This window comes from Bos taurus, chromosome 27, assembly GCF_002263795.3.
Source record: "Bos taurus isolate L1 Dominette 01449 registration number 42190680 breed Hereford chromosome 27, ARS-UCD2.0, whole genome shotgun sequence".
NCBI classification, from domain to species: Eukaryota; Metazoa; Chordata; class Mammalia; order Artiodactyla; family Bovidae; genus Bos; species Bos taurus.
The window spans coordinates 26,231,943-26,304,031 of NC_037354.1; the positions used below are offsets into that span (position 1 = coordinate 26,231,943).

The 72,089-nt window shown below is 42.7% G+C and overlaps 2 protein-coding genes across 2 annotated transcripts; one reads left to right on the plus strand and one right to left on the minus strand.

Annotated features, from left to right (window-relative positions):
* Nucleotides 1-16,957: 16,957 nt before the first annotated feature.
* On the minus strand, nucleotides 16,958-42,018 carry SARAF (store-operated calcium entry associated regulatory factor). Its single transcript, NM_001076856.1, is given in 6 exon segments — nucleotides 16,958-17,763; nucleotides 18,976-19,127; nucleotides 23,250-23,379; nucleotides 25,229-25,646; nucleotides 29,110-29,288; nucleotides 41,778-42,018. Coding segments are annotated over 6 exon segments (1,008 nt in total). The 5' UTR covers nucleotides 41,881-42,018; the 3' UTR covers nucleotides 16,958-17,737.
* Nucleotides 42,019-48,393: 6,375 nt separating this feature from the next.
* Nucleotides 48,394-58,221, plus strand: LEPROTL1 (leptin receptor overlapping transcript like 1). Its single transcript, NM_001037462.2, is given in 4 exon segments — nucleotides 48,394-48,506; nucleotides 54,461-54,536; nucleotides 56,741-56,927; nucleotides 57,910-58,221. Coding segments are annotated over 4 exon segments (396 nt in total). The 5' UTR covers nucleotides 48,394-48,490; the 3' UTR covers nucleotides 58,027-58,221.
* Nucleotides 58,222-72,089: the final 13,868 nt, after the last annotated feature.

The following is a 72,089-nucleotide window of genomic DNA, read 5'->3' on the forward strand; positions in this document are numbered from 1 at the left end:
CTGAAGGGTCTTCTCCAACACCACAGTTCAAAAGCATCAATTCTTCATCGCTCAGCTTTCTTCACCTTCCAACTCTCACATCCATACATGACTACTGGAAAAATCATAGCCTTGACTAGATGGACCTTTGTTGGCAAAGTAATGTCTCTGCTTTTCAATATGCTATCTAGGTTGGTCATAACTCTTCTTCCAAGAAGTAAGTGTCTTTTAATTTCATGGCCGCAATCACCATCTGCAGTGATTTTGGAGCCCAAAAAAATAAAGTCTGACACTGTTTCCCCCATCTATTTGCCATGAAGTGATGGGACCAGATGCCATGATCTTACTTTTCTGATTGTTAAGCTTTAAGCCAACTTTTTCACTCTCCTCTTTCACTTTCATCAAGAGGCTTTTTAGCTCCTCTTCACTTTCCGCCATAAGGGTGGTGTCATCTGCATATCTGAGGTTATTGATATTTCTCCTGGCAATCTTGATTCCAGCCTGTGCTTCTTCCAGTCCAGCGTTTCTCATGATGTACTCTGCATAGAAGTTAAATAAGCAGGGTGACAATATACAGCCTTGATGTCCTCCTTTTCCTATTTGGAACTAGTCTGTTGTTCCATGTCCAGTTCTAACTGTTGCTTCCTGACCTGCATATAGGTTTCTCAAGAGGCAGGTCAGGTGGTCTGGTATTCCCATCTCTTGAAGAATTTTCCACAGTTTCTTGTGATCCACAGAGTCAAAGGCTTTGGCATAGTCAATAAAACAGAAATAGATGTTTTTCTGGAACTCTTTTGCTTTTTCAATGATCCAGTGGATGTTGGCAATTTGATCTCTGGTTCCTCTGCCTTTTCTAAAACCAGCTTGAACATCTGGAAGTTCACGGTTCACATATTGCTGAAGCCTGGCTTGGAGAATTTTGAGCATTACTTTACTAGCGTGTGAGATGAGTGCAATTGTGCGGTAGTTTGAGCATTCTTTGGCATTGCCTTTCTTTGGGATTGGAATGAAAACTGACCTTTTCCTGTCCTGTGGCCACTGCTGAGTTTTCCAAATTTGCTGGCATGTTGAGTGCAGCACTTTCACAGCATCATCTTCCAGGATTTGAAATAGCTCAACTGGAATTCCATCAACTCCACTAGCTTTGTTCGTAGTGATGCTTTCTAAGGCCCGCTTGACTTCACATTCCAGGATGTCTGGCTCTAGGTGAGTGATCACACCATCGTGATTATCTGGGTCGTGAAGATCTTTTTTGTACTGTTCTTCTGTGTATCTTCTGCTTCTGTTAGGTCCATACCATTTCTGTCCTTTATCGAGCCCATCTTTGCATGAAATGTTCCCTTGGTATCTCTAATTTTCTTGAAGAGATCCCTAGTCTTTCCCATTCTGTTGCTTTCCTCTATTTCTTTGCATTGATCACTGAGGAAGGCTTTCTTATTTCTCCTTGCTATTCTTTGGAACTCTGCATTCAAATGGGAATATCTTTCCTTTCTCCTTTGCTTTTCGATTCTCTTCTTTTCACAGCTATTTGTAAGGCCTCCTCAGCCATTTTGCTTTTTTGCATTTCTTTTCTGTGGCTGCTAGATGGCAGGTATTCTTTCTTTTCTGAGTTCCCTCAGGGCTCACCAGCTCACCTTCCCTGGGGGCTGCCAATTGCTGACGACTGTGACATCCTTTATTTACTGATATGACAGAAAATATTCCATCTTTCAAAGTCAAGTCCCTGACCTCAAGGCACCTGTGTTCTCACAAGAGAATTCAGGTGAGCAGCTGTAGGTAATATATGTATAGCTGGTTTGTACAGCTCCATGACAAGAAAGACATTAAAAGTGCCAGTTTCTATATTTTAGTCAAATTAAATCTATTAAGACTGTCCTTTCCAAACGTGATGAAGAGTCTAGTGTCTGTCATTTCAGAAGGTTCTTTCTATCTCCCATAAGCATAAGAAATCATGGAGCTTATGATTTAAAAAAAAAAAAAAAAAAGAGGCAGCTTCTGCTTATCACTCCAGGACATAGACGCTGCCTTGGTCCTTGTCCAGGCTATATGCTAGGTGTGTCCAGTGGCAAGCACTTTTAACCCCTTCTTTGTGCCAAGTTCAACCATGAGGGTGAGTCCTCACTCAGCCCAGCAGCCACAGCCTTTGCATGTCTTTCCACCTCTGAGCTGTTGCATTCAAGTGAGCTCAGCTCTTCCCACTTCATGAAACTCACAAGCCTCTTTCCAGCCCTGGGGGACTTAGCTACTGCCTCCCCATCCTTCCAGGCCTCAGTTCAACAGCTGTTCCTGGCATTCTACACCCCACGGCCTGGTCACAGCTTCTTCATAGCACAGATCAGTATCTGAAACCACTTGATTTATGGACTTTGTGTTGATTTTCTGTGTTCTTTGGAAGAACATAAATCCCCTGAGAGCCAAACCCTACTTTCTGGTACGTATCCAATGCCTGGGCTTTCCAGGTGGTTCAGCAGTAAAGGACCCATCAGCCAGTGCAGGAGACATGAGTTTGATCCCTGGGTGGGGAAAATCCCTTGGAACAGGAAATGGCAGCCCACTCCAGTATTCTTGCCAGGAGAATCCCATGGATAGAGGAGCCTGGCGGGCTGAAGTCCATAGGGTCACAAGAGAGTCGGACACAACTTAGCAACTAAAACAACAGTCCAGTGCCTAGAAAAGTGCCTGGCACTTGTCAGTGACGGATATCTGCTGAATGAACAATGGAATATGCCAGGTTTCCAATCTCCTCCTTTCCTTATACTGTCTGTCCAACATTCTTCTGCCAACAGACCCCTCCCCTAATGGACCTAGGTCTTCAAAAACAACATAACTCAGGAGTGGAAAATGGAAAAGTGTTTTTCATTCTTTCTAGCTCAGTCCACAGCAGAGAGAAACAAGTTATTAATTTTCCAATTACTATCACACACATGTATACACAGATGTATCTTTAATGTCAGGATTATTTTAAGGAAATAATTGATTAGGGTCTGAGCTGGATCACATCACAAAACTGATCTGAATTCAGTGATTTTTCAGAATGATGATTTGGACTTAGTTTAAGGTTGTTTCTTCTTTTGCCTGGTACTCGACCACCCAATGAGCAGTGAAGTGAATATACACAAGAAGAAAGCTATAGATGAGTAGACTACTTCCTCAGTTCAGTTCAGTCGCTCAGTCGTGTCCGACTCTTTGTGACCCCATGAACTGCAGCACGCCAGTCCTCCCTGTCCATCACCAACTCCCGAAGTTTACTCAAACTCATGTCCATTGAGTCGGTGATGCCATCCAACCATCTCATCCTCTGTCTTCCCCTTCTCCTCCCACCTTCAATCTTCCCCAGCACCAGAGTCTTTTCTAGTGAGTCAGTTCTTCACATCAGGTGGCCAAATCATTGGAGTTTCAGCTTCAACATCAGTCCTTCCAAAGAATATTCAGGACTGATTTCCTTTAGGGTAGACTGGTTGGATCTCCTCGCAGTCCAAGGGACTCTCAAGAGTCTTCTCCAACACCACAGTTCAAAAGCATCAATTCTTTGGCACTCAGCTTTCTTTATAATCTAACTCTCATATCCACACTTGACTACTGGAAAAACCATAGCCTTGACTAGATGACTCTTTGTTGGCAAAGTAATGTCTCTGCTTTTTTAATATGCCATCTAGGATGATGACTACTTCCTGATTGCTCCTCATTCCCCATAGAGAGGCTCCCAGAACTGAGTGGTTTGTTGATTCATCAAATCAAGTACAGTAAGGAATCCACCAAAATGGAAGAGCCCAGAATCTCAGGTTGTCCACTTTCATAGGAACTTCCTAAGCCATATGAGCAACTCCTGGCTGCACAGAGGGGCATACTGTCTGCTATGTCTGTCAGCACCAGAGGGCCAGCTTCAGGTGTGGAGAACTAGGCTTGGTCACCACCCACCATAGAAATTGTGGTAGAAGATAGCTTACTGTCATCAAAAAATAATAATAAATTATTGGGTTGAGTCTTCTTGTTTAGTCTCTAAGTCGTGCCTGACTCTTTGCAGCACCATGGCCTGTAGCCCGCCAGGCCCTCCTGTCCATGGAATTTCCCAAGCAAGAATACTGGAGTGGGTTGCCATTTCCTTCTCCAGTAGTTTAAACAAGGAGAGTAATGTACCATGGAAGACAGGAAGAAGATGCTTTCAAGCCTATGAAATGGTTTTGTCTAAAGACTTGGAGAAGTCGAAATTAATTGTGGGGAGTAACCCACAAAAGTAAGCCTGGCTCAAAAACTGGCTGTAGGCAGGGTTTACATTGAGAAACTAGAGCCACCTGGTGGAGAATATTGAAAACAGCCAAGAAAAAGAAATGAAATCAACTGAAGAAACTTAAGCAGAAAAGGAACTTGCTGAAGGATATTTAGACAGCCATGAGAATTCCTGGGAGGGGTAGAAAGCCAGCCACTGAAGCTAGGCGAGCAGGAACAACACCCAACCACATTGCAGAAACTTCTAGCGAACCACCTTTGCTGTCTTGCTCTGTCTATGGCTCTCGAGGCTAAACGTTCTAAAGCTCCACCATTGCTTCCCCCAAGAAACCAGCCATCTGTCACCATGCTAGTCAAGAGAGTAATTTCACCACGTAGTTGAACTCCTATGCACTCACCAAAACCCATGACCAGATTATATGCTGGTAGGCGTGGTATGTGCCTGAGTTCTGGCCAATAGAATGTATCAAGGGAAGAAGCATACCACTTCCAAGAAGAGCCCTTAAAATCTTCCTGCAAATGGTTCTCTGTTGCTTCTTCCAGTGCCTGAGTTTCTGAGAGCCCATGTGGAAGTCTGCTCCACCAAGAACTCCAGCATCAGACTTTGTTATGAGAAGTAAGTGTACATTGGGGTTTCAGTGCTGAGGATGAGGTTTTTTAACAGCAGCAAGGAAATCACTCAAATCGTTCACTTCTAAACAAAGTCTTCTATGGGACGAATCTAGGTTAGACACTGCACTCTCGTTACAAGAGAGCCTGACATGATTTTGTTTTCTGACATCATCCTTGTGCAAGAAGGATTCTGCATGTGGACAGTTATTAAGATATAGAGAATACTTAGAGCAGTGATAAATGAAGCAAGATCCCTACAGAAAAGAACAAACAGAAAATGAAACAATGGCCAGTAAATATGTGAAAGGATCGTCAGTTTCACTAGTCATCATGGAAATGCAAATTTATAACAAAATAGACTATTTTATAGACAATAGATTGCTTTTTTTTTACCACATGGTTTGTAGAATTTTAGTTGCTTGATTAGATATCAAACCCAGGCCCTCGACAGTGAAAACTCAGAGTCCTAATTGCTAGACCACCAGAAAATTCTGGCAAAATACTTTACATTTTTCAGAAATTGGGTGATGATGTGGAGAAATGGCCCTTTCTTATTACCTTGGTCAAATGTAAATTATTGCAACTGGTACAAAGAGCAAAAGTAGACATTATATAATACGGTTGAAGTTGTATGTGACAAGACAACCCAGCAAGTCTGCTTCTAGATATTAGCAATGGAGTGTCTCATACAAATGGATAAATGGTGCAGCCCAGAAGTGACAAGTGTTGCTTTTATTCCCATCTCATTGGCCAGAACTAGTCACATGAAAGAGAAAAGAGTATTCCTTCCACTTGTCCAGAAGGGGTTAGAAAACTGGCAATCACTTAGCACTAGAAATCTCTGCCAAGCTTTTTCAGAAAACGTCAGTATTGAAGTCTTTCTTGCATGAATCAGCAATGAAAGTGTCAACTACAAATTGGCATTTACCAAGAGCATTGCCAAGGACTGAACCACAAAGGCGTTTGCCATCTGCCTCTACAGAAACTGAAGCCCATGCTGCTACAGCTGATGACTTTCAGCAACCCCTGAGGGAGTTCAGGGTGGAGCGAGGAACTCTGTGCTCCAGGGAATCTGGTGGGACAGGTCTTTAGATAGTTGGATGTTTTTAGGTACAGATTTTATGATCCCAATCCTTGTATCTCCTCATATCTAGAGAAGCACTAAATCCCTTCATAGTGACATCAGATCCTCATGACTAACAAAAAAACCTTTTGTAAAATGAGTGTTTCATGGTATTGAACTCCCCCTTCACCAAAACCTTATATATTGACTTTCCCCCACTGCCGCTTTGGAGCAGGCTCTCAGAGCTATCTGAGCTGCTGCCTCTCGGGCTGCAGTCCTCATCTTGCCCCAAATAAAACTTAACTCACAACTCTCAAGTTGTACATCTTTTTTTAGTCAACAGAAGCTTGACTACAATAATGAAGTAAAAAATTCAGTTTCATCAGTCATTAAGTAAATGCAACTCAAAACCACACTGAGATGCCACTTCACACCCAGTAGGCCTGATGTAATTTTAAAAAACTGGAACCCTCATACATTGTCAGAGAAGGCAATGGCACCCCACTCCAGTGCTCTTGCCTGGACAATCCCATGGACGAAGGAGCCCGGTGCTGCAGTCCATGGGGTCGCTAAGAGTTGGACACGACTGAGCGGCTTCACTTTCACTTTTCACTTTCATGCATTGGAGAAGGAAATGGCAACCCACTCCAGTGTTCTTGCCTGGAGAATCCCAGGGACGGGGGAGCCTGGTGGGCTGCCATCTATGGGGTCGCACAGAGTCAGACACGACTGAAGTGACGCAGCAGCATACGTTGTAGGTACAAATATAAAATGGTGCAGCCACTATGGAAAACAGTTTGGTGGCTCTTCAAAAAGTTAGAGTCACCATACAACCAGCGTAACTACTCCTAGGTATTACCTACCATCTGAGCCACCAGGGAAGCCCAGACGCTACCTAAGAGAGTTGAAAAAAATGTATGTTGAAATAAAAACTGTACAGTGTTTAGAGCAGCATTATTTAGAGAAGTTATTATAATAGCCGAAATTTTCAATCAAATATCATTAACTAATGAATGGATAAACAAATGTGGCATACCCATACCACGGAATATTATTCTGCCATAAAAAGGCATGAAGTGCTGATCGTGCTACATGATAAGCCTTGAAAACAAACGAAAGAAGCCAGGCACAAAAGACCACATATTCTATCTTTATGAAACGTCTGTGTGTGCTTAGTCGCTCAGTTGTGTCTGACTCTTTGCCACCCCTGGGACTGTAGCCCACCAGGCTCCTCTGTCCATGGGATTCTCCAGGCAAAAATCCTGGAGTGGGTTGCCATGCCCTCCTCCTGGGAATCTTCCCAACTCAGAATCAAATCCAGGTCTCCCGCACTGCAGGCGGATTCTTTACCATCTGAGCCACCGGGGAAGCCCAAATGAAACGTCTAGAACAGAGAAATTCACAGAAACAGAAGGACAATCGATGGTTGCAGAAAGCTAGTGGGAAGGGAAGACAGGAAGTGACTCTAATTTTTGCAAGGATGAAGTGGTCAGAGTCAGACAGTGGTGATGGTCACAAAGCCTTGTGAAGAGACTAAAAGCCGCTGAATAGTACACATTAAAATGGTTAAAATGGTGAATGTATGTATGTGAATTTTATCTCAATTGTTAAATGTGTGTGTGAAGTGGTGCTAGTGGTAAAGAACGCACCTACCTATGCGAGAGACAAAAGACGTGAGTTCCAGTCTTTTTGCCTGGAGAGTCCCATGGACAGAGGAGCCTGGTGGGCTACAGCTACAGTCCATAGGATCGCAAAGAGTCGGACACCACTGAAGAGACTTAGCGCGCATGCACAACCCATAGCACACACATGTATGTGCACGCGCCTAGCATAGAATTAAGTTACTCAAGCTCTGGTTAGTCTGTAGGCTGTATTTGACACTCAGCTCTACCAGGTAGCTGAATGAAAGCAAACCACTTAACCTCTCTAAGTCTCAGTTTCCTGTGTAAAAAATGGGGCTGATAATAATGCTTGCCTCCTAGAGTTGTCATGAGGATTAAATGAGCTAATGAAAGTACATATCATGGGACTAGAACATGGTAGTGAAGTGAAAGTGAGAGTCACTCAGTCGTGTCCGTCTCTTTGTGACCCCATGGACTATCCGTCCGTGGAATTCTTGGAGTGGGTAGCCTTTCCCTTCTCCAGGGGATCTTCCCAACCCAGAGATTGAACCCAGGTCTCCCACATTGCAGGCGGATTCTGTACCAGCTGAGCCACAAGGGAAGCCCAGAACATAGTAAGCCCTCAGTAAATAGTGCAAAACATAACTAAATGCACAGATAATGATACCTGTACAGAGAGATAGAGAAAGAAAGAGAAATAGACTGGGAAGAATGTGCTGATCAGCCCACAGGAACTTTCTTGTCTTGAAACTTTAGCAGTAGGAATTTGGTAATTTATCACACATTCTTTTTTAGATTTGCCTAGAATGACTCAGTCCCCTAAAGGCAAAGTACCTGATAAAATGACAAACGGAAGTCACTGAATTAAAATGTCAAGATCCTGTACAGACACACACACACACACACACACACACACACTTGACAGACTTAACAAACTAGTTATGTTCCTCTAAATCAGCAATGACTGAAGAAAGCTATTCATTGCAAAGGAAAGCAAATGTGAATTTTCACTCTTAGATACGTTCACCAAAATTACAGCTCCACATAACTTGCAGCTTCTTTGCTTCTACAAGTCTTTCCGGAAAGTGAAAGTGAAAGTTGCTCAGTCGTGTCCGACTCTTTGTGACCCCATGCACTGTCAGAATACTGGAGTTGGTAACCTTTCCGTACTTCAGGGGATCTTCCCAACCCAGGGATCGAAGCCAGGTCTCCCGCATTGCAGGTGGATTCCTTACCAGCTGAGCCACAAGGGAAGACCAAGAATACTGGAGTGGGTAGCCTATCCCTTCTCCAGTGGCTCTTCCTGACCCAGAAATCGAACCAGGGTCTCCTGCATTACAAGCGGATTCTTTACCAACTGAGCTACCTGGGAAGCCCCACAAATCTTTCCAAGGCCAGCTCAAATCTCACCTCGTTGAGCCTTTCCAATCACTCCAGAAGAACTATGCTTCCTCTTCCACTGAGCTTCTCAGTAAAAGGAAGGACCTGAGGAAGCAATGGAGGGAGGGAGGGAGGGAGATGAGTTAAAGGCACTAATTCAAAGCTCAATCTCTTACCATAACCTTTGCCTTCACATCATTTGCTCAAGTTCCTCCCATCCCAAGACCAGAGTTCTTTGACCTCATCAATGTCGCCAACACACCGACACTTCCTAACATTTTATCAGTCGTGTCCCTCCTCATCCAGCTGCAGTTGCAGGGTCCAACACTGAATTTGCAAACACCTTCCGTTCCTTGATCTGCTCCTTCCAAAGCAAAACCCTAACTATGCATGGATCCGAGACCATCTACCGTCTCTGAGCCTCAACCTGAAGTTATTGCTGGAGAAAACCTCCAACTAGGCAGGATGCTACCAGGTCAAATTCATAGTGACCAAGCCCGAACTTACGCTCAACGATGGAGCAAATCTTCCTGCTCCTTCCTGCTTCCTTCTCTGCTAAGCCCCTCTCCCATGTTTTATGATTTCTTACCTCTCCCCTCCACTGAAACTCTGACTTCCTCCTTCTCTCCATTGTCAGCTGATGCTTATTCCTGAGGACTACAGAGCGCTCCGTGCCAGGTCCCTCGTATTTCAGCCACCAAACCTCTATTCGCAACTACTATCTTCTTTCTCTATTACATAGAGGAAGTGCCTTTCCCTTAATGAAACTCATTTTTCTCCATGTACTCTGAACTGAATCTTCTCTCCACTCAGGGTCAGACTGTCCACCCAAGGTGCTCATCAGGCCACATCTGAGTGATCATGGGCAACCGACTCTGGTTTTTTCTTTTGTTTATCATGGAAGTTATCGCTGATGACTTATGTAATTTTTTAAAAGAAGAATTTAAGAGACAGTTATGAGCCATTGTCTTCTGGGAGATGTGGTAATACCCACCCTGTCATTTGAATCAACATTCAGCCCCCATTCCATTTGAGGGCAGGAATATATACTAAATCCTGCCAGCCACGAAGATAGATGGGCCCAAGTCTTGAGGTAATTTTATTTTTTCTATTTTTTTGGCCGTGCTGCACAACATGAGGGATCTTAGTTCCCTGACCAGGGATCGAACCCATCCCCCCTGCAGTGGAGGTGTGGTGTGTTAACTGGTTACTGGTCTCTTAACTACTGGAAGTCCGGAGATCATATTCAGTTCAGTTCAGTCGCTCAGTTGCGTCCGACTTTTTGCGACCCCATGAATCGCAGCATGCCAGGCCTCCCTGTCCATCACCAACTCCCGGAGTTTACTCAGACTCACGTCCATCGATCAGTGATGCCATCCAGCCATCTCATCCTCTGTCGTCCCCTTCTCCTCCTGCCCCCAATCCCTCCCAGCATCAGAGTCTTTTCCAATGAGTCAACTCTTCACATGAAGTGGCCAAAGTACTGGAGTTTCAGCTTTAGCATCACTGCTTCCAAAGAATACCCAGGACTGATCTCCTTTAGAATGGACTGGTTGGATCTCCTTGCAGTCCAAGGGACTTTCAAGAGTCTTCTCCAACACCACAGTACTGAATATACTAACTCAGTCTCTTCCATAGCAGATTTAATTGTCACTAATTGGGTTTCCCAGGTAGCACAGTGGTAAAGAATCCACATGCCAATGCAGGAAACCCAAGAGACTCAGGTTTGATTCCTGGGTCATGAAGATCCCCTGGAGAAGTGAATGGCAACCCACTCCAGTATTCTTGCCTGCAAAATTCCATGGACAGAGGAACCTGGAGGGCTACAATCCATGGGGTCGCAAAGAGTCAGACACAGCTGAATGACTGAGCACGCACACAATTTTCTAATTTACCTTAATCATAAAAACTGAGTCAGAGAGATTACCTAATTGCCAGTCTCTGAAAGAGGAGGGAATTCAAAAGGAGTCTGACAGCATGTGAGGGGCTCGAGTGTGGGAGGGTTTACCTCCGTGGAGCCACTTCTCTTGTGTCGGTGAATCACACAGTCAAATTACAGAGCAAGTGACAGGAGCTCGGCTAGACTCCAGCACCTGGTGTCAGAAGGTTATTCACCAGCCCTACAGCACTAGCTGTCTGTTTGGCAAGGGATGTTGGTTCTAATTAGGTACTGCTCCCCGTGGGCCACCTGGCAGGACCTTTATTCTCTCCACAATTATTAATCAGCTCTCCGGTGTTAACAAGATCAGATGGAGAAGTATGTAAATTCACTCTCGATTCTTTGTCCCCATCACTCGGCAGGCCACCTTGCGAGCTCACTAATGAGGTCTTGGCCAACTAACTAGCAAGCTGGCCAGCTCCTGTTCCTAATGATCACTTCCAAAACAGGATTTTTACCATTTCGAATACATAAGCCAATCCAACACACTGCAATATATAATCTTTCTGCAACTTTCTGATAAAACTTTAAACTAGGTCATGTTAAAATACTGTAACTAAATTACAATAAAATTGAAGAAATGCCCAGAAATTGAAGGATTAAGGGGGCACAAATTCAACACTTGGGGACTTTTCTGTCTGTCCCCAGAGACGGAGCCCTCATCTATATTCTTTATCAAAATTTCATCCTTCTGCTATTTCTTCCTCTCATAATTTCAAAATAGAACTTATACTCTGAAGCAAGTATTAAATGGAACCTTACAAAATTACCAATTTTTTATGATTTTTGGCCTACAATCATGGCAAGTTCATACAGTTCAACACATAATACATGAGGCCTTGGAAGGGTTTTTGAAGGGGATTGAGTTTTTCAAGCATAAAAATAAATAATCATAGGAATAAAATAGAGAGCCCAGAAATAAACCCATGCATATATGATCAATTAATCTACAAGGGAGGCAAGAATATACAATGAGGAAAAGACAGTCTATTCCATAAATAATGTTGGGAAAACTGGACTACATGTAAAAGAATGAAATTAGAATATTTTCTCATGCCATGTACAAAAGAAACTCAATATAAAGTCCTAAATGTAACACCTGAAACCATAAAACTAGAAGAAAATATAGATTGTACTCTCTTTGACATCGGTCTTAATATTTCTTTGGATCTGTCTCCTCAGGTAAAGGAAACAAAAAACAAAAATAAATAATTGGACCTAGTCAAACTTGAAAGCTTTGGCACAGCAAATGAAATCAATACTATAATATCCTATATATTAATAATAGTTATGTATATAATATATACATATAGATTGAATGCTGCTGCTGCTGCTAAGTTGCTTCAGTCGTGTCCAACTCTGTGCGACCCCATATACGGCAGCCCACCCTAAATTTTTTTCTTTTCATCACTAGAGGGCAGTAATGCTCCGCTATACAAAGTTAGTGGGCAGTGCTGTCTCTGCTGCTGCTAAGTCACTTCAGTCGTGTCCAACTCAATGTGACCCCATAGACGGCAGCCCACCAGGCTCCCCTGTCCCTGGATTCTCCAGGCAAGAACACTGGAGTGGGTTGCCATTTCCTTCTCAAATGCATGAAAGTGAAGTCGCTCAGTCGTGTCCGACCCTCAGCGACCCCATGGACTGCAGCCTACCAGGCTCCTCCATCCATGGGATTTTCCAGGCAAGAGTACTGGAGTGGGGTGCCGTTGCCTTCTCCGATAGATTGAATACATATATATAATAGATTATAATATCTATTAGATGGATAGATTGAGAGATCTGAAATAGATATGACAAAATTTTGTCATTTGGATGGTAGATACAAGGATATTTGATAAACTTTTCTCCATACTTTTCTCATACTTGATATATTCTGTAATACATTTTTTTTTTGTAATACATTTTAAAATGAATAACTATTCACGAGAAATCTAAAACGGACCACAGAGGCTGAATTTGCTGCTTTGATCTCTGCCGACACCTGACATGGGAGAGAGAACAAGGCATGCAGATGTTCCACACTTCTCTTCACAAAATTTCCGTGACATCACTTGCAAGAAAACATCCTAGCGCCTGGGATGGGGAGGAAATCGAACTAAGGAAGGTGGATATAGTATATACCAAGGCAGAGATTCTCATTCCTGTTTCCCCTACACCATATCTGGTAAAGAAAAGTCACATTTGAGACACTTTCAAGAAGAGGAACCCAGATGTTGTTTAAGAGCTAAGATTAGCTATGGTTCATGAGCAGCATCATAATCGGTTGATTTGCCAGCTGTAAGTCCACTTTTCTCTTCCTCTGATCAGAGGGAACAAAACCCTGACCCAAGGTTTGAAAAAACAAGGCACTGACTTTGGATATCTGACCTTCTAACGGGATGGGAGCAGAGGACCAGTCACATTCCTGGCCTGGGGCGTGGCTTGCGAGCACCGGTGACGCAGCCTCTGGGGCTTCCTGCCTGCTCCCCGTCTCGTTCCCTCCCACAGCTGCAGTTCGGAGAGTCAGTCGTCACCCCAACATGAGTCAGGGGAGCGGGGCACATTAGGGACAGAAAAACCTGGAGGATTGAAAAAGGATGCCACTCCCCTGTGCTGGGACCAGCGGCTGACAGTGGCGGTTGGCAGCGGAGAAGGTGGAGGTGCAGCCAGAAGCGTGGTCCCGTCACCTGTCCTCTTCCTCTCACTACATCTTGTGCAGTCCTACCAGCACAGGCTCGTTACACTCCCCCAAGGCCCACCCTTTCACAGCATGAAAGGAAAGAGGAGTGGCCACAGGCAGAAAGAAGTGAGGGACCCAGAACAGAAGGCACTGCAGACAGGAGAGAAGGCCCCAGGACTGGACCTTCTCCCCAGGGGCCGTACAGTGAGCTGGGTCAGCGCATGGTAGGGGATTGTCAGACAAAACTAGTAGATAGGGAAGAATACACAGGACAGTTGTCTCAAGATACTGATGAAAATTTTATCAAATGGAGATTACATAGCAACAAGGATTAACTGCATAACACAGGTGACTACGGACGTGAGTCTGAGTGAACTCCGGGAGTTGGTGATGGACAGGGAGGCCTGGCGTGCTGTGATTCATGGGGTCACAAAGAGTCGGACATGACTGAGCGACTGAACTGAACTGATACTTAATACCTTGTAATAACCTACAATGAAAAATAAACACACACACACATATATATATCTGAATCAGCTTGTTGTATACCTGAAACTAACACAATATTATAAATCAATTATACTTCAGTTTCTTTAAATGGAGGTTGGAATTCATACTTTAGATGATGCTCATATATTTTTGGGCTTCCCTGGTGACTGCAGCCATGTAATTAAAAGAAGCTTACTCCTTGGAAGGAAAGTTATGTCCAACCTAGATAGCATATTCAAAAGCAGAGACATTACTTTGCCAACAAAGGTCCAGCTAGTCAAGGCTATGGTTTTTCCTGTGGTCATGTATGGATGTGAGAGTTGGACTGTGAAGAAGGCTGAGTGCCAAAGAATTGATGCTTTTGAACTGTGGTATTGGAGAAGACTCTTGAGAGTCCCTTGGACTGCAAGGAGATCCAACCAGTCCATTCTGAAGGAGATCAGCCCTGGGATTTCTTTGGAAGGAATGATGCTAAATCTGAAACTCCAGTACTTTGGCCACCTCATGCGAAGAGTTGACTCATTGGAAAAGACTCTGATGCTGGGAGGGATTGGGGGCAGGAGGAGAAGGGGACGATAGAGGATGACATGGGTGGATGGCATCACTGACTCGATGGACGTGAGTCTGAGTGAACTCCGGGAGTTGGTGATGGACAGGGAGGCCTGGCGTGCTACGATTCATGGGGTCGCAAAGAGTCAGACACGACTAAGCGACTGAACTGAACCGAGTGACTCAGACCGGAGAAGGCAATGGCAACCCACTCCAGTGTTCTTGCCTGGAGAATCCCAGGGATGGGGGAGCCTGGTGGGCTGCCGTCTATGGGGTCGCACAGAGTCGACAAGACACTGTCGAGACACTTGTGTGTAGAGACACATAAGACACTGACAAGACAAGTGACTTAGCAGCAGCAGCAGCAGTGACTCAGACCAGGGTTCAGGTGAAGAATCTGCTTGCAATGAGGGAGACTTGAGTTCCATCCCTGGATTGGGAAGATCCTCTGGAGATGGGAATGGCTACCCACTCCAGTATTCTTGCCTGGAGAATTCCACGGACAGAGGAGCCTGGTGAACTATAGTCCATGAGGTTGTAGAGTCGGACACAACTGAGTGACTGATACTTTCACTTTTCTTTTGTATATTTTTAAGTGACGCTAAATGAGGTGTCTTATTTTTAAAAAGCTTGTCCTATTGGAACTCAAAAACTTTAGTCAATAGATGTTTCTGATGTTCTTGAACAGGTGTTCATTAATTTGAGGAAATCTGGCCATTTAAGAATAGTGTGTGATTCTCCACACACCCTTCCCTTGTGACAGCCACAGCAGAACATGCCAGAAGGAGGCTCCAATCAACCAGAATCCCTGAGTAACTGTGATGAGCAGAAACCCCTACTTGTTTGATTTAAGCTAGTCAGACTTGGGGATTGTTTGTTACCGGTCTATCCTAATGGATGCAAGCCATCAGCATAGACCTCACTGAATGACAAATGATGGTGACTTGAACCTGAGTGGCAACAGTGAAAAAGATGAGACATCATCCAAATGTGGATTTACTTTCTTGTATAGCAAAGAATTAAGTCCTATGTGACTGAAAATGGGAGACCAGTGTCTCTGGTTCTTATAGGTCAGAAGCATCTTGTGTGAAAAACTGTAATATAAGCAACCCTTATATTCTGGTAGCAGGCCGGGAGAAGCTTATCTCCCTAAAAGGTCTACAGCAGGTTTACAGCCTACAAAATATTCAAAGTAGAGACGTCACTCCAGTACTCTTGCCTGGAAAATCCCATGGATGGAGGAGCCTGGTAGGCTGCAGTCCATGGGGTCTCGAAGAGTCGGACACGACTGAGCGACTTCACTTTCACTTTTCACTCTCATGCATTGGAGAAGGAAATGGCAACCCACTCCAGTGTTCTTGCCTGGAGAATCCCTGCGACGGAGGAGCCTGGTAGGCTGCCGTCTATGGGGTCACATAGAGTTGGACACGACTGAAGTGACTTAGCGGCAGCAGAGACAGCACTGCCCACCAACTTTGTATAGCGGAGCATTACTGCCCTCTAGTGATGAAAAGAAAAAAAGAATTTAGGAAAAGCTGCCTGGTGGGCTGCCGTCTATGGGGTCGCACAGAGTTGGACACGACTGAAGCGACTTAGCAGCAGCAGCAGGCAGTGGCAACCAATGCTGCCAATACACATTTTGAAGTTTTAGATTCTCTGTGCCATGACAGGTGACTTCTTAACAGTTTTTGATTAGGAGACACCATGAGCCATTCTATGTCAGAAAAAATACAACCTGGCATTGCTTTCCAAAGTTATCCAATCCATGATTTTCAAGGAAGCAAGAAGCCTGGAGGAATTTTTAAAAAGCAAGAATCCTGAAACCCACTGGTTAAGGTACAATGACTACTGTAGATATAAAAATTAGTAGTAGGCCGCCTGATGTGAAGAGGCGACTCATTAGAAAAGACCCCAATGCTGGGCAAGATTGACGGCAGGAGGAGAAGGGGACAACAGAGGATGAGATGGTTGGATGGCATCACTGACTCGAGGGACATGAGTTTGAGCACTCTTTGGGAGTTGGTGATGGACAGGGAAGCCTGGAATGCTGCCGTCCATGGAGTCACAAAGAGTCGGACAAGACTGAGCAACTGAACAACAAAAAATAAGGGAAGTTTAACCTTTAAAAAGTGTGAGTCACTATACTGTACATCAACTATTATCTCAATAAAAGAAAAAAAATTTTTAAGAATTAGTAGCATATGTAGTGATAATAACAACACAAATCTGTTCTTGTCTTCCATAGCAAAATAATGATGTTTAATGAGTATAACTGGGAATTCCTGAACTGACGTTTTCTGTGTGATGGGTAGCTAAGGCAAGACGACCACAGGAAAATACTGTTTAGGGAGAGAGGACTTCTGCGTGAATCCCTTTTCCTTTGGGAAAAAAGTAACACCAACTTGTGTCGAGGCTGATAGAAAGAACAAAACCCTTTGTTTTTACTTTTTCTGTCATTTTAATGTAAGATTGAAAGAGACTGCTACACAACATTTGAGATTCCACAGAAAACTGCATGCTTCTGCTATTAGAAAACTTTGAAGCACTTAACTTTCCTTCTTTAAAAAATGAATATGGAGGTTTCAGGCATTTTTGTCAGCAGAGTCATTCATGACAACCTTCTAGATACTTATTTTCTACCTTTTCCTTAAAAAAAACGTAATTCTCATCTACCAGAACCCCACCCACCACTGACAGATTCAAAGCTCCTGAGCTCAGAAGTGATCAAAACATACAGGAAAGTATAATTAGCAGTCCAAAGCTTGGTTTAAATGTTTGGACAACAGCAAACACTCAATAAGACATACCACACAGCTTGTTATCATTTCTATGATATAATGAATCAACTACTAAGACCACCTAAAACTGAAATTTCTGACTCAGCGTCTACTGGTATAAAGCCTTCGCTCTTATTCTTACGGCATCACAGGTTTTAGAAATTACACGATACATTCCTAGCATTTCACAAGAGTCATCACTTTCAAATATAACACACATCTGCGTGTTACACAAACATACAGTTGTCTACAGAAGCGTTCTGTCATATGTCAATTCTTAGCCTCAAATAACAGAATACAGAAAGCCATACAGGACAAAACACCACAGAACTTTTGCATATTCCCTTTCCCCAGCTGTTAGGAGGGAGCACGTTTTATAAGAGAAAGTGATGAAACATCAGAACTTCTGCGTCCAGTGTTTGACCCCAACTTTTAACTTTCTTATCGTCTTCTGGTTCCACCATATCCTAGAAGGAGAAGAGCAAATTTCATATTAGTTTTCTTAAATGCACTAGAACTGCTTATAAAATGACAACAATAATACACATTTACTGTCAGCAAATGAGTAAGAGACATGAGGGGAGAAGAGAAGCAGGCTGTGGTCCAGGGCTGTGCAGGACACAGAGCATCCGCCCTGGCCCCCAGCAGCCCTTCCAGTCCTGCCATCAGCATCATGGTTGCTGGGAATAACTTTTAATCAGGAAACCAAAGATGTGTTCTCTGGGGTCGAGTCTCAAAGTCTAAGCCAAACAGCAGAGAGGCCCCTGAGGCCTAGGTCAGGCCCTGCTGCCTCTCCTGACTCCAGTGGTAAACAGAAGCAACCTGGGGGAGGGTTGTGGACTTCTGATGGTAAATGTCAGTCAACACGCACACGCGCACGCACACACACACACTAACACGTTACAAGACCACGAGTGTCTCCATCTGTTCTCATCCTTTTTCAGACTGTCCTGTAAGTTATTTGCTAATGTTTATGATTTTCTTCATGTAAGAAGAAAAATTTCTTTCTAGTTGATATATATTGTTTCTTACAATTCTTGTTTCTGCAGAGAATGAGTTTTCTATTCTCCTAATTTCAAGAATTATTCACTGTTCTGTAACTTCTACCCTCTACTAAGAGAAGAAAAACCCAACCCATAGCAATCTACTACTGCTTCATCATCCACTACCCCCATTCTCTGCTAATTAGCTGGATGCTTAACCCCAACTAATTTTTATATATATCTCATCTCTGCTTCTTTACAGAATTTCCTCTTAGCAACTGCAATAAACATATTTTTGACAATAATGTAAATTGAAGAATGGCTCAATACATTTTTATTAAGCTTTAATTAATTGAAATGTTCAGCCTTCTACCTAGAAAATTCCCACTTTAGAGCTTAAAGGACCCCTAGAGATTTAACAGAATTAAACATAGATGAATACCAATGTTCAGGTTTAACTTAAACCCTGACTAGCAGTAGAAGTGAGTCTCTAAACCAAATTCTTGTTTGAGTTTTAAAGAAGAGAAGTGGAAGGAAAGAATGAATCTGAATTGTATTTTTATCTCAATTAATTATGCAATTAATATTTCTGGCAGGTATACCACATAAACCATAACTGCTAAATATATAATCATCGTAAGGTCCAAATTACTTCTGTACTCTACTGAACAGGAACTTACTGATTTTTGCTCTCACCTGATGCTGTTCTGGTTCTTGGCTCTGAGCCTGAACATGCTGAAGAGCTTCCGGGGCCTCCCCGAAGCGGTGAGTAAGCCCGGCTATTCCACGTGCTGGTGTATGACGGAGGATAGGACGGGTACCACGAGTCTGAAAAGGGGGTTGCTGCTCTGAAAAGAAAAAAGCAGGGCAGGCATTTTCCTTGTGACTGTGATTTTTAAATCCCTTCCTGTTCCTAAACTATCAGGAAACAATTTTTATCGAGTACTTTTTTCCACAGTGATTCTGGTACATGAGGATTTGTTGTCGTTATTTAGTCGATAAGTTGTGTTCAACTCTTTGGTAAAAAATCTGCCTGCAATGCAGCAGAGTCCGGTTCGACTCCTGGGTCAGGAAGATCCTCTGGAGAAGGGATAGGCTACCCACTCCAGTGTTCTGGCCTGGAGAATTCCATGTACTATATATAGTCCATGGGGTCGCAAAGAGTTGGACACGACTGAGCAACTTTCACTTTTCACTTTTTCACTTTGCGACCCCATGGACTGCAGTCCTCCAGGCCCCTCTGTCCGTGGGATTCTCCAGGCAAGAATACTGGAGTGGGTTGCCATTCCCTCCTCCAGGGGATGTTCCCAACCCAGGATCGAACCCATGTCTCCTGCTTTGGAAGGGGGATACCTTATCACTGAGCCACCAGGGAAGCCCACCATATGAGGATTAACATGAAATAAATACTGTTTCATATTTCTGCCCTTGTTATGGTCCTTGCTATGAAGGAAGAAAATGACGCAAATAAAGGCTCCTTTCTGAATTCACACTCAAATACACTATAAACTTAAACTACAGTTAACACTGAAGACATTAAAAAAATGGGTCCCCAGCTCTTTTGACCCTTGCTTCTATCATTCTTCAACTAACCAGAATGCCAGCTGTGCCCCAAATGCTGCATTCTTTCCTGCCTTCTCAGATGTCAACATCTTTCTCCTATCTCAAATCTGTAAGCATGACATGGGAAAGAAAACAAGACATATAACACTGATCGAAGAAGAGACAGCATTCCTTCCCCACCCCCAGAGAATCTGATTTAACAGGGTAATGTCATCAGAATTTACTTCCTTAACAAATCCAGTCAAATTTACAAGACAAAGAAGCCTCTAAAGAAAGGCAGAATGTGGTCCACTGGAGAAGGGAATGGCAAACCACTTCAGTATTCTTGCCTTGAGAACCCCATGAACAGTATGAAAAGGCAGAACGATACGTCACTGAAAGAGGAACTCCCCGGGTCGGTAGGTACCCAAATTGCTACTGGAGATCAGTGGAGAAGTAACTCCAGAAAAAATGAAGGGATGGAGACAAAGCAAAAACAATACCCAGCTGTGGATGTGACTGGTGACAGAAGCAAGGTCCGATGCTGTACACAGCAATATTGCATAGGAACCTGGAATGTTAGGTCCACGAATCAAGGCAAACTGGAAGTGGTCAAACAGGAGATGGCAAGAGTGAACGTCGACATTCTAAGAATCAGCGAACTAAAATGAACCGGAATGGGCGAATTTAACTCCGATGACCATTATATCTACTACTGCGGGCAGGAATCCCTTAGAAGAAATGGAGTAGCCATCATGGTCAACAAGAGTCCGAAGTACAGTACTTGAATGCAAACTCAAAAACAACAGAATGATCTCTGTTCGTTTCCAAGGCAAACCATTCAATATCACAGTAATCCAAGTCTATGCCCCAACCAGTAATGCTGAAAAAGCTGAAGTTGAACGGTTCTATGAAGACCTACAAGACCGTTTAGAATTAACACCCAAAAACGATGTCCTTTTCATTACAGGTGACAAATGCAAAAGTAGGAAGTCAAGAAACACGTCGGGTAACAGGCAAATTTGGCCTTGGAATACAGAATGAAGCAGGGCAAAGGCTAATAGTTTTGCCAAGAGAACGCACTGGTTATAGCAAACACCCTCTTCCAACAACACAAGAGAAGACTCTATACTTGGACATCACCAGATGGTCAACACCGAAATCAGATTGATTATATTCTCTGCAGCCAAAGATGGAAAAGCTCTATACAGTCAGCAAAAACAAGACCAGGAGCTGACTGTGGCTCAGATCATGAACTCCTTATTGCCAAATTCAGACTTAAATTGAATAAAGTAGGAAAAAACACTAGACCACTCAGGTGTGACCTAAATCAAATTCCTTATGATTATACACTGAAAGTGAGAAATAGATTTAAGGGACTAGATCTGATAGATAGAGTGCCTGATGAACTATGGACTGAGGTTTGTGACATTGTACAGGAGACAGGGATCAAGACCATCCCCATGGAAAAGAAATGCAAAAAAGCAAAATGGCTGTCTGGGGAGGCCTTACAAATAGCTGTGAAAAGAAGAGAAGTGAAAAGCAAAGGAGAAAGGAAAGATATAAGCATCTGAATGCAGACTTCCAAAGAATAGCAAGGAGAAATAAGAAAGCCTTCTTCAGCGATCAATGCAAAGAAATAGAGGAAAACAACAGAATGGGAAAGACTAGGGATCTCTTCAAGAAAATTAGAGATACCAAGGGAACATTTCATGCAAAGATGGGCTCGACAAAGGACAGAAATGGTAGAGCCCTAACAGAAGCACAAGATATTAAGAAGAGGTGGCAAGAATACACAGAAGAACTGTACATAAAAGATCTTCACGACCAAGATAATCACGATGGTGTGATCACTCACCTAGAGCCAGGCATCCTGGAATGTGAAGTCAAGTGGGCCTTAGAAAGCATCACTATGAACAAAGCTAGTGGAGGTGATGGAATTCTAGTTGAGCTATTTCAAATCCTGAAAGATGATGCTGTGAAAGTGCTGCACTCAATATGCCAGCAAATTTGGAAAACTCAGCAGTGGCCACAGGACTGGAAAAGGTCAGTTTTCATTCCAATCCCAAAGAAAGGCAATCCCAAAGAATGTTCAAACTACCACACAATTGTACTCATCTCACACGCTAGTAAAGTAATGCTCAAAATTCTCCAAGCCAGGCTTCAGCCATATGTGAACTGTGAACTTCCAGATGTTCAAGCTGGTTTTAGAAAAGGCAGAGGAACCAGAGATCAAATTGCCAACATCCACTGGGTCATCGAAAAGGCAAGAGAGTTCCAGAAAAACATTTATTTCTGCTTTATTGACTATGCCAAAGCCTTTGACTCTGTGGATCAAAATAAACTGTGGAAAATTCTTCAAGAGATCGGAATACCAGACCACCTGACCTGCCTCTTGACAAATCTGTATGCAGGTCAGGAAGCAACAGTTAGAACTGGACATGGAACAACAGACTGGTTCCAAATAGGAAAAGGAGTACGTCAAGGCTGTATATTGTCACCCTGCTTATTTAACTTCTATGTAGAGTACATCATGAGAAACACTGGGCTGGAGGAAGCACAAGCTGGAATCAAGATTGCCGGGACAAATATCAATAACCTCAGATATGCTGACACCACCCTTATGGCAGAAAGTGAAGAGGAGCTAAAAAGCCTCTTGATGAAAGTGAAAGAGGAGAGTGAAAAAGTTGGCTTAAAGCTCAATATTCAGAAAACGAAGATCATGGCATCTGGTCCCCTCACTTCTTGGCAAATAGATGGGGAAACAGTGGAAACAGTGTCTGACTTTATTTTGGGGGGCTCCAAAATCACTGCAGATAGTGACTGCAGCCATGAAATTAAAAGATGCTTACTCCTTGGAAGGAAAGTTATAACCAACCTAGATAGCATATTCAAAAGCAGAGACATTACTTGCCAACAAAGGTCCGTCTAGCCAAGGCTATGGTTTTTCCAGTGATCATGTATGGATGTAAGAGTTGGACTGTGAAGAAAGCTGAGCGCCGAAGAACTGATTCTTTTGAACTATGGTATTGGAGAAGACAATCTTGAGAGTCCCTTGGACTGCAAGGATACCCAACCAGTCCATTCTGAAGGAGATCAGTCCTGGGTGTTCATTGGAAGGACTGATGTTAAAGCTGAAACTCCAATACTTTGGCCACCTCATGTGAAGAGTTGACTCATTAGAAAAGACTCTGATGCTGGGAGGGATTGGGGGCAGGAGGAGAAGTGGACGCCAGAGGATGAGATGGCTGGATGGATCACCGACTCGATGAACATGAGTTTGGGTGAATCCGGGAGTTGGTGATGGACAGGGAGGCCTGGCGTGCTGCAATTCATGGGGTCGCAAAGAGTCAGACACGACTGAGCGACTGATCTGAACTGAAAGAAAGGCTGAATTAAAGAGCGGATAAGATAAATGCAAAGCCTACCTGTTGCTGCCAAACAAATATCCTAATATCCCTCCGGTGCCCAAGCCAGTCCAGAACCCAGGTCCTGAATGTTCATGTCCTTGTTGTCCAGTGAAAGCACTGCCAAAACCGGCAGTTGCACCATGCGGTCCTGGAAATAAAAATGATTTCTTATGTATCCTCTCTTAAACAAATCATCACCTGCAAAACTAAAGGTAAAATACAACATTTCAATTGCTTCATCTGGGTGATTTAATAATACTTTGGTCTCAACTTATAAACAAGTTATATTCAAAAAATGTACTCATAAAACATTGTTATAACTAAGGAGTGCCTCACTTTCCCACATACATGGAGGAGGAGAGATGTGTTTTAGGACAGTGGAAGGTGGTTTCTTCCTGAAAGGTCACATCCGCCCTGCTCCAGATTAGTTACAGGAAGACGACCACACGTGTCAGAGTAACTTCCCTTCTACCTTGTGGGCGTCTCCAGGAGCGCCAGGTGAGAGCTGTAGCTGAGTGTCTAGTGGAGGAATCCAAGTGGAGGGTATTTGTTAGTAGGGAAGTCAGGTCTTAAAAGAGACCCAAAAAATATCTTCTGTTCAGAGGAAGGTTTTCTTAAACTGCTGTATGATATCTGTAAAAGAAGGCACTAACCCTATGTGTACAGCTCTTACAGCTAATCCTACGTGTTTGCATACACTACCCATGCGTGTAACCACTCCCCATGTCAGTAAAACCTTTCCAGCTCCCAGAGCCTCCCTCATGACAACTCCCACGTCAGAGAAAAGCCGACTCTGACTTCTTTCACTACACTTCGGTTTTACCCTGTCTTGAACTTTTTATAAATCATACAGAGATATTCTTCTGTGTCTGCTATATATTATGTCCATGAGAGTCGACCTTCACCACTGCATGTATCAATTTTGTTTTTTCTAAATTTTTCTACAGTATTCTAATGCGTAAGAAAAAAAAAAACAATTTGTCTTATCCTAATGTTTACAGACTTTCTGTTTCTAGTTTTTGGCTGCTGCGAATAAACTGCCTTGAGCATTCCCGTGCACATCTTTCTGTGCACACATGTGTGCATTTCTCTCAGGTGTGCATCTCGGAATGAAACTCCTGGGTCACTGGGTGACGTGTGTCTGGTCTCAACAGATACTGACAGTTTTCCATAGTGCTTTATCATCTCAACCTCTTCCAGCAAGTTCCAGTTAACTACAGACTTGCCATTACTTGGTAGTCTGCCCTTTTATTGTCAGCCACTATGATTAAATGGTGGTTAATTGAGAACTCAGGTTTTAATCTGCATTTTCCTGAAGATGAATGATGCTAAGAACCTTTTCAAATTTTTACTGGACATCTGGACATCTTCTTTTACTATAGTAATTTTTTAAAAGAGGAGCTGTTCCAATCTTTTGTCCACTAAAAAATTCAGTTGTCTTTTTCTCTGATTTATGGGAGTTCTTTATTGTAGACACACATCCTTTGTTGGAAATACGTTTTACAAATACCTTCTCCCAGTCTCTGGCTTGCCTTTTCACTCTCTCAAAGTTGTTTTTAGATGACTAGACATTCTTAATTTAAATTAATCTAGTTTATCCATCTTTTCTTTTTTGCTGGCATTTTTTGTACTCAAAGACATTTTTGCCTAGCGTGACAAATATTTTCCTATGTTTCCTTCTGGAAACTAACTGTTGTACCTTTTATGTTGAACTCTGTAATATTTAATGAATAAAATTTTGTGTATGGTATGAAACAGAGTTTAAGGTTATTACCAAATCTAATAAGTCTGACTAGATAATTTATAATTTAATCACGCATCCTTAAAATAGTAATCACAAGTGATTTAAATGAGAAAACCGAAGCGGTAAAAGAAGTCAAAAGTAAAAAATAAGAAGACGAATCTGTTTTGGTGAGCATTTTTCTACTTCAGAAACCCGCACAGGATTCACTGCCTGACTTCTACCTTACTTACTGCCATTGCCTAGGGAAACATACCTGTGAACTCAGACTTGAAGCCTGCAGGAGGAGGCCCGGCCGAGCTGCTGAATCTCTGATAACGATGGGAATATGGAGGATCCTCAGAATATGGTGGAGGTGATTCATGACCATCACTGAGGAAGAATTTATAAACTCCAAAGGCAATAGCAAGCAGCACCACGATGGTAACCACCCCACCAAGGCTAGAAGACTCTGGGGAGTACAGCTTACTATAATAGTTTGAGAATGAGTTAAAGCCATGCTCTTTTCCAGACTCTCTCAGTTTCTTCAGGCCAAGTTCCGTGTAATCTAACTGATACTCCAAGCCACAGGAACCTCTAAGTACATACTGGTCTTCAGAGGATTCATAGCCTTCGCAGCTCACCACAGTTTTTCCAAATTTGTATGCAACATCTAAATCAGTCTTACATTCCCACTGTAAAGAAAAAGTAGAAATGGGTTATTAGAATCATAAGATTTTTTTTTCACTCAATATACATTATTTGAGCTGTATGAGTAAGCGAAAGTCTCACAGTCGTGTCCGACTCTGAGACCCCATGGACTTCTCCATGGACCCCATGGAATTCTCTGGGTGAGAATACTGGCGTGAGTAGCCTTTCCGTTCTTCAGGAGATCTTCCCAACCCAGAGATCGAACTCAGGTCTCCCGCATTGCAGGTGGATTCTTTACCAGCTGAGTCACAAGTGAAGCCCAAGAACACTGGAGCGGGTAGCCTATACCTTCTCCAGCAGATCTTCCCAACCCAGGAATCAAACTGGGGTCTCCTGCATTGCAGGCGGATTCTTTACCAACTGAGCTACCAGGGAAGCCAGACAACAAAATGAAGCGAGAGAATAATTAACAAAATTCAGAATGAGTATTTCTGTGCTGGGGGAGGGCAAACCAGGGGCTTCAAAGATATTGGTGATGTTCACGATATACTGAAGCTAGGTGGTGGGTACAGGACTGCTCATTTATTCCTTATTTCTTAAATACAGATGTGAAGAATTCTTTTGTACATATTAAGCTTTCCCTAATTTACAAATTTTAAGCAAATTTTTTTAAATGTCGACTTTTTAATCACTGTTGCTGAAGAAGTTTTCTTTAAAAATAGAGGTTTTTTTAAACATTAAGTTTCAATAATTAGCATCATATACGAGTATCTGGTAGCTCCATACAGCATTAGAAATAGTATATAACCTTCAGAGAAAAACTTTCCATACAAATTCTATAAAAACCATGCACTACCATTCCCAAGCTCCAATCCAAGAAGCAATTGCTTAAAGCTTTTTCTAAAGATACTTAGAAAAACGCAAAAAGAATCTATGCTAGCCTCAAAAATTTCCAGCTTAAAAAAAAAAAAGTCCAGGCCTAGTTTGAATTTTGTAACTATTTCCAGCTAAAAGCTTCTCTAACAACTTTTTTTAAAAGGTACGCTAAAATAGATATGACTGGTTCTGTTGCTTCTCTTTTTTAGGACAGTATCTTCCTCTCTCAAACTTCAGATACATTGTGACAGCTTTATTCATATATAATTCACATACTATACATTCACCCATTTCATTGGATTGTAGTATATTCACAGAGCTGTGCAGCTATCACCACAACCAATTTTGGAATAGTCTCATCACCCCCAAAAGAAATCTCATCTCCATGAGCAGTCAGTCACTCCATTTCCCCACAACTTTCGGCAACCGCCCATCTGGCTGCAAGGACTCCCCTACTCTGAGCATTTCACAGAAATGGAAACATACACTGTGTATCCCACGTGCCTGGCTTCTTTCACTCGACAGAATGTTTTTAAGGTTCACACATGTAGCATGAATCAGCACTTCATTCCTTTTTGTGGCTCAAAAATACTCCATCCTATGGAAATACCACACTTTGTTTCTTTGTTCATCACCGATGGGCATCTGGGCTGTTTCTACTTTCTGGCTTTTGTGAATAATGCTGCGGCAAACATTTCGTACATTTCTGTGTGGACGCACGTTTCCAGTTCTCTTGGGTGAACACCTAGGCGTGGAATGACTGGGGCATACAGTAACTCTAGGTTTTAAACTTTGGAGAAACCGCCAGTGTTTCAGAGTAGCTATACCAATTCACATGCCCAACAACAGTGTATGAGTCTCACATCCTCACTGACATTTGTTATCATGTCTTTTTGATGGCAGGCATCCTGTTGGGTATGAACTGGTGTTTTATTGAGGTTTTAACTTCTATTTCCCTGACAGCTAATGATGTGGAACATTTTTTTTCATATGTTTATTGACCATCTATATATCTTCTTTAGAGAAATGTCTACTTAAATGCCTTAATCCACTTTTAAATTTGGTTATCTGTCTTCTGAGTTGTAACAGTTCTTCACATGCTCTGGACACAAGTTCCCAATCAGATATATGACTGCAAAAGCTTTCTCCTTTTGCATACATCCTTTTTACTTTCTGGAAGACTAAAAATTTTTAATTTAGATAATATAATATATAATTTTTCTATTGTACTGTTGTTGCTACCACTATTCCATTTTTTAAATAATTTTATTTGGAGGAAGATTTAAAAGCTTGTTGATTTAGGTAAATAAGACAAACTCAATCTCTATTGGTATTTCATGTTAATTGTCATTTCCTTAATATCATATACTAAAAGTGGCTTTTAATTATTATATTTAAACTCTGAGAGTTAAACAAGGCTCTCTCCTGCTACTAAACATAAGTCAATGTATGATGGCCTCTAGATTTCTTTGCTCTGCCATTTACTCCCTTCTCCATCTCTTCAGCTCTAAAAATCTTATCATTCCTTACTAACACAGTACATCATAGATTTCCTCTTGAAGTCTTTCACAACCCCCACAACAACACATGACTTTACAATGCTTTGCTGGCACCTAGATGTAATGTGAGCGCTTGTCTCATCTTTTCTACTAGGAAGAGAGCTCGGGGGTTGTGACTCCATCATTCATTTTTGTATTATACTATTTAATATACATTTAGTGAATGACTTTACTGATAGTATCTTTTTTCCATCAAGACTGAAAAGTAATACAAAAATAATTTCAGCTTTAACCTGAAGATTCCATGGTTCAGTGAGCAAGACTATAAAAAAGTATTGTGAAGCAAGTATCACCAAGCAAATAAGAACCCTCTCCCTGAATTGCATAAACTTGGCTAAAGATTATATCAAATAAGACTATCACTCTGACGGAACAGTAAACTGTCAACACAAGTTTCTTGCCAGATGACCAACCATCTTATGTCCTTCTGAAAGCAGATAGGATACAAAGGAGAATCTAGTAGTATTGATTTAAACTGAATTCAGTTAATAAAGTCTATTCCATTTCTAAAGGACAGTAAATTTTGGAACTTCAAGGAGATGGTCGAGCCTAAGAGCAAAATACCTGAGACTTAAAGACAATAAACAAAGCCCAGTGAAATGTTTTCATTCAGAAGTAACCATCCTCAGTTCAAAAACAACTTTAAAAAAATTAAAAATTTGAAGCATAATAGCGACACATGTAACCACACTACTTACCATGTACAATGCCTTAATAATCACTGTTATTTTTTAAGAGTAGGTTGGTATTCTTTGAGGAATGACAGAAAAGTAACAACCAGAAGAAATCATCCCCCTACCCTCCAAGTATATGAAAAGTTTTAAGAACTTACTAATGACTTAGAAAAAAGTTATGGCATAAAAATTACAATGATTATTTCCAGGCTTTAAAAGCAGTTCATGTCTTTTGTAGAAGCTTTCTTCCAGAGAATGGATGACTGATTTATATTTATATATTTTAGTGTAACCTTAGATTTTTCTATATGTGCTTCCCCAAAATACTGAACAACATCTCAATAAACAGTTTTATGAAAAAAATTCAATTTAGACTGGCATCGACATAAGAGTATTACCTGTACATCGTAACCATCCCAGCCTCTGTTCTGACACTGTATGACTTTAGGGGTGTAAGAGTCGCATCCAGCTGTACCTCCCACGCATTTCAACTGTGGGATGGGCTCCAACCTCCGGGAAGTGGTATAGCGGTCATAGTAGAGGGTGAGCGCTTTTATGTCCCGCAACAGTATTCTGTCTGAAACAGTAAGGACACAGATAAACAGATGGTAAAGATCTTGTTCTATAAAAGATTCATTCTAGTCAAACTCCTGTGGTGGGAAATACTTTCAAAAGTCAGTCTTTCCTGCCTTTTGAGGATGACCACGGAAGAGTAGACGAAGGAGTTTCCCAAATCCCAAAGCCATCACAACATCCTTCAGGTCTTTCGCACAAAATTCAGAAAGTCACACCTCTGAGGCCTCCCTTCATTTCAGGATGCATGCCCCCGAAACAGCTTCTCTATCATAAGTTCTACATAAGTTTTGCAAATCAGAGGCAAAAGTACATTACCCTGAAATAATGTACTACAGTAGTACAGTAATTGTTCTACTGTATGACAACATCGACGGTTAATTTAAAAAGCAAAAATTGTACACGAATGCTCCTGGAGCATATTTAATGACTTGAATGTCTGTCAACAGGTAAATGGTTTAATACAATTTTGGCCAAGTCCCAAAATCTACAGCAGTTAAAATGAGTGAACTAGAATACATGTATCACAATAGAAACAGTAAAACATCTCAAGCAAAATGTACGTTGTAGAATGTTTAGCAGGATAGCTTTACATGAACCTTGAAAACTGGCAACACAGCACTACTTACTGTTAAAGTCTATATATGTATATAATAATATATGAAAACCACATGCTGCTGCTGCTGCTGCTAAGTCGCTTCAGTCGTGTCCGACTCTGTGCGACCCCATAGATGGCAGCCCACCAGGCTCCCCCATCCCTGGTATTCTCCAGGCAAGAACACTGGAGTGGGTTGCCATTTCCTTCTCCAATGCATGAAAGGAAAAGTGAAAGTGAAGCTCAGTCACAGCCCACCAGGCTTCTCCGTCCATGGGATTTTCCAGGCAAGAGTACTGGAGTGGGTGCCATTGCCTTCTCCAATGAAAACCACATAGGAATGACTAAATAGCAGAGTATCTCTGAGGAGAGAGGGAGATAAGAGACTTCAGCTCTCTATCTCTAATGTTTTATTACTTTGCAGTTGGGAAGAAACTTGCTGCAAATACAGTAAAATGTGAAGATTCAATAAAACTGGCTGGTGAGGATATGGGATTTTCCTAGTATACTTCTGTGCATTTAAATATTTTAAATATTTCAAAATTTTAAAAGGTTAGAAACAGTTACATTATCTTACAAATTAAAAATCACACTGACAAAGCAGTTTAAAAAGAAGACGTCAAAACAAGGAAATTAAGTCCAGCATTGATGTACATAAATTAGTAGTGTTACTGGAAAATGAAAAATCTTCCTACTTATCATCCTCAGATTATGATGTAAGAGACTGTGGACTGGTTCACTCAACATCCATTTTTCCCTCAAACTGGTACTAACTTCTTACAAAGCTAAAAGACTCCTAAAACCTCTTAAAGCTACAGTTTCTGAAAGTGATCTTGGTTCTGTCAACCGGGGGAACTCAAGCAAGAGTCCCGGAGAAGGGCAGAGCTTCACCTCAGACCACGCTCTGGCTAGCAGACGGGCACGGGGCTCAGGGTTTTTCTGACGCTGTCCACTGCCTCATAATTAGCTTTGTGGATGCCAGGAGGCTTGATGGAAGCCACCTATTGTTCACTGCTACAGATGAAGCTGCTGCTGCTGCTGCTAAGTCACTTCAGTCGTGTCCAACTCTGTGCGACCCCATAGACGGCAGCCCACCAGGCTCCCCCGTCCCTGGGATTCTCCAGGCAAGAACACTGGAGTGGGTTGCCATTTCCTTCTCCAATGCATGAAAGTGAAAAGTGAAAGTGAAGTCGCTCAGTCGTGTCCGACTCTTAGCGACCCCGTGGACTGCAGCCTACCAGGCTCCTCTGTCCTTGGGATTTTCCAGGCAAGAGTACTGGAGTGGGGTGCCATTGCCTTCTCCGACAGATGAAGCAGGCATCACTTTCTACCATTTTGTTAGCACCCAATTCCCTATAATCAACCTGTCAAATTAGCAGAATGTGCTGCCTCTCAAATGCCACCGAAAGTACAATAAACAAATTGTCTTGATGATGTGAATAAACAAGGTGAAGAAAAACAGAAAAGGAGATGGCAACAGAATTCTGGAAGGTGAAAGCAGACTAGTGAAAGTGAAAGTCGCTCAGTGGTGCCCAATTCTTTGTGACCCCCATGGACTATAATATACAGTCCATGGAATTCTCCAGGCCAGAATACTGGAGTGGGTAGCCTTTCCCAAGTCTCCCGCATTGCAGGCAGATTCTCTACCAGCTGAGCCAAAAGGGAAGCCCAAGAATACTGGAGTGGGTAGTCTATCCCTTCTCCAGTGGATCTTCTCAACCCAGGAATTGAACTGGGGTCTCCTGCATTGCAGGTGGATTCTTTACCAATTGAGCTATGAGGGAAGCCCTGGACTAGTAGTTAGTCCTAAAGTGAAAGTGAAAGTGAAGTCGCTCAGTTGTGTCCGACTCTTTGTGACCCCATGGACTGTAACCTACCAGGCTCCTCCCTCCATGGGATTCTCCAGGCAAGAGTATTGGAGTGGGGTGCCATTCCCTTCTCTAGGGGATCTTCCAGGGATCGAACCCGCCTCTTCCACATTCCAGGCAGGCACTTTAACCTCTGAGCCACCAGGGTCCTAAGTATAAGCCAAATGCCAAACCAGCAGGAGAGAAAACGGAGAACCAACCTGACGCACATAATGGAATCCTTAAAGGAACAGGAAATGGCAGCTCTTGAATAGCAGTCTATGGAAACTTGAGACGAAGCTACATCCCTAGATCAGCTCCCCAGCTCATACATAGTTGTGAAATATATATATGTATTTTATAGTTTTTTAAAGTCTAAAAGTAACTCATTTTCCCTTTAAAATGAGAGATCCACTCTTCCTCCAACTTTATATTTCTATGATAACCAAAACGAGCAACCTGGCAAGTAGCTTCTTGATCACACAAACAGATACATGTACAGAGGCTGTTTTGATTCTTGTTTATTTTTATATAATTGAATCATACAGTGCACATGAGTCTTCCCATGATTTTCCACCTAATCATAGATATTCCCTGACATCAGCAAATACATATCCTATTTATACTTATTTACCAAAAAAAATTAATAAATTAGAAAGCAGAGACATTACTTTGCCAACAAAGGTCCATCTAGTCAAGGCTATGGTTTTTCCTGTGGTCATGTATGGCTGTGAGAGTTGGACTGTGAAGAAGGCTGAGCGCTGAAGAATTGATGCTTTTGAACTGTGGTGTTGGAGAAGACTCTTGAGAGTCCCTTGGACTGCAAGGAGATCCAACCAGTACATTCTAAAGGAGATCAGTCCTGGGAGTTCATTGGAAGGACTGATGCTGAGGCTGAAACTCCAATACTTTGGCCACTTCATGAGAAGAGTTGACTCATTGGAAAAGACTCTGATGCTGGGATGGATTGTGGGCAGGAGGAGAAGGGGACAACAGAGATGAGATGGCTGGATGGCATCACTGACTCGATGGATGTGAGTCTGAGTGAACTCCGGGAGTTGGTGATGGACAGGGAGGCCTGGCGTGCTGCGGTTCATGGGGTCGCAAAGAGTCGGACACGACTGAGCGACTGAACTGAACTGAGACTTACTGGCCATATTCTGTTAACAAAACAAAACTAAAAATAATATAAAATAATAACATATAAAACAATAGTAAAAAGACAGCCAAAAACCAGTAACAAAGAAAGGAAAACTGGACTAAAGCTAACAAAATTTATGTAATCAAACCTATATGGTGGTTTAGTCACTAAGTCGTGTCCCACTCTTTGTGACCCCATGGCTATAGCCCACCAGGCCCCTCTGTCCATGGGATTCTCCAGGCCAGAATACTGGAGTGGATTGCCATTCCCTTCTCCAGGGGATCTCCCCACCCAGAGAGTGAACATGGGTCTCTTGCATTGCAGGCAGATTCTTTACCAATTGAGCCACCAGGGAAGCCCCAATTAAACCTGTTAAGCCTACAGTAACACTATCACAGGATTAGGAAAATTGATCATCCTGAGCACAACATATAAAAATTAATCCCTGACAGTTAAACACTCACCATAAAACATACAACCAATTAAAAATACTGGAAGAAAGCACAACAGAATATGTTTATGATCCTGGGATTAGAAAGATCTTAAGACACCATAAGCAAGACGGACCAGCAAGACAGTGACTGTACTTGGCAAATCATGTTCAATCTATAAAAACCCAAGAATCCATAATAATACTCAAAGAGAAAGCCAAAAACTCATTTGTCTATACTTAAAGTGAGTACCAATCAATCACCTCCTTAACTTGAAAACTAGTAATTAAAGATTTTAAATTAAATGTTTATCCTGACTCTCTAGCCAGAACTATAATCTGAAACAATAGATAATCTCAACTTTACTGAAGAATATCAGTTAATAAAAGCAGAGGGAATAGAAAAATCATCATTTTACAACCCACTAAAGAAACAGATTCCGATTCGGACTAACTAGTTTTAAAATCATTAAGCAAATGGATATTGGTATGGTGCCAAGTAACATTACACAAGTGCTTTCCAGTCACAAGAGGGGGAAATGTAACTTCACAAGGGAGAAACAGAACCACTGTAATCCTCTAGTCAAACTTAGCACTGCCAAAGGTAGAACAGATTGTATTACACCATCTCCAGTGATGTAACCTGCCCAAGTATTTAATACGAATCCAATCAATCCTTGGAACCTAGCACTCAGTTTACTAGCTAAAACAATGCCATGAGAAAACAGAATCTAGAAGGTAGGATATTCTGAAGAACAACTGGCCCAATCCCTTCAGCAAAGCAGGGGCATGGAAAAAAAGAGACCCTTCCACATTTTCAAAAGACTTAAGGGATAATTCAATCATATGCGATGCATGGTCCTAGACTGGGCCCAGGTTTGAACAAACTAGCTTAGACATTTTAGGGACAACTGTGGTATCTGAATATGGAATAAGTAATCAGTTGATATTAAGAAATTAGGCTTAATTTTGTTAGATGTAATGTTAGTTTTGGAGAAGGCAATGGCATCCCACTCCAGTACTCTTGCCTGGAGAATCCCAGGGATGGGGGAGCCTGGTGGGCTGCCGTCTCTGGGGTCATACAGAGTCAGACACGACTGAAGTGACTTAGGAAAATGTTAGTTTTACTATATAGGGAAAAGTTCATATAAAAAAGGTTTATACTGAAGGATTTACTTATGGCCTGTAATTGATATTAAAGTATTTCATCATTTTAAAAAAGAGAGGGTTGAAAGAAAACAGAGAAATAAGATTAATAATTTTCCATCAAAACTTAAAGATACTTCCCCCAGAATTCCTCCAGTAGATTGACAAGATCACTTAGTGTCAAGAGATTCAAGTAAAATGAGTATTTGACTTTTTCAATATGTACATGGAAAAAGACAAGGAGAAGAAAGAAGAAAACAGCTTCTGAATAACCATCAAACACTGTCTGTCATGTTTGGTACAGAGAATAGAAAAAATAACATTTTATTTAGAGCTGTTGAACCTACAAAATCCAAGAGAACTTCCCAAAAGACAACTCTGTTATATTAGGAGAATTTGACAAGACGGTTGGATATTTTGTCAGATAACCAAAAGGCCAAAGCTCTTCTTATAACTGTAATGTCTAATTACAGATGAAAATTTAAAGCCTTTCTCAAATTACTGACAAATTACTATATTTCTATATGACAAATTATATATATATACTATACATATATATGTAATTACTATATACATTCATAAAATATCTAGAAACAAACTTAAGGTCAATATGTGATCTATATAAGAAAGTATATATATAAATAAAACCTAAATAAATTTAAGGCACTTCCAACTGGGCTTCCTTGGAACTAGAAAGAAATCACGTTAAAGGCTTTTGGAAAATTAATGTCTATAAATAGCCAAAAAATTTTCTGAAAAATACTTTGCTTAAATAAGCTAAAAGGATAGACTACACAGCACAGGGAAATACAGCCATTATTTTGTAACAACTTTAAATGGAAAACAATCTAAAAAAAAATACCAAACATATGTGGACACCTAAAACAAACACTGTCAGTCAATACATCAATAAAAAAAAAAAAGAAGGCATTGCTTTACTAGGTGATAAAGCTTACTATAAACTTAAAATAATCAAAATAACAGTAACAAATAGACTAGTGAATTGTGAAACAAAAGAAAGTCTAGAAATAAATCCAGATAAATGTGGAAAGTCAATACAAGATAAAGTGGGCTTTTTAATTTAGTAGAAAAAGGATGCCTTCTTTAATAAATGTTTTGTCATAACTGACTATACAATTAGAATAAAACCCACCTACAGAAAGAGAAATAGAAATTTTCATTCAATCATGTCTGATTCTTTGTGATCCCATGGACTGTAGCCCACCAGGCTCTTTGTCTATGGAAATCTCCAGGCAAGGATACCAGAGTGGGTTGCCATTCCCTTCTCCAGGGGATCTTTCTGACCCAGGGACTGAACCCAGGTCTCCTACACTGCAAGCAGACTCTACCATTTGAGCCATCAGGGAAGCCCCAGAATAAAATCCACCTAAGACTATACAAAAACTTAATTCCACGTGAGCCAAAGATCTAAATTTCTCAGAATTACACTAAAATAAAATATTGTATATTAAACCCATACTGCTGCTACAGCTGCTGCTGCTGCAGCTGCTGCTTAGTTGCTTCAGTCGTGTCCGACTCTGTGCGACCCCATAGACGGCAGCCCACCAGGCTCCCCCGTCCCTGGGATTCTCCAGGCAAGAACACTGGAGTGGGTTGCCATTTCCTTCTCCAATGCATCAAAGTGAAAAGTGAAAGTGAAGTCGCTCAGTCGTGTCCGACTCTTAGCGACCCCATGGACTGCAGCCCACCAGGCTCCTCCGTCCACGGGATTCTCCAGGCAAGAGTACTGGAGTGGGGTGCCATTGCCTTCTCCACAGGTGGCACTAGTGGTAAAAAAAAAAAAAAAGAAAAGAAAAAAAAAACTATCCTGCCAATGCAGATGTAAGAGATGCAGCAGGTTCGATCCCTAGGTTGGGAGGATCCCCTGGAGGAGGGCACAGCAACCCACTCCAGCATTCTTGCCTGGAAAATCCCCATGAACAGAGGAGCCTGGCCGGCTGCAGTCCATAGCGTGGCACAGAGTTGACACGACTGAAGCAACTTAGCATGCACACGCATACCTATGGGTTTTCATTACCATAACTCCACAGCATCTTTCCTCCTAGAGATCCTAAACGTTGCTACGTTTTGTGTCCCCCAAAATTTGTATGTGAAGCCCTAATCCCCAACAGATGGCATTTGGAGACAGGGCCTTTGACGGGCAATTAGTTTTATATGAGGTCATGAGTATTGAGCCCCAGTGATGGGATCGGTGCCCTTGTAAAAATAGGAAGAGACCAGGGCTCCCCCATCTCCCCACCCCCGCTCTGTAATGTGAGAACAAGACAGCCATCTGCAGAGCAGGAAGAGGGGCTTCAATTCAGTTCAGTTCAGACGCTGAGTCGTGTCCAGCTCTTTGCGACCCCATGAATTTCAGCATGCCAGGCCTCCCTGTCCATCACCAACCCCCGGAGTTCACTCAAACTCATGTCCGTTGAGTCAGTGATGCCATTCAGCCATCTCATCGTCTGTCATCCCCTTCTCCTCCTGCCCCAATCCCTCCCAGCATCAGAGTCTTTTCCAATGAGTCAACTCTTCACATCAGGTGGCCAAAGTACTGGAGTTTCAGCTTTAGCATCATTCCTTCCAAAGAAATCCCAGGGCTGATCTCCTTCAGAATGGACTGGTTGGATCTCCTTGCAGTCCAAGGGACTCTCAGGTGTCTTCTCCAACACCACAGTTCAAAAGCATCATTTCTTCGGCACTCCGCCTTCTTCACAGTGCAACTCTCACATCCATACATGACCACTGGAAAAACCATAGCCTTGACTAGACGAACCTTTGTTGGCAAAGTAATGTCTCTGCTTTTCAATATGCTATCTAGGTTGGTCATAACTTTCCTTCCAAGGAGTAAGCGTCTTTTAATTTCATGGCTAGTCACCATCTGCAGTGATTTTGGAGCCCAGAAAAATAAAGTCAGACACTGTTTCCACTGTTTCCCCATCTATTTCCCATGAAGTGATGGGACCAGATGCCATGATCTTCGTTTTCTGAATGTTGAGCTTTAAGCCAACTTTTTCACTCTCCTCTTTCACTTTCATCAAGAGGCTTTTGAGTTCCTCTTCACTTTCTGCCATAAGGGTGGTGTCATCTGCATATCTGAGGTTATTGATATTTCTCCGGCAATTTGATTCCAGCTTGTGCTTCATCCAGTCCAGCGTTTCTCATGATGTACTTTGCATAGAAGTTAAATAAGCAGGGTGACAATATATAGCCTTGACGTACTCCTTTTCCTATTTGGAACCAGTCTGTTGTTCCATGTCCAGTTCTAACTGTTGCTTCCTGACCTGCATACAGATTTCTCAAGAGGCAGGTCAGGTGGTCTGGTATTCCCATCTCTTTCAGAATTTGCCAGTTTATTGTGATCCACAGAGTCAAAGGCTTTGGCATAGTCAATAAAGCAGAAATAGATGTTTTTCTGGAACTCTCTTGCTTTTTCCATGATCCAACAGATGTTGGCAATTTGATCTCTGGTTCCTTCACCAGACACCAAATATGCTGGCACCTTGATCTTGGACTCCTCAGCCTCCAGAAATTGAGGAATAAATGCTGCTCCCAGTCTATGCTATTTTGTTACAGAAGCTTGAAATAAGACAAGGTCTAAGAACAAAATGCTCACAACCTTACTCCACATCAGTCAAGGGTCACACAGAGTTCCCTGAAATCCAGACTCACAAATCGAAATTTACTCATAGGAGGTCTCAAGCTTAAGATGAACAAAACCAAACTCCCTCAAACCTGATTCTCCCACAATCCCCCATCTCAGGAAATGGTAATTCCGTCCTTCTAGCCACTCAGACCAAAAACCATTAAGTCATCTTTGTCTTTTCTCTTCCTTCCACCCCTATGTCTAATCCAGCAGAATTATCTTGTCATTTCTACATTCAAAACAAGTGAGAAGCCAACCACTCTCATCAACTACTGCTTCTCCCCTGGCCCAAACCATCACCTTTCTCGAAATTTCACTGGTCTCCCAGCTTCCCCCACACCCTCACCCGCTATGGTTTTCCAAGGAGCAGGCAGAATGAGCCTCTAAAATATAGGTCATATTAGATATCTATGTAAGTTCACACACACACATGTGTGTGGTGTGTGCTTAGTTGCTCAGTTGTGTCCTATTCTTTGTGATCCCATGGATTGTAGCCTGCCAGGCTCCTCTGTTCATGGGGATTCTCCAGGTAAGAATACTGAAGTGGATTGCCATGCCCTCCCCTCCAGGGGATCTTCCCAACCTAGCGATGGAACCTAGGTCTTCCACATTGCAGGAAGATTCTTTATCATCTGAGACACCAAGAAGCCCATGAATAATGGAGTGGGTAGCCTAACCCTTCTCCAAGGGTTCCTCCTGATACAACTAGATAGAATAGAGTAGAATAAAATAAAACACAGGTCATAGCACACCCGTCCATTCAGATTTCTCATCAATTATCACCTTAAATGTGATTTCATCCCTGACTAACGTATATTTTCAAACTCCCTGCTTCTACCTACACACTCTGTCCTCCTTATCCTATTTTTATCAACGTCCACACCACTGTTCAGGCTTCCCTGGTGGCGCTAGTGGTAAAGAACCTGCCTGCCAATGCAGGAGATGCAAGTTCGATGCCTTGGGTCAGGAAGTAGCAACCCACTCCGGTATTCTTGTCTGGAAAATTCCACGGACAGAGGAACCTGGGAATCCACAGTCCATGGTGTTGCAGAGTCAGACACGACTGAGCAACTGAGTACACATACACATTCCACTACTTACAATACAACACTTTTTCTTACCTGATTTGTTTATTGTCTATTTGTCAACAGATGTAAACTCCTTCAGGGCAAAACACTGTTTATTCACTGCTATGTATCCAACACCCAGAAGAATAACAAATACAATGTAGCCCAATAAAGAATTTTTTAAAATTTTAGGTATTCTCTTTAGAACGGGTACAATTTTTCTTTTCTGGGCACATTATTACTTTGTGTTAGCTAAGGACAAAGTGCATGCATGCAAAGTCAAACAAAAGACAAACAGTTCCTCAAAAGAGAGTGAAGGCCAAGTAGTTAAGACTGTTTACTCTGAAAATATTTCAGTGCCTTTTGTTCCAGAACAATAGTTTTATAGAGCAGGCAGACTAAGAGCTACCAGGAAGCAGTTCACCATTGATTTAAATTTGGTTCCTTTTTTTCATTCCCTTGACTCATCTGTAAACCTCACTTCTTTATTTAAGAAAGGATTGAAGGTTCAACTAATTAATGTTTTAATCCAGTTTATAAATTATAATTCTGATCAAAGTCTCCTATCTATATAAAACTTTCTAGAAATACATAGGTAAAATGTACATTTAAATCCAACTTGACTTTCTAGTAAAACATCAACATCAAAGGAGTAATCAAAGTCAAGTATTTACAAATAACATCTTCTCTTTTTAGCATTTAAAAATAGAAATAAGAAGCTAAAAAAATAAATCTGTTGCTTAGGTTCAAAAACAGTCATTTCCCATCATCAAATCACTATTGCAATACTGGTACACTTTCCATGCTTTAACATCTTTACTCTGCAAAGCATAAGTGATATGTTCATTGTTTGAAAATCATTTTTTACATCACTCCAATTTAACAGCATGCATCACTTACTAATTGGAAAAACTGTCTGTCTGTATATATCAGATCAGATCAGATCAGTCGCTCAGTCATGTCTGACTCTTTGTGACCCCATGAATCGCAGCACGCCAGGCCTCCCTGTCCATCACCAACTCCCGGAGTTCACTCAGACTCATGTCCATCGAGTCAGTGATGCCATCCAGCCATCTCATCCTCTGTCGTCCCCTTCTCCTCTTGCCCACAATCCCTCCCAGCATCAGAGTCTTTTCCAATGAGTCAACTCTTCGCATGAGGTGGCCAAAGTACTGGAGTTTCAGATTTAGCATCATTCCTTCCAAAGAAATCCCAGGGCTGATCTCCTTCAGAAAGGACTGGTTGGATCTTGCAGTCCAAGGGACTCTCAGGAGTCTTCTCCAACACCACAGTTCAAAAGCATCATTTCTTCCGAGCTCAGCCTTCTTCACAGTGCAACTTTCACATCCATACATGACCACTGGAAAAACCATAGCCTTGACTAGCTGGACTTTTGTTGGCAAAGTAATGTCTCTGCTTTTTAATATGCTATCTAGGTTGGTCATAACTTTCCTTCCAAGGAGTAAGCGTCTTTTAATTTCATGGCTGCAGTCACCACCTGCAGTGATTTTGGAGCCCAGAAAAATAAAGTCAGACACTGTTTCCACTGTTTCCCCATCTATTTCCCATGAAGTGATGGGACTGTATATATACACACATACATATTAATTATATGGGATATTACCATTCCCATAAAATGTCGTTAGAAAATTCTAATAACACAGTGATATAAAACAACTTTTTCTTAAAAATCACTTATTATGTATCATCACCAAAATAATGTATATTTTTTTTAATTCAATGAGAAAAGCTTATGTAACGCAATGGACTTCACTGTAATAGTCAGAAGCAGCAGCATGAGTTGTCCTCACATATATAGTACAGTCTACGTCTCTGCTAACCTTGAGAGCCCCCTGGACAGCAAGGAGATCAAACCAGTCCATCCTAAAGGAAATCAAACCTGAATATTCACCCGAAGGACTGATGCTGAAGCTTCAATACTCTGGTCATCTGAAGCAAAGAATCGACTCAACGAAAACGACCCTGATACTGGGAAAGACTGAAGGCAGGAGGAGAAGGGGCAACAGAGGATGAGCTGGTTGGATGCAACATCGACTCAATGGACATGAGCTTGAGTAAACTCCGGGAGATGGAAGAACAGGGAAGCCTGGCGTGCTTCAGTCCATGGGTTCGCAAAGAGTCAGACACTACTGAGCGACTGAACAACAACAACAACAATCTACCTCGAAGGTTTGCGGCCTGTCCACTAAGTGTGACTCAGACACTGCGGGTGCTGTGGCAACCGCCAGGTATAGCAACAGGCAGCCAAGACAAGAGCCAGCGACGACGACGTCAGACAGTCGACAACAAAGCAGGACGCGCAGGCGAGGGTCGAGCTTGCCAGCCAGACTCGGGGGACAAGGGCTGGCCGAGAAAGAAGGTGGGCCAATTCCGGGAGTCCAAGGAGGAGAGAAGGGAATGGTAACCACGCCAGGATCGACCCGTCCCGCCCCCTCCCCACAGTCCACCCGTCCGGGAGGACGTCGGGGAAGCGCAAGCAGGACAGGCAGGAGGACGGAAAGGAGAAACTACGGCAGAAGGGCTCAAGGGGCGGCGAGCGAAGATGGTCCTCCGCTGGCTGAAGGCAGCGGGAAAGGGGGAGTGTGAGCGGCACTCACCGCGCTCGTCCCAGCACTGGGCTGTGCCCACGACCAGCAGGAGCAAAAGGAGGCTGGACAGAGCGCAGCGTCCGGCCGCTGCCGGCCCGCCGGCCGCCGCCATGGCGCTAGACGAAGATGGCGCGCGGCAGCCGGGCACTCGCGGCCCAGAACCGGGGCTGCAGGTGTCTACGCGCCGCTACGCACTGAAGCCGGTGGCTCGGGCCGCCGAGAAAGGCAGATCTGCCGCAGAGCCGCTGCCGCAGGAACAGCCCGTGCGCCACTCTGACGTCACTGCCGCTGCGCCGCGTGTGAGGACCCGAGTGGCCGCCGCTGTGAGCGAGGGGCCGCCGTAGGGGCGGAGCCAAGGGCGGGCGCACAGGCTGTGAGCCGGGATGACAGCCCGCCACCTGAGGGTTTAGCGCAAAGGTGCTGTGGTTGAAGAATGAAACCATTATTAGGCAAAGTCTTTGGGTTCTGCTATGCTTAGTCGCTCAGTCGTGTCCGACTCTTTTCGAGTCTGTTTTGACTGTAGCCTGCCAGGTTTCTCTGTCCGTGGGGATTCTTCAAGCAAGAATACTGGAGTGGGTTGCCGTGCCCTCCTCCAGGGGATCTTCCCAACCCAGGGATCAAACCCAGGTCTCCCGCATTACAGGCGGATTCTTTTCCGTCTGAGCCACCAGGGAAGCCCAAGAATACTGGAGTGGGTAGCTTATCCCTTCTCCAGGAGATCTTCCCTATCCGGGAATGGAACCCGAGACTCCTGCATGGCAGGCAGATTCTTTTACCAGCTGAGCTACTAGGGAAGCCCCAGGCAAAGTCTAACTGTCGTCAATTATGTATTTATAAAACCTCAATAACCTTCCCGACAGACATTACTGTGCCTTACTCAACTTTATATCTTCAGCCCCTAGCATGATATCTGGCACAAGATTTGTGTTCCATTAACTGTGGAAAATTCTGAAACAGATGGGAATACCAGACCACCTGACCTGCCTCTTGAGAAATCTGTATGCAGGTCAGGAAGCAACAGTTAGAACTGGACATGGAACAACAGACTGGTTCCAAATAGGAAAAGGAGTACGTCAAGGCTGTATATTGTCACCCTGCTTATTTAACTTCTATGCAGAGTACATCCTGAGAAACGCTGGGCTGGAAGAAGCACAAGCTGGAAGCAAGATTGCTGGGAGAAATATCAATAACTTCAGATATGCAGATGACACCACCCTTATGGCAGAAAGTGAAGAACTAAAAAGCCTCTTGATGAAAGTGAAAGAGGAGAGTGAAAGTTGGCTTAAAGCTCAACATTCAGAAAACGAAGATCATGGCATCTGGTCCCATCACTTCATGGCAAATAGATGGGGAAACAGTGGTTGACTTTATTTTTCTGGGCTCCAAAATCACTGCAGTTGGTGATTGCAGCCATGAAATTAAAAGAAGCTTACTCCTTGGAAGGAAAATTATGACCAACCTAGATAGCATATTCAAAAGCAGAGACATTACTTTGCCAACAAAGGTTCGTCTAGTCAAGGCTATGGTTTTTCCAGTGGTCATGTATAGATGTGAGAGTTGGACGGTGAAGAAAGCTGAGCGCTGAAGAATTGATGATTTTGAACTGTGGTGTTGGAGAAGACCCTTCAGAGTCCCTTGGACTGCAAGGAGATCCAACCAGTCCACCCTAAAGGAGATCAGTCCTGGGTGTTCATTGGAAGGACTGATGCTAAAGCTGAAACTCCAATACTTTGGCCACCTGATGCGAAGAGCTGACTCACTGGAAAAGATTCTGATGTTGGGAGGGATTGGGGGCAGGAGGAGAAGGGGACGACAGAGGATGAGACGGCTGGATGGCATCACCAACTCGATGGACATGAGTCTGAGTGAACTCCGGGAGTTGGTGATGGACAGGGAGGCCTGGGGTGCTGAGATTCATGGGGTCCCAAAGAGTCAGACACGACTGAGCCACTGAACTGAACTGAAGTGTTAGTCGCACAGTCCAACTCTTTGCGACACCATTCAGTTCAGTTCAGTTCAGTTCAGTGGCTCAGTCGTGTCCGATTCTTTGAGACCACATGGACTTCAGCACACCATGCTTACTGTCCATCACCAACTCCCAAAGCTTGCCCAAGCTCATGTCTATCAAGTCGGTGATGCCATCTAACCATTCAGTCCTCTGTCATCCCTTTCTCCTCCTGCCTTCAATCTTTCCCAGAATCAGGGTCTTTTACAATGAGTGTGACACCATTACTGTTTGCTAAATACAGAGTGGATTTGAGACAGAGGTGGCGTGGAAATATAGTCTGGTTTCCAAAGCTCAGAACTTTTACATATTTCCTTCTATGTGGAGGCAGTGGGAATTTACAAGATATCTGGAGGAGAAATTACCACCTAAATAAAAAACCAGCCAGAGAAAACAGTTATGTGCATAGGCATTATCTTTGAGGTTTGAGAGGCCTGGGTTTCTCTCCATTCATTCATTCAACAAACATAGGTTGAGTGCCTAATATGTATCTGATGCTGTTTTAGGCTTAGAGGACGCAGACAAAGTCCCTATTCTCATAGAGTTTACACTGATAAGAAATAGGACAAACAGAATTAAATAATTAATAAACAAAGATAACAGTGATAGTGCATTGATGAAAATAAAACAGTAATGCAATAGAGACTGGGACTTCCCTGGTGGCTCAGCAGTAAAGAATCTGCCTGCCAATACAGGAGACCGGGGTTTAATCCCTAGGTCAGGAAGATCCCCTGGAGGAGGACATGGCAACCCACTCCAGTATTCTTCCCTGGGAAATCCCATGGACAGAGGATCGTGGCAGGCTACAGTCCATGGGGTCACAAAAGAGTCGGACACTTAACAACAGCACTAGAGACCTGGGAGGCAACTTCAGGGAGAGCCTTGCTGAGGAAGTGATTTTGAAGCTTTGAGCTGTGAATGATGAGAAAATATGAATATCTTCACCATGTGGGGAACAGCAGATGCAAAAGCCCTAGCTTTGTGTTTTGAGGCACATCCCTCACTAATTTGATGAGTACCTTCATATATTTAGCACCTACTAGTATCTAACAGTACCTGCAAGGCAGCGTTCTAGGCACTGGGGATATACAGTGAATAAAACAAAACTTGGAGGGTGGGAGAGGCAAACAAAGGAAGTGCGACGGAAGGAAAGTAGGTTTGGGAAAGAAAGGAACAAGAGGAGGCATAACAGTGGTAGCATGGAGTAGGACCAAGCAGGACTGGAATAAAGATAATAGACAATTCTGGTCTCTGCATGTTAGGCTTTTTTTTGCGTGGTGGGGGGGTGGGGGTGAAGTAGAAAAGGACAGCTTTATTGCTTTGTCAGAAAAGGGGGACACAGGGAGCTCGTGCCCTTAGAATCATGTCTCTCCACATGGTAGGTTTGAGGTGACTGTTAGGAACCCAGATAGACATGTTAAATAGACACTTGGACAGACAAGTCTAAATCTCCAAGCTAAGGTGAACTGTGTACTTATATTATCAAAATGAAAACAGTATTTAATGTCACAGGAAGAGATACAATTCATAGGGAGAGCATTTCGATATAGCAAAGACAGTGCAAGTGTGTTGGTTGCTCAGTCGTTTCCAACTCTTTGCGACCCCATGGACTGTAGTCTGCTGGGCTCCTCTATCCATGGAATTGTCCAGGCAAGAATACTGGAGTGCAGTGCCATTCCCTTGTCCAGGGGATCTTCCCGGCCCAGGGATTGAACCCGGGTCTCCTACACTGCAGGCAGATTATTTACTGTGTGAGCCACCAGGGAAGCCCAACAAAGACACAGGCCCTGGACCAAATTAAGAGAATACTAACATTTGAACTTCTAGCATAAGATCCAGGAAAGAGTCTGAAAAGTAATGTCTGGTGAGATATAAGAAACAAACCAGAGTAGTGGTGTGGTAGTTGAGAGAAAAGAATGATCACCAAGCATCCACTGTTGTTGAAAGGTTGGGTCACAAAGTGACCTTTGGATTTTGCAATGTAGAGGTCACTAATTACCTTAAGAGAATTTCTGTTATTTGAGGTCCCATTAAAGGCCATGTACACTTCTAGACAGTAGTAAACAAAACATAAAGGACTGTACTAATTTACATTCTAGTGGGAGAGACAGCCAACAAATAATATAGTTCAGATAAATAATAAGTGCCTTCAAGAAGAAAACAGGGTAATATGAAGTGAAATGCTAAAATAAAGAGGATGTCCAGGAAAGGTTCTGAAGAGTTACCATTCAACTGAGAGCTATGAGATAAAAAGCAGTTTTTAAAAACATCTCTGACATAGCAATAGCAATACATGAAATCGATTTGGACTTTGATTCAAATAAACTATAAGAGACACTTATGAGGTATGGAAATGTAAGCACTGACTAGATATATAAAAATATTAAAGAATTATTCTTTAGGTGTGATAAATGTATTGTTTTGTTAAGAATCATTTTCAAAACATATTGAGCTATTAAAATATCTGGAATTTTCTTCAAAATAACATGGGGAAAAATACTGTGGGAGGTAAAGGAAAGTGGATGTGAATATAGATAAAACAACATTGTGCGTTAATTGTTGAAGGCAGCTGACGGTACATGGGAGTTCATTACACTTCTGATTACTTTTTTATATATTAAATTTTTTCTATAATAAAAAATTTTTTTAAACTTCTCTGAGATGTCTCTGACTTGATCTGTAAGAGTTAAGAATCCCAAGTTTACAAAAGTGTGGAGAGGATTAAATTAGATCAGTGTTTAAAGCAACAGATAAATGTTTATAGCAGCTACTCGACAAAAAATAGCTCTCTTCCTCTCATCCCCATCTTTGCAAGTTGACTTTGGAAGATAGGAAGCTATCTGAAGGAAAAGTTTTTGAACTAGGAATTTATGTAAGAATATTTAGAGAACATTCAAAGGATGTAATATTAATGCTTGAAGTGAAGTGTGAAAGTCTCTCAGTCCTGTCCAACTCTTTGTGACCCCATGGACTGTAGCATGCCAGGCTCCTCTATGTCCATGTAACTCTCCAGGCAAGAATACTGGAGAGGGTAGCCGTTCCCTCCTCCAGGGCATCTTCTCACCCAGGGATGAACCCAGGCCTCCGGCATTGCAGGCAGATTCTTTACCATCTGAGCCACCAGGGAAGCCCTATTAATGCTTAGGATTCGCTTGGAAAACTGACGACAAGAAAACTGACATTCCACCTTCTTCAGACAATTATTTTCAAGCTTTACTTTGCATAGGAATCCTTTGGAATGCTGGTTAAAATTTCAGATTTCTGGGCTCTGCCCACAAAAGTTCTGAGCCAGAATGTCTGGAGTGGAGCTTAGGAACGTGCCTTTTTAAGAAGCATCCCAAAGAATTCTGTTGTAAGTGGTCTTTGAAATACAACACTTGGAAATACTGTTTTTAAGGTCTCAACTGACTCTAAACAACATCTATTGTTCAAAAAAATAGTCCTCAAAAAAATAGTCCTTAGGGTAGTGCTTTTTCTTTTTTTTTAAAGCTGGAAACACTGGGTCTCATGGGAAAAATCAGAGCATATTCACTTAGGATTTCTTCATGACCACGGATGCAAAAGAATATAGACCCTTCTAATCTGAAGAATAATTCCAGTTGCCCACTAATGTCATGAAGAACAAATGTCTGCAATGCCAACCCTTTTGTATTCACAAGAGCAAATTAGGGAAGATGCACTTTACTCAGCCACCAGGGCTTGTGCCCCCAAAGGATTCTCAAATGTGCTCTTTCCCTTCCCCACCCCTGCAAACACTATCTTCTCCCCAGTATGGCTTTTCCCTTTTCTCTCCTACTTACCCACCTGTCCATCCTGCTGTTGTCCCTCAGGGAAATAGTTATCTGATGGATCTAAATCAGACTTTCATTGGAGTAGTTATTCACTTTGCTAACAACTGTCCTCGTTGTAATTTTACACCTTTTCGTGTCTGTGTCACTAAACTGCAAGTTCCTTGAGGACAGAAACTGTATCTAGTTTTTCATCACTTCATACATGGTAAATGTTCAATCGCTTTGCAGGACGACTTAACTAAATGTATTTGTACCTCTGCTTTCTCCTTTTCTCCTAGCCCTGTTACAAAAACAAAACCGACTCTCACAGATTCCCAAGAGCTTGGATTTGTATTAAATCCCGTTTGTATTTGTATTAAATCCCACCTGTTACTGGGTTCCGCCGCTCCTACTTCGGGAGGTGGGTCTCACCAGAACCCCGGTTCTGTGTCAGAAAGTGAGGAGCCAATTGCAGGCCACCCAACTGGCCTTACAGCTCCTTTATTACAGGATGGAGGGGGAAAAGAACTGGGTGCCCTCTGAAGAACGCTAAAGGACTCCCCCAGAGGCATCACACCACGCGTCCCAAGGGGACGGCTTCCAGTCGCGTTCTTTCTCCTCAAAGGATGTGGGAGGTTGCGGGATGCCCGTTGGGGGCTTCGGGATGAAGCTGGTGTTTCCACTGCCCCTGAACCGAGACGGGGGCGGAAAGCCTTGGAGAGCGATAATCCCACAACAGCGCAGCTGAGGAGGAAGGGGCCTGGACCCATGGTCCCCAGTCCGGCGCGCCCCCCGCGCCCCCCGCGCCCCCGCGCGAGCGTGAGCCGCCGGCGGAAGTGCTGCGTCGCGCACTTCCGGGTGTTGTCTGGCCGCCGCCGCCGCGCGTCTACGGTCTCCAGGCCGCCGCCGCCGCCTCGGGTCCCGGAGGCAGGAGCGACGTCACCACCATGGCCGGCATCAAAGGTGGGCCTGGGGCGCTGAGCCCGGGCGGGCTGGGCCGCCGCTCCGAGAGAGGGGACGGGGGGCCCACGCGGGGCCCACACGCCGTCTCCAGGGACCCGGCGCGCGCCGCGGGGCTCCCTGCGTTGGCGGCTGACTCCCGGCTCCCCCCGACCGCGACCCCAGCCTCCGGCCTCCGGGCCGCGGTGGGCGCGGCGGCCTCCCGGAAAGGACTGGGCAGGGTCGGCGGCTCCCGCGTCAGCCCCCGCCCGGTGCTGAGCTCGGCCGCCTAGCTCCTGCCCGTCGCCCCCCGGTGCGAAGAATTGAAGTGGCCCCGCCGGGCGTTCGGAGTCCCGCAGCCAGCCGCTCGGCTCCACAGACACGCGTTTTGCAGGAGTTTGCAGCCGAGGGTTTTGCACTGTGTGGTTTTGAGGGGGTTGAGGAGGCCGCCAGAGATGCCAGTTATGGAAAATCGGTGTCATTCCCCATTTAAAGGCACAAGTGCGATCTTTTCGGATGCTGAGCCGAACCGAGCCCCCAGGAATGCGCTGGAAGGGCTTTAGGATGGTTCTTTCCCAAACCTTGGCGATCACATCCGCGTCAGGACCCAAACTCTAAGCTTCACGCTCCTAAAACGGATGCGTTTTGATTTGTGGTGTTGGTCTGACTATGTAAAGCCCGTGAGCGACCCCAAAGGGCTCCTTTTCCCTCCCCTCTCCACAGTTGGACCTTGAGGCTTTTTCACATTTCAATGTTTTTATTAAGTTAGGGTTTGTTTTTTTTTTTTAAGGTAAAAGGGTTTTTTATTAAAACTCAATGAAAAAGTTCTCGTTTTATTTGTCTATTTCCTTTAAAAAAAATGTTGCATTTTTTTTTTTCTCCAGCTGTTTGGTAGTTTTGTTAGGTTAGAAACGAATAACCATCAACAATGTTTTCAACTTAATTCTTGACAACGAATTACATTGATTTCCTGACCTGCGGCTTTGTTTGAAGGGCAGGCAAGCAGGAAGTGAAGAACTTCAGTAACAGTGTTTTTTCTGTGTTTTTTTATTTTCTTCAAGGACAGCTTTTGCTGAGCTTCTTCCCCAGAGTCACATGTTTACTGTTTCTTGTTTATTTATAATGTCTGGAAACATTTCCGGTAGAAAACTTTGTCAGTTGAGCAGCTGGGATAACTTTCCTGTCTCCTTTTGAACTATAACACACCTTTTAAAATACCTGTGTGAAAGGTAGTCATGGTAGAAATGTTGTGATTTTTAGGATGTTGTCAGTTTCCCAGTTCTTCCCCATTTCTGTACTGTCAATTAATATAGGAGTCTCTCTCCCAAGAAAATAACTTTATAATTATGGGGAGGTGAGTATTAATCAGCAGAAAGTATCTCAAACGGAATTGTACTTACACTTTGGTTTCAGTACAGTTTTCTGATTGTTGTGATTGTTATCAGGATGTTTTCTTCCTGTTGACCTATCTTTATGTTAGTGAAAGTCACTCAGTCCAACTCTTTGTGATCCCGTGGACTATACAGTCCATGGAATTCTCCAGGCCAGAATACTGGAGTGGGTTGTGGTCCCCCTCTCTGGGGGATCTTCCCAGCCCAGGGATCGAACCCAGGTCTCCTGCATTGCAAGTGGATACTTTATTGAATCCAGGATACTTCTCAAGTCATTTGTCTATTAAGTGAAGTTGCTCAGTCGTGTCTGACTCTTTGTGACCCCATGAACTGTAGCCTACCAGGCTCCTCTGTCCATGGGATTCTCCAGGCAGTAGTCCTGGAGTGAATTGCCATTTCCTTCTCCAGGGGATCTTCCCAATCCAGGGCCATTGTTTACAGACTCTTTACAGTCTGAGCCACCAGGGAATCCATTTGTCTATTACTTTGTTACATATTGGATTTTTCTGGTAACTCCCAGTTCAGGTCCCTTCTCCTATTCCAATCTTTTTGTAATCACAGAAACCACACCCAGTGTCTTGAGAGTTGATAATTGGCCTGTTCCACCCCTAACCTGGAGGCTTTGGGAGTAGAAACCAGACTCATCTAAGCTTTGCCTTCTGAATGTTGCATCACTTAATTACAGTGTAAAATTTTGCCTTGTTGATCTGTCATCTAGGACAACCGTTTATACATAGATGGCAAGATTTGTATATACATCAACCTGGTTGTTGATTCCTAAGACTGGAGGAACTTTACACTTTTGAGAACTCTTTTTGAGCAGTTTATCTAACCCCATTGGTATTTATCTTATCCAGTATGACCCGGAAGTAAGATGTCACACAAAGTAATCTTTTGATACCCGAATCTTATCTCGAAAGTTCCTTGTTTGTTTTTTCTAATAAGTCATCATTAACTTTTTAAGAGCACACTAAAAAGAATTTAGACTCTTTTTTGATGATAAGAATATAAGTAATTTTTCTCTATCATAGAACAGTGTTAACCACAGCAACCAAGTTCTAAGGTTACTAATCTCCTGGCCAAGATTATCACAAATCTGGTATGCTTTTTGAGATTTTTTATGCCTGATTTAACTGGAATTTTTTTTTCCAGTTTCTTCCCTCCAATCAGAGGGCAGTTCTTGTCCGCAGCTCTCCTCCTGTTTCTCATAATTTTCAATATGGGAATCAAAATAAGCTTACAAAATTTTGTGCTCATACGATACAGATAACAGTAATTGCGTCCAGGAAAGGAAGGTTACTTTTCACTTAACTTTGTTCTGGGTACATGAATTGCCTATTGAAATATATATGTATAAGTGAGCATAGGTGATTCTTTAAAATAAAAGGTTTCATTATACAACAATTGTCACAAAAATCAAATAAATAACTTCTGAATAAGAGGGTAAAGAATGTTAGCTTTAACATGTGGGTTTTGTGACATCTGTGTGGTCTCTCTGTTTCCGCCAGGTTTGTAAGCTATAGTCTGCATAAATGGCTTTTGTATACATAAGGTGTTAGTATAGTTATGAACTGAGCTGTTAGGCAGTTACCTTTCAAAAAGCAGAGTTGGTTTTGTTTATTTTTATTTTTTTTACTTCTTCAGCATGTCTTGTAACAAGTATCTTAGTGTTCAGAGAATTATTTGCATTTTAGATCTAGTCCAACCCTTATTTTATAGAAGAAAGAACTGACGCTCAGATGACTTTCATAGTCAGATAGTAAGTGGCTGATAGGAGCTGGGCCCCACTGCCTCTTGACTCTCACTTGCAACTGTTTCTGCTCAGCTGCACTGGGCTCTCTTCTGTCTTCTTTTTTCCATCTCCCCACCCTGTCTCTTTTCCTTCAGCCTCCTTTCGTTCATTCCACACATAATTATTATGGAGCGTTAAGAGCTGAGGCCTGAGAATCAGTAGAAAACCTCTGTTCTCTGCTCTCTTGGTGTGAACAGTTTAGAAGGAAAGAGAAACAAATCTGTATAGCATTGCATAAACATTTATACTGAACTATTTTCATGTCTGGTTGTCCAAATATCATGGTAATTCGATAGCTTAAATGTATTCAAAATCGGTTACTCTACTAATCTTTGTTTACCAAGCATGTATTTTACACTTCAGTTTAAGGAAATTATTAATTGATGATGACACATAAAATTATATTTTTTCTGAGAACAAACCAAAAACCTAGCTGCTGTGATAAATGATCACAGGGGAGGCACGCCAGAGCAAAGAGGGCCTCCGCATGTGTGCCCCAGCCTGAAATGTCCCCCCGCATAGCCACAAGGTTGATTCACTTCTTCATTTCACATAGATCTCTGCCCAGATGTCTGCTCATCAGAGATGGCTTCCAGGCCGATATATCTAGAATAGCACTCTTACGCCCTTGGTTTTTGTTTTGTTTTTTTTTAAATAACGTTTGACATTTGTTTACTTTAAAAAAAAAATCAATTTATTCTCCCACTAGAACATAAGCATGAGGGCAAGAGTTTTAACTTCTTTTCTTTGCCCTGTCTCCAGTGTTAAGAACAGTGTGCAGTGCTCAGGAGGCACTAAGTAGATATTTGCAGAGTGAAGGAATAAATAAACATAATAGGGGGAATGGGTCTAGTCAGGGGCTTTTCGAAAACTTCACTGATTCAGAGGTAACTGGGCTGAGATCTAAAGGAAAAGCAGGAGCTCATGTGGCGGAAAGAGGCCAGAGCTGGGATAAGAATGCAAGCTCCTAAGTTGTTCACAGCCTTGCCTTGTTCGTTAACACCACCCCAGCACCTGTTAGGTATTTGGCTCTCTGTAGACATTTCTTGAATGAAATGAGTGAATGAAAAAGTATCTGAGGTAGAAAGGATAGCATATGCAAAGGGCCTGTGGTTGAGAGAGCCGCTGACTTCCAGGAGGGGAAAGAAGGCCAGTACAGATGCAGAGGCCAAGGGGTGCAGCCTGGGGTGAATGCGTGTCCTCACAAGCAAGCAAGACCAGCTTCCGAGGACCTGTCTTGAACTGGACAAAACATGGTAAGCTCGGTATTTACCTCACTGTTGACGTCGCATTCCCTTGGAAACTTAAAGCTCCTCCTTTGCCACAAATTAAAGTGCAGATATTTTTATTTTTGTTTTCCTTGTGCAACTGAAAATCTAATGGCATTAAGGACGAAGTAAATGTGTTCAGGATTGACATGACCTACATCAGTGATCGGAATGAAAACTAAATCTGCTCAGCTCCCATGTCTGTGGGTGTCCTTGATTATGACCATTTTAATTCAGAGAAGTATATCTAATTCTGAGCAGCATTTAACCCCTTAAGTGTTAATTTTGGTTTATGTATGTTGAGTCTTGTCTTGCTAACTTGTAGACTTTTGACAGCTCTTTTGAATTTTAATGTTTCTGTTAAGGTTAATAGACTGCATCGTTGGACAAAAAAAGAAAGTTATTCTTTTAGCCACTATTAGTTGTGGAAATAGAGGTTATGTGGAGCTCAAACTGATCATTTATTTCTTTGCTTAATTCTAGACTGTTGATTAACTATACTTTTTCAAGAACATTGTTTCTACTCACTGATATATGTGAAAACACTTTCTAAAATATATGCTTTGTATCAGGGTGTGTGGGTGTTGTTTGTGTGTGACCTCAGAAACTATTTCGCCTACAGAATGCATCTATGGCTTGTGATGACATCTTAAAATGGTGATACAACTGAAGGATTGTACCTGTAATCCTGAATATTTTCTGATGTGTAGCAGCTTAGGGAAAGAAATCTGGCTGTAGTTTTGCAAGCTATTTAAAGATCTATAGCAAAATTAATTGAGATTATTGATTACTGGTACCCTTAAACACTTTTCATCTGTACATGCCAGGGGTGGAATGTGCAAGAAGCAGTCGCTGATCAGGAGAAGTTTTCCCATAGATGAGGCCTCTAAAGTCCAGTAAAGCTGATTGCAGAGTTTCTCCACAGACTGCTTTTGAAAACTGTAGAGATCTGTGGAGTAAATGTCATATCACACTGGGCTTCCCCCATGCCTCAGCAGTAAGGAGTCTGCCTGCAATCAGGAGACTTGGGTTCAGTCCCTTGGTGGGGAAGATCCCCTGGAGAAGAGAATGGCAACTCACTCCAGTGTTGTTGCCTGGAGAATCCCACAGACAGAAGCCTGGCGGGCTACAGTCCATGGGGTCACAAAGAGTTGGACACAACTTAGTAACTAGACAACAAATACCATACTAAAGGCTGGAGAAGCATTGATCTTGCAGACTGGGATGGGACTCCTTTGACATGGGACCATTAATTTGGGAATGTGGTAATGTGCCGGCCATCTGTCAGGGCTTTGAAAATCAGTATCACCGTATTTTGCTTTGAAGATGCCTCAAATAGCTTATTCCAAGACAAGATAACTCTAGCTTTTGAAGATGAGTCACTAATACCTTTGCTTTTTTGTTGTGTTTTGTCCTGCTTTTTGCTTCTGGGATTTCAGGGAATATTCTGACTGCTAATAGTAATGTTAATAAAAATAAATGTTGATTTAATTGCTGTTTCTGTTTGACTTTTTATTTACTCTGCAGCTTTGATTAGCTTGTCCTTTGGAGGAGCAATTGGACTGATGTTTTTAATGCTTGGATGTGCCCTCCCAATATACAAGTATGTAACATTTTTGTCTTTTTGTGTTTAAGTGTAACATTTTTCTACTTTTACCCACTGAGCCACCAGGGAAGCCCTACCTTTAAAGTTAAAACACTTTTTTTTTTTTTTTTTACTGCAATAGAAGTAAACCTGAGAAATGGTCATTTGTTAAGGATAAACTTTTAAGTCTTCACTTAAAATTTGTTTGAAAGTATTTTAGGACAGCAGCATTTTGTAGAAAAGACTTTGGCTGTTGTTCTTTGACTACTGCTGAGCTTTTAATGGCCAGATAGTGAAATGCTAACCCATCACTACTGCTTCATCTGGAGAACCAATTGATTAAGTTATAGACAAGAAAATGTAAAATGTCTTTTTCAACACAAACAAAAAACTGTAAGCAGAGTCAAGAGCAACTGACAAAGAAAAAAGTTATGTAAACAATTACTCTATAAGACAGAATTTTTTAAATTCATAGGCTAAATTACTAAGAAAAATACAGACAGCACAATAGAAAAGCGAACAACAAATACGTAAAAAGGACTGCCGTTTGCTAATAAGAACATGAAAATATACTCAACCTCACTCAAAATTAGGACTTCCCTAGTGGCTCAGTGATAAAGAATCCTCCTGCCAATGCAGGAGATAATCCCTGATCCAGGAAGATCCCACATGCTGCAAAGCAACTAAGCCCGTGTGCCACGACTGTTGAGCCTGTGCTCCACCAGAGAAGCCATGGCACTAGAGAGTGGCCCCCGATTGCCACTACTGGAGAAAGCCTGTGCACAGCGAGGAAGACCCGGCACAGCCATAAATAAATAACACAAAAACTTTTGTAAGTTACATGAAATCAATGGGCAAAGGTAAAAGATAGGACAGACAAGCATTGTCACGTACTCTGGGTGGAAGTTCAAACAGGTGCAAGTCCTGGGTGACCAGTTTGCCTGTAGCTCTCAAAATGTATCCTTCCACTTCTTAGAATTAACTCATACAAATCTATTTGAAGATGTTTACAAAGATATGTGTGTCGGGAGAGTATGGATATTCATGGCGGCCTTGTTTATAATACCAACAACAACAGGAAAACTGGAAGCATCCTAAAGGTCTATCAAAAGAAAAATGATAAATTAGTACATCCACTGATGCAAATACCGGGTCGTCTTATAAGGGACAAGAAAGGGCTGTGGTTGCTAATCTGTTAAACAGGCTATCTTATTAAATTTAAAAGTGCAGTGATTCATTCATATCTCTAAAGTTTATCCATATGGGAATCTGGAAAGACCCACACCAGTAGAACTGGGAAAGAGAAGACAGGGAAGACACAGGTAACCTGGATTTTTCACTTACTGTCATTTTGTATTTTTTGCATATGTTTTCCCTTAAACTTATGCCCATTTGTAATTTTTTGTTGTCATTCTCAAAATATTCAGCAGAAGATTTTTAGGAGAAACACATAGATAAATCTTTGCTTATCATGAGCCTCTAAGTACAAGCAAATCTCCATTATGATATGTATTTTATGGCAGTTTTAAAGCCATCTATTTTATTTTAACATTTTATTTTGAAATGATGATGGACTGTCAAGAAGCTGCAAAAATAGCACAGAGGAGTTCTGGCACCCTTCACCCATCTTCTCCCAGTGGTAATATCTTACATAAGTGTTTTATGTCATCCAAACCAGGAAAGGACATGGCACGATACAATAGCTAGATGATTTTTATTGTGATAAAGTTGACATTCTGATTGAAAGTCTTCAGTATTAACTTTCAGTTCATTTTCTGTATGCAGTATTTTGGGAGTTCCTAGTGAACTAAGGAAAGTTTGGGGGTGTTCCAGCTTCATGCCAAAGCAGGATTTTAGAAGTCAAGGTTATGAATCTTGAATTTTAAAAGTACTGTGTTAACAATGCCATTTTTCATATGCCTTTTTATTTATAACCTAAAAATATTTTTAATTTGGGGCCTTAATTCCAACTGTTAAAAATCATAAAGCATTTTCTTTTCATTTAAGAAATATTTAATCAGTGTATCGTAGTTGACTTTAGGAATACTGTGACTCAAAATGTTTCTCTTTTTCAGTGTTCAGCTTATAGCTTATATTTAAACAATGTCATATTTGTACCTTGCAGTATACTTTGGTCCTTATTTTTAAAAAAGAGTATATTCTGTGTGTAGGAAAATGACAAAGACAGCAAAAACTACATTAACTTATTTTTCCTTTTCTAGCCAATACTGGCCCCTCTTTGTTCTGTTCTTCTATATCCTTTCACCTATTCCATACTGCATAGCGAGAAGACTAGTGGACGATACGGATGCTATGAGTAACGCCTGTAAGGAACTCGCCATATTTCTTACAACAGGCATTGTGGTCTCAGCTTTTGGCCTCCCTATCGTATTTGCCAGAGCAAATTTGGTAAGTGACAGCATTCTCCTACTCACAATTTTGCAGTAGACTATGTTCAGTTTTTCTCAGGGAAAAAAGTCTGTTAAATAACATAAAAAAGAGATGAGAGACATAGGAACCTAGAAGATGAGAGAGAAAAATCTTACTTTTGTTGTTGTTAATTGGTAAAAATACTGAAATGCATTGGCAGCAGCGGTTGGCATGCCAGTACTTCACTCTCAGAATTGGGCACATGGGGACTTCCTGGTGGTCCAGTGGTTAAGACTCCATGCTCCCAATACAGGGGCCCAGGTTCAACGCCTGGTCAGGGAACTAGGATCCCACATGCCACATGGTGCGGCCAAGAACTTAAATAGATAGGTAACAGTTGGGGGCATGGACTCGCCCAGTGCTGCACAACCCCAGGCCTACCCTGTACAGCTTACAACATTGAAGACCTGAGGAAATCTCTGCAGGTGGGAAGGTACCAAAGAATAGAAGAGACCTCCCTGACTCACCAGTCAGATTCGCTCCTCCGTGTCTGGGAAGATGGAGATAGCAAAGAAGACAGGCTGGCCACCCTTCCACACACACAGGGCAGTGACTCCCCCTGCCTCTCTAATAGACCATACACGAGCACATGTGCATCTCTGATGCTTATAGTCTGCTCTCTAGGTGAAATTTTTAGATTCTAAGGAAGATTTGAAGCAAACTTCTCTGAAAACAGAAAATCATAGAATTCTATGCTGCCTCTTCATAACCCAGAAGTCAAGCTTGCTTTTCAAAAATGATTATTTTCCATGCCTTTCTGTCTCTTTAAAGGAATCACAGGTCTGCAAGAATAGCCAGGTCTACAGGAACAGCCATTATGTGTTCAGCAGTGTCAGAGTCATTATTACAAGTCGTCTTTGTTTTGGATCGTGGTTGGCGTACAACTGGAGCCTTGATCGCTTTTCATTTCCTTGTTGTTTTTCATGTCTGTTAACTGAGCATTTCTGTCTTACATCTGTAGATCGAGTGGGGAGCTTGTGCACTCGTCCTCACAGGAAACACTGTCATCTTTGCAACTATCCTGGGCTTTTTCTTGGTCTTTGGAAGCAACGATGACTTCAGCTGGCAGCAGTGGTGAAAGGAATCACTGAACTCTTGTCACATGGACTTCTTGTCATTTCTCGGCCGTCCGCGCACACAGGAGACAGGGCAGTGATGCTGAGCAGTGGAGCAGGCCTCTCGGGGGTGTTCCAGGTGCTCCCTTCTCACTTGTATTGTAAGCATACTATTTTCACAGAGACTTGCTGAAGGATTAAAAGGATTTTCTCTTTTGGAGGAGCTTGACTGATTTCACACTTATCTCTAGTATGCTTTTTGTGGTGTCCTGCTGATTTTAAAATATTTATGTGTTTTTCCTGTTCAGTTTTTTTTTTTTAATCAATATGCAATGTTAAACATTTTTTAAATGTAATAACCATTTGCATTGGTTAGGCATTAGAGTTCTGCTGGCTACTACTGGGCTAAATACATTTTTTTTCCCTTAAAATTGTTTAACCTCCATTACTACACATAGTTATAAAAATAAATTTTTAATTCAGTCAGGATGACATCACTCCCAATTTTATGCAAACATGCAGACCATTAGCATACCTTATAGACTATATACTCAATGCAAATCTAGCTGCATTTATACCTCAGAGGGGCCAAGTGTTAATGCCGTGCCCTCCATAATAGTTGCTGGTTTTGCCAGAAAGCAGGTGTTTTGTGAATTGAAAATTATTTTATGGAATTGTTGCAAAGGAGTGCTTTTATTCTCAGTTGCTAGAAGAACTTAGGGTTAAAGGTAAGGGTGTAAAAACAGATTTTTGAGACATGGTTTTTATTTATGTTTATTATAATTAGAGTGAGTTGCATGGCAGGAAGAAACGAGGTTGAAATTCCATTTTTTAAAAATCCTGTTTCTATTTGTAAGTGAAATTTTTGATCTTTCAGGCTTTCATGTTTTGCGTGGGTAAAGGGACACACGGGGAACTGTACTGACACTGGAAGTATGTTTGCACCCTACGTACTAGAATACCTCCTCCTGCTTCCTCCTTGTGACTGACTTTATACACTGTATGTATTCAGTAAAGTGTGTTTTCCCATTCAGTTTAGTAACACCTTAAATTAGAGGTGAGTGCTCTGCCATACATTCAGAGTGTCCCTGCCCCACACAGAAGGCCTTGAGGTGATTAAAGTGACTTCTTAGTCTTGCCAGTCATATATTAACACCTTAAGATCTAGAACATGGGAATGGTAGTACTTATTCCCTAAGGTTGTAGCATACGTGTTTTTACAATACTTAAGACGAGTTTCCTGTGTACTTCTCAACATTTTTTTTCTTTCACCCTCAGAGATACACTGTTTCCTTTTATAAATGGCCTTGATTGTGTGAATTCATGCAAAGCAGCCCAGTCCAGCTGTGTGGCAGCTTGAGAGGCAAACCTGACCCCCAGATTCCCAGTAACCAGGCATGATCAAGTTGTCGTGGTCACTCACCTCTCCCGCAATGATCAGTGTTTGTTTCAGGAGTTTTGAAAATAGTCCAGGTCTGACAGTATTTTGTTAAGGACATTTGTTTGTATGTTTATTCAGTATACTTACTTAAAAATCTGTTTTGGCTTCAGATGAAACAGTAATCACAACAACTATTTCGTATGTTTATTCAGTATACTTACTTAAAAATCTGTTTTGGCTTCAGATGAAACAGTAATCACAACAACTATTTCATTCTATAAAGTTGATTTCTCAAAAAAAATGGGAACAGATTGTGGGTTTATTCAACTTTCTACTAGAGATGCCTCAAGGCTTCTTTGCCCAACCCAAGTTTTTACTTTGAGCCGTGAGATGGGCAGCAGGATGAAATGCCGGCGTGTGGCTGTCGCATCTGCACACAAGCTGAGGGCGGCTTGCGGTGTCACGAGGTAGGCCTAAAGACAAAGGGACAGCTGCTCACGGAGCAGGCAGCTGGAGGTAGAGTTGGGAACTCAGTGCCTGTGATCTACTCGAGTTTTTCTTTTTGCCAAAAGTACGGTCTCTGGTCCTTCCCTGTTTTCTGTTCTAGAGTGTCAGTGCGGTGCACTGCTACTGTCTTATTTCCTTGGCCGTAGACTCTTTTTCTAGCAGCTGCGGATTTCTTCTGTATAATAATCACCCTGGCAGCATTGTGTCTTTGACCTTGCACACTAGCTTGACATAGTGCTGTCTCTGATTTCTAGGCTAAAATTACTTGAGGGCTGAATTTTCCATAGAATGTGCACTGACCCTGCATTGCCATTCTTCTATGGAAAGAGAACTTTTGATGATGAAACAATAAAGATTTTAAATATCCGCTTTAGTTTGTGGGTGTTTTTGAAATGAAAACGTACAACACACTTCAGTTGCTGAAGTGCATTATCCATTTTAAGAATGTGCTATAAAACAGGGAGGACATTAGTTGTTAATCTTGCAGAAGTTTCACTTCCAAAATAAAAGTGAAACTGTAGTAATACTACAGTGAAGCCATATGATATTGAGCTGTAATCAAAGGACTGGTAATTTGGAGGAGTAGAACTTTGACCTAACCTTTTAAAAAACGCTGTAGAAGGTTTTGTTGACATAACAAGGCTACTGACCATCTAATGTTAAGGTTGTACTTGTTCTTAATTTTCAGAACTCTTTTATGACTTCACGTCTTATTATAATTTATTATTGTTTGTCATTAGAGCATTTTGCTTTTTGCAAACATTTCAAACAGGTAAATGTTAAAAAAAAATTGATCTGTGTGGTACAGTGTGAACAGAGAAAAGTAGTGTTCTCTTTTATCAAAAATGAATCTTAAAAAGAATCTTGCCCCAATTGTCCTACTTACAATCTCATTATGTTTAAAAAAATTCAAATTATAGGGTCTTAGAGTCTGCTTTAATATGATTTTGGGGAAATCAAATAATGAAGACCATAAAACATTCCTCTTTCAATTATAGTTCTGTTTTCTTTTGTGTATTTAGAGGCAGTACTAAAAAGAGAACTCATGAATTTTTAATTTCAGTAGAATGGCTAATACTGTAAAAGAAAAACTGTCACAGTTTATAGCCATAGGAACCATCAAATAGAATAAAATTTTATAGAACAAACAAGTATTCGCGTATGTATTTGTAAGAGCATTAATATTAGGTTGACCAAAAAGTTTCATTTTGGATTTTCCATAAGATGTTACCAAAAAAATGAATGAACTTTTGGGCCAACCCAGTACTTTATAGGGCTTCCCCAGTGACTCATCAGTAAAGAATCCACCTGCAAGGCAGGGTTCGAAGCCTTGGTCAGGAAGATCCCCTGGAATAGGAAATGGCACCCCACTCCAGTATTCTTGCCTTGGAAATCCCATGGACAGAGGAGTGTGATGGGCTATAGTCCATGGGATCACAAAGAGTCGTACACTACTTCGCGACTAAACAACAGTACTTTATAATTTAGATTTATGGTTTGGCATTTAATATCAGAAATGTCTTTTTCTCTTGTCAAATCAATTTAATATTTAATATTATGTAACTGTAGTGTGGAATAAGTGTCAATGAACTTGTGTAGACTTGTGAACCTCCAAAATGGGCAGATGTTTTCCTGAAAGCTAGGTATACTTACATTGAACATTTGAAGATTGTTTCTAAAACTGTTCACAGCTGAACAATTTCTTGGAATTAAACTAAGTTGGATAGATTTTTCCTTATTTTCATCGTGCTCCAAAACATTGGTAAGAATCAGCTCTAAAACCAAATTATGAGTATGGCAGTGAAGAAGGATGTTAGTCTCCTAATGATTAAGAAAAGCTTGGTTTGAGAATTCCCTGGCAGTCCAGCGGTGAGGACTCTGCGCTTTCACTGCAGGGCCTGGGTTCAAGTTCAGTCCCTGGTCAGGGAACTAAGATCCCACAAGACAATTTGTGGCCCCCCCAAAAAAAGCTCAATCCTGGAAAAGTTCTTTGTTCCCAGTGAAACCTATGAACTAAAGGACTGCATTCTAGATACTCTTGGGGAACATGAAAAGATGAGGGCACGGGGTCCCTCTTGGAGCTAGGAGTCTACTGAGCTAAGACGCAAAAATGGACCACAGGAAGCTGATCCTATGCACGCCAAAGGAGTGTGTGGGTTCACCGGAAGAAACGGTTAGGGAAGCAAAGCTGAGCTGGAGGGAGTTTCCTGTCCTGCTCTGGCCGGTCTGCTGCTGCAAGCAGGGTCGTGGAGCGGGTCTCCAGGGCAGTGTCCTGGCCGTGGTTCCTCAGCTCCCTGGGGTGCAGAAGGCGGCAGGCACAGCAGCAGCGGTGATTGCAGGGCTTCTTGATTCTGACCCTGATCTCTGGGTCCCACATACAATGGCGATGTGAGAGGTGGTGAGACTTAGTAAATGATCAAGCAGATCCGCTGATGAATTTGTGCGGGGGAACGAAGAGTCAAGGGTGACTACCAGATTGTCAGTTGTGCATGTCAGGGGCTTGGGGTGAAAGAGATGTAATGAGGGAGGGTGTGAAAAGTAAACGGCAGAGGTGGACACCATGTCCCAACCACTGGTTCGTTACATCGATGGGTAACCTAAGGATATCATCATCTGCCTTGTTTAAAACCTTTACCAGACAAGACGGTACTCTTGACCCTTTGACCTTGTAACTGGTTTGTCAGTTCCTTGAGGGGTGACATGGTAGCACATGTCTTGTCCTCAAGGTTACACTGGGCTCTGGAGTCAGACTGCCTGGCCCCAAGCTCTTACACTAGATACGTCACACAAGTGTGGTTTTTCTCCTTTCTGGGTCTCATATCCACATCCATAAAAGGAGGGTGATCATAGTAGTTACTTCATAGGGTGCTTGTGGGGTTCAAGGATGACACGAAGAGGGCTCACAGCAGCTGTGCTTGTTCAGCGTTAGCCGTTTTTACTGTTTCTCATAGCAGTTCTCTGTACTGATAAGCAGTTCCTTCTCACACAAGGAGACAAACTGAAAATCCAGTCTCTTTAGATAATCTATTTGCAGACACACTGTTAACCTCCTTGTTCCCTGTCAGTGCCACAGTACTTTGGGGAAATCAGGAGATCTGTTGACTCTAATAGACCCTGCCAGCTGCTGTGACACGTGCTTCCGGTGGATAAGGACATGTGATCCTACCGCCCCCTCCGCTCCTGTCTTGGAACTGAGATGTGGTACACATTTTTTTAAAAAATACATTGCTAAACGTTTTTAAAGCAAGAAGGGGAAGTCATGGTGGACGTGAAGCTAAGAAATCCCTGAGAAAATGAAACCATCGGGGATTGAGTTGAAGAGAGAAGCTGTTGCCTGAAACATGGGTGGCAGGTGCGTGGGTGAACACTACCCTAATAGGTGGCAGTCCTGCTGGGGAGGCCCGGTACCACTGCAAGTGGTGGAACCCGGGGCCAGGACAGGTTTGGGCAGCGTACAGAGAGGAAAGTCACAAGGGGATTTATGTGGGGTGCTGCAGCACAAGCAGCCAGGCCAGCAGGTCCACCTACACCAGACACACACCCATCCCCGTCTCACACCCTCTAGGGTGGGAAGAACCCGCATCCTGCAGTAGGGAGAACAGGAACATCCAAGTCCAGGAGGCCAGCCACCAGGAGACCCTGCTTGGCAGCACATCTTTTTTGGCAGTGAACACACTGCACCTACCCTTAGGCAGAATGCTCACTCCAGAGTGGCAGACGTTCCACCCAGGGGTCTCAAAGGGGAGCACCCAGGCAGGGATAACCAAGCAGTTGAGGAGAGCCCAATGGAAGAAGACAGATTCACAGAATTTACCTTCAGGGGAACAGTTGACAAAACAAAAAGACCTCCATGCTTACAGTTCCAAGTACTGGAGCCATCCATTGGCCCAGAAGGTCTTGCCAAGTGTCGTACAAAATCAGGTTGATGAAGTCAAGTCACAGAACATTTTACATTTCTCGCACCCAAACCCAATTAGGATTCCCCAGGACTGAACGCTGGAGAACTATTTTTCCTCAAGGCTCTTCTAACTATAACAATAGATTTGACTCAAAGATACGGTGAATACAGTAAACTTACTATTGATAAACTTTTTCTGCAATATGTTCTCTCCCTGTGGCATCCTGTCCTGAGACTGAACCTAGAACCTGCTGTCTGCATGGATGGAAAGGAGGGGAGAAGCATACCCCATCCCATGAGATGCTTAGATTCCCACCTGGAACGATACATGGCCACCATCAGCACTTACTCATTCCATAGATGTTTGGAACCAGACATCAAAACCACAAAGTAAATGAAAAGGAAGGCGAATAGGAAACTGGAAGTAACATATACATGGTACTATAGGTAAAATAAACAACATGATCCTACCATATAGCACAGGGGACAATATTCAGTATTCAGTATTTTTTAATAACCTATATGGGAAAAGAATCTGAAAAAGTATATATAGCAGTACACCTGAAACTAATTAATACAATACCATAAGTCAACCATACGTCAATTTTTAAAAATTTTAGAAATTGTTAATCACTCTTTTGCAACCCCATGGACTGTAGCCTACCAGGCTCCTCTGTGCATGGGATTTCCCAGGCAAGAATACTGGAGTGGGTTGCCATTTCCTTCTCCAGTGGATCTTCCTGACCCAGGGGTTGAATGCATGTCTCCTGCACTGGCAGGTGAGTTCTTTACCACTGAGCAACCAGGGAAGCCCTAAAAAACATATTCTCCCTTAAAAAAGGAAGGTGAAGTGACAACAAACAGAAGAAAGTATCTTGAAGTTCTCTACTACATTGTATCTATAAAGTGACTGTGATTATAGAGGAAGTAGGCAGAAACTGAGGGGCTGCTGCTGCTAAGTTGTTTCAGTCGTGTCTGACTCTGTGCGACCCCATAGACAGCAGCCCACCAGGCCCCCTCCGTCCCTGGGATTCTCCAGGCAAGAACACGAGTGGGTTGCCATTTCCTTCTCCAATGCATGAAAGTGAAAAGTGAAAGTGAATTCGCTCAGTCGTGTCCGACTCTTAGCGACCCCATGGACTGCAGCCTTGCAGGCTCTTCGGTCCATGGGATTTTCCAGGCTAGAGAATCCTAAACAAGCTCATAAGTAACCATTCAAGCCTCCAGCCTATGTGACAGTTAACATTCTTACTTTTATGTTTTTCCTCTTCCAAAGTATTCCTAGAAATTCTAGGAATTCTTCTATGTTGCATAAACTTGTCTTGGTTGTCACTCATACCTCAGCCAACCTGGGCTGGCTTCCACTTCTCTGCAGCCACCATTTACCATCTTCTAATTGCTTTGCAAACTGCAAATTTCTCCCGAAATCCTGCACCCCAACCGTGGACCTTTGTCCCCTTCTCTTGTGGCTCAGCTGGTGAAGAATCTGCCAGCAGTGCAGGAGACCTGGGTTCTATCCCTGGGCTGGGAAGATCCCCCTGGAGAAGAGAACGGCTGCCCACTCCAGTATTCCGGCCTGGAGAGTTCCATGGACTGTGTAGTCCATGGAGTTGGAAAGAGCTGGACACGGCTGAGTGAGTTTCACTTTCACTTTCACAACCATGGATAGGATCCTGCAAAGCACATCAAAAGCCCAGCTGTAACTTTACATAATTTTTTACTGAAGGCCTGAGGAAGAGAGGATTACTATACACCCTCCCCTCCCCCACCCCTACCCCCCACAAAAACAAACCAACCATACAACTGGGCATTGGACTCTGGCTTCTAGAGTCTATTGCCCATGGGCTTGTTTGGAGGCTGCCCCGAGTCCTACCTCCCTGGCGCTGACCTGTCCCAAGTTGCCAGCACCATCTTACCTCCCCTAGATGGGAGGGATTCTTGGACAAGGTCCCCTTGCCTGAGTCCAGACCCCACCTCCAAAACACAACAATCAACGCAAATGCAGCTTGGCCCCTAGAGAAGATAGGGTTACTCATAATTGACCACATGATCCTTTCAACCCTTTTAATCCAAGAGGGAAGATTTTGTTTCATGTGGCCAGGAAGCTCATCAAAATGTTGCTTCTTCCATCGCCCTGAACAAGCGCTGTTAAAATGAATTAAAAATTTATTGATAATGTCAAACACCAGTTTCCCCTACTTCTATCCATGAAGATACTAAAATGTTGGGATTTGGTATCATCAGAACATCATGCATTCTACATCAGAAAAACCTTGATTTGCCTATTGGCGTATTCATTAATGTTGTGCGGTCACGTTGTTAGTAGCTCAGTCATTTCCGACTCTTTGTGACCCCATGGACTGTAGCCCACCAGGCTCCTCTGTCCATGGAATTCTCCAGGCAAAAATACTGGAGTGGGTTGCCATTCCTTTCTCCAGGGGATCTTCCCAACCCAGGGATTGAACCCAGGTCTCATGCATTGCAGGCAGATTCTTTACCATCTGAGCCACTAGGGAAATGAATAGTTGATCTTGGAACTGGGACCAGAGGTGTTGGGAAATCCTCCTGTAGCAGTCAGGGTAGGTTCAACTTGCTGCAAGAAGCAACAACTGCCCAAATCTCAGGGTGAAACACGACAAAGGTTTATTTCTTACTCACTACATGTCCATAACAGGCTTCCCTGGTAGCTCAGCTGGTAAAGAATCTGCCTGCAATGCATGAAGACCCCACTTTGATTCCTGGGTCAGAAGGATCCCCTGGAGAAGGAATAAGCTACCCACTCCAGTATTCTCAGGCTTCCCTGGTGGCTCAGATGGTAAAGAATCTGCCTGCAATTCAAGAGACCCAGGCTTGATCCCTGGGTTGGGAAGATCCCCTGGAGAAGGGAACGGCTACCTACTCCAGTATTCTTGCCTGGAGAAATCCATGGACAGAGGAGCCTGGCAGGCTACAGTCCATGGGGTTGCAAAGAGTTGGATATGACTGAGTGACTTTCACACACACATGTCCATCACGGCTGGCTCTCCTCTGGCATCTTCTCTTGGGAGACTGAGCTGACACCTCTTGGCAGAAGAGACTAAACATGGAGACCCACATGGGGGTTCTTAGAACTTCTTCCTGGGGGCACACGTGCTCCACACACCCACTGACCAGAGCCTGGAGTGGGTGGCCAAGCCTGATCTCAAGAGTGCGGATGAAATTCACTCAGTCGTGTCTGACTCTTTGTGACCCTGTGGACTGTAGCCTGCCAGGCTTCTCTGTCCATGGAATTCTCCAGACCAGAATGGAGTGGATAGCCATTCCCTTCTCCAGGGGATCTTCCCAGCCCAGGCACCTGGTCTCCCACGTTGCAGATAGATTCTTTACTGTCTGAGCTACCAGGGAAGCCCAATCTCAAGAGTAGGGAAGTAAAATTCAGAAACAGACCAGCACCCTTCTTTTGACCACTCTTCCCTTATTTCTCTTCTGTCCCTAACCCTCTTATCCTGTACTTTAATTTCTTTTTTTATTTAAGTACTCTGAATCTGGTGTTATTATGAATAACAGCATGTTACCTAATAGCCAAAAATGAAGTGTCTGTTCTTCGGTGAAGCCTGTGTTCAATTTTTTTGCATAGTTTTATTGTTTGGGAAATAGGGACAGTTGAGAAAGTTCATATCAAAAATAATCATTGCCCCTTCACCTTCAGTGCTGAACCCAGAGATTAGAGGAAACCAAGTTTCTGTACCATCTGCTAATTTATAAAAACATGAAGAATCTGTTGGAAGTGACTTGAATCTGTTAGTCTAATAGTTGACATTTTATTCAGGATAATTACTCATGATTGCCATTTATTCTTTTCTAGCAATTCGTCGTTACAATGCCCATGCCCATAATCTGTTGGTCTCTACCATGCTCCCATGAATACAATTGTCAAATCTGTTCTTTAACAGCCATTGAACCTGCTTCACCATCAACCTGTTCCTCACTGTTTGATCCACTCCCCTTCACCCAGAGTTGACGGGTTGGCTGCCAGGGTCTCTCAGGTAACCAGGAAAAGAGTTCATTGCCTGCAAGGTGTTGGTCACATGGGCTGAGTTGCATCCTTTGGGCAGAGGTAGAACTTGACTTTCAAGATCTCCAAATTCTTGCCAGGACATACTCCTCAACACTTTCCATCTGGGCCTCCTTTTCCATAATTCTCATGGAATTGATGAGTCAAAGATTGACGGATCAACAGGCTGGACGTGCATGTGTGAATCCTACAGTTTGCTTTATAAAGCTACATGGATAGAAAAAAGCAAGATCGGATCATCACCTTTGGAGACATTGAACAGTAGGTGGATTACTAAACCTGGTTGCCCATTTAGAGCCACTGGCTGCCTTTTGGTCATGGCATCTGCCAACAGATTAAAAGAATGCCAGCACGAGAGCATGGCCGCACATGCATCAGGGGGATGGGACTGCCCTGTGAGCCCAGCAGATCCAAAACAATAGGGCTAGAGGTGGCCTCAAGTTTTCATGGAATATTTACTAAGGCAGTGTTATTTCATTAGACAAGTAATAGCATCTATAGTTCCTTGGTCCTCTTAGGAAAGCAAAGTTTGTAGTTTATTTTTGTTAAATATTTTCTTAATTAAGATTTCAATTTGGGATGACAAATTGAAATTGTAATTGAGTAATCACAGTTTGGGTGTATAAAAATGGTGGCCACTGGGAATCTGATTTCGGACACCTCTCTGCCTCTCTGAGAACATGAACTTTCTTTAAACCGTTCCAACCCAAGGACACCACGAGCTGTCTTCAGAACAACACCTGCCAGCTGCAACCTTGTGGTCTCGAGTCCTCCCCCTTGTAACTATGCAACCATTTAGGGCCCCAATCAGTTCTTACTCAACAAGTATCCTTAGTTTTTGCCAGTTCCAATTGTAATTCTTAATAAAATTTCATCTAACTGTAGCCTTGTGGGTTTTGCCCTTATAAACTCCCCTTCCTGTGATGGCAGCGTTCCACTCCTTTGAAGATAAGCTTGCCTTCCCAGAGCCAGGGTCCTGCTGACTCACTGTGTACGTGCTAATCTGTAACCATCTGTTGAAACCTTGAAGAAAGGTCGTGTTTGACGTAGGCTCTACGTTTTGACACGATATAAAACTATAGTGAAAACCATGCTTCTCCAGACCACTTTTTTCCTCACTGGAGACTGCTCTCCTGAGCTAGTCCTCAGCCTGGTTCAAATAAAACCCTCTCCTACTCATTGTTACAGGTTGTTTATTGATTGTGTCAACACGAGAATTCTGAGCTTTTCAGTTACGGCTTATCCCCTTTTTAGGGATTTCTTAATCACCAGAATCTCACAGGATGATGCTTTCAAACAACAAGATGAGGTCCCCTCTGGAGGGCTGTGGGAAGGATCTGTCAGGGCTCCTCCCAGACCCTTTAGAGTAATTTGGTGGATACCAAGGTAGGAGGCCAAAGCTTCCCTGGTAAAGCTCAGACGGTAAAGAATCCACCTGCCAGTGCAGAGACCTGGGTTTGATCTCTGGGTCAAGAACATCCCCTGGAGAAGGGAATGGCAACCCACTCCAGTATTCTTGCCTGGAGAATCCCACGGACAGAGGAACCTATCCGGCTACAGTCCATGGGGTCGCGAAGTGTCGAACATGACTGAATGACTAACACACACACAAAAGGTGGGAGACCAGCGGTCAGGAAGTGTATGCCCTCCAGGGGCTGACTCTAGTATTTGTCCCACAGAATCTAATTCATTTGACCAGGGCTGCTGCCCACAGGGCAGAGGCTACTGGCCATTTCCTTGCATTTGTAGAGGATAAGCATGATTGGTCAACGTACAAGCCAGAAAGAGATAGAAAGTAGGGGTGGCCTGGGGACCACTTCTAGAGCAAGCAAGAGGGAAAAAAAAATCCAGTTCTGGCAGCAAGGTCAGAGCCATGAGGTCAATAACGAGAAGAATGAGCAGGTGCTATCAGTCAAGGGCATTTGGGAGTCTGTGAGCAGGGTCTTGGGAGTGATAATCAGCAACTCAAGGAAAGAGAAACTAAAGTTGCCAAGGATCCTGTACTGAAAGAGCTGAGTCCTAACAAAGGGAACGAGGAAGGGAGAGAAGACACAGTCTCTTTTCTCTGCCCTTCTGGGGATCCCAAGGATCTCCCCTGCAGACAGACAGTTCCAGGGTCTATGTCTCCTTAGAGTAATTCTCTCAAATTGCATTGTTCTTTTTTAAATGTCTTTTTTTTTTTCTTTTTTCTTTTTTCTTTATACTCTCCAGCTAAATGAAACCCTTCCTGGTAGATGGAAACAGAAAAAGAAGGAAGCAAATGTCCTGGTTGTAACCAATCAGAGGAGCAGAAATGGAAATAGAAAAAGAAGGAAGCAAATATTCTGGTTGTAACCAATCAGAGGAGCAGAAATGATCCCTAGGAGAAAGGGAGAGAGATTTGGGGAGACCAAGTTGCAATTTAAAATACTTCATTAACCAACTCATTTTAAAGCTGAACATTCTCTCATATACATTTCCCTAATTGTTAAGAGCACTCACTTAAAATTGTTAAAGTGTAGCATATATACAGAAACTTGCATGGATCTTTTTTTGGTGTGTATCTTTGTGGGGGGGGGGGTGTGTATGTATGTGTGTTGCATGGATATTAAGTGTATAGCTTGAAGGGTTTTCATAACCTGGAGAACACATGCATCCACGTAGCCAGTTCCCCAGAGGTACCTCTAGAAAAAGCATTTATTTTTAATAGCTCTGAAAGAGGCCATCATAATTTGCTTAACCATTTTCCTCATGCTAAATATTTTTCTCTATAATAAATAATGCTGCAATGATTAATGTTTCTCCGAGTTTATGAGACCACCAGCACCACCATCCCACTTGTTTCTCTGGATTAATCCTTAAGATTGCCATTTCAGTGCTTGTGATGGTCTTAGATTTGTTGCACCACTTCGAATAATTTTTATTGTGTATTATCAGTGGCATTTCTGTATATTATTACTGTATGGTTTGATAAATGCAACAGGTAGATGATTCAAAAATTTAAATGAAGTTAAAAGTTGTAATAGGCTATCGAATTTATACAGCAATACTGTATTTATTTTCCTTTTTAAAATCATTTTATGTATTTATTTTTGGCTGTGCTAAGTCTTCGTTGCTGCACAGCCTTTTGCCGTGAGCGAGGGCTATTCTCTAGTTGTTTGGTGCCCAGGCTTCTCGTTGCAGTGGCTTCTCTTGTTGCAGAGCACAGGCTCTAGGCCTCTCGGGCTTCCATAGCTGCAGCCCGTGGGCTCACTAGTTGCAGCTCCCAGGCTTAGTTGTTCCACGTGGGATCTTCCCACATCAGGGATCAAATCTGTGTCTCTTGCATTGGCCAGTGGATTCTTTACTGCTAAGCCATTAGGAAAGTCCCTATTTTCCTTTGTAATAACACCCCCTAGGTTATCTACTGTATCCTTCTTGACTGTTCCCCATGCTGGAAACCCCATTTGTCCACGTTGTCTCCTCTGGGGTATTGAGTGTAGTGAGAGAAAATATAGAACCACGCCGGTCAAGGCCACAACACATTCATCCCATCTGTTTAAGGTACTTAACGCTTGTTGCACTAAGTCCTGTGTGCTGAGATCGGGAGCTGTTTGTTTGCCTTAATGATGGCAAGTGATATTGACATAACTTTCTAAGTGATCTATGCATGTATATGGAGAAGACAATGGCAACCCACCCCAGTGCTCTTGCCTGGAAAATCCCATGGACTGAGGAGCCTGGTAGGCTGCAGTCCATGGAGTCGCTAAGAGTCGGACAGGACGAGTGAGTTCACTTTCACTTTTCACTTCCATGCATTGGAAAAGGAAATGGCAACCCACTCCAGTGTTCTTGCCTGGAGAATCCCAGGGACGCTGGAGCCTGGTGGGCTGCCGTCTATGGGGTCGCACAGAGTCGGACACAACTGAAGCAACTTAGCAGCAGCAGCAGCGTGCGTGTATATATATTATAGCTTCTTAGTATTACCTTTGTTAAATTTTAGACATTAAAAGCTTTTTGCAATTTTATATTTTGAGGATGAAAATTTTCTGTATTAGAAGCTTAGATACCTGCATAATTCTTTCTTTGGTGGGACAAACATAATCCTGGGATAAGCAGATGATTTTAAGCAGTACACAAACATTTCTCACTCAAGCAAGGATGTGTTTCTTTTAGTGAGCTCGGAAGGAGAATAAAATTAGTATACCAAAGCCAATTTTTGCCAATGCTACTACTCGGAAACAAAGTTTTTAAAAGTAAGGTAAGTTAAAGTTGATTTGAAGAAAAA